Here is a 59,955-nt window from a genome sequence, read left to right as displayed (position 1 = left end):
CCCAGCATCCAACCCCGCTGCGCCCGAGGCCGGCCACCAGCCCCCCTCCCCTCAGCCCACGCACCCCAAAATGGCGGCGCGGCCTCAGACCCCTTCGCCTGACCAGCGACCATTGGCGCCCCCGCCCCGCGGCCACGTGACATGCCCATCCCAGCCACGTGACACCGCCCACCACAGCCACGTGGCGCCGCCCGCTGGGGCACGCGGGCCCGGCCCAAACCCAGCACCGGGGGGATGGCGGGGACGGGGCCAGGCAGCCTCCTGCGGGGAGGAGCGCTCGGTGCCGGAGTCTGGCAGGAGAGGGGTGCTGGGCGAGGCGGGATCCGGCCTGCCCGGGCTCGGGGCTGTGCTGAGACCGAGGGGACACCGGTGCAAAACCACTGTAGCAAAGCCCGGCTCACCCGCTACCCGGCCTAATGCCCGGCTTCTCGCTGGATCGGTGTGGTGGGACCAGCGGGTGGAAGCTACCGCTGCCGCTCAGTGGAAACGCTTGGGGTTTTTCTGTCAAATTACACCCCTAAACAACTGAACGTCTTTGGTATTTATGTTCGGTTTTGGGAGTTAGGGGAAACGGACGTAAATTATATAGTCATAGGGATGAGAACTGATACGCATCCTCTTAGCAACTTAGATTCAATTATGAGGATTGAACAGGAAAATAAACCATGGCTTTTTCTGTGCTCAGTGTACACAACAAATGAGAACTTGGCAGAACTCCCTCTACTAACCTTCCTCCCACTGACATCAGTAAATAACACACAGTAACTGATAAGGCATCAAAGAAAGCCAGAACTTACGGATTCTCTTTTCATTTTTGTGTTGTGTGACCTCTTAATGATCTCTCATTTTAGATTGTCTTTCAAAATTCTTATTTCCCATCCAACAATAGTTCCGGTTTCTGAAATAGGTCTTGTAAACTGTTCAAAGATAGAACTTTTGTTAACCCTGCGAATCAAATAGTCTTATCATGAACTTCTGCCAAAGAGGCAGCTGTTTTAAAAATCAGATTTTATTGCTTTGTATTTGCTGCCTTACTATTGCTTTATTACCTAGTGGCAGGATAACAAACTATGACTTCCCCTTCAAAGCAAAGTCTTGCCTAGGAAATAATTTTCAAGGAAATTAGCACAACCTTCTAATGACATGAATTAGGCACAAAAAGCTGAAGAGAACACACTGTGTGCTAGCGCTTTCTTAAACAGCAGTAACTTTATTGCCCACAGATAATGCAAACATTTTCCACACTTGCTGCAATTCAGCAAGTTACCTACTTAACACGGTTCACAAAAAACTATTTATTTCAGAAGTACCCTAGTGTTTTTTGAGCATATTCTCATTTAAGGTGTTTATTATTGCTCAAATCTACAGTCTGGTTGTGATTGGCCACTCAGTCATGAGATATGCAGAATTAAAGATGATAACAGGACTTTCAGGAATTCTTTTTTAATTAGAAAATACACCTGCTTGTAGGATAGAAAACAATCCAAAATAACAATATTTGAATTTCTGAGTGCAAACTTTCTTTGGGCACGATACATCAGGATTAACCTCAAAGCAGAATGGAGTATCAATAGAAAAAAATACTGTACATTGATTTTGAGAAATAACATCTCGGCACAGATTAAGTGTTTACACTAAGGATGCTGTAGTGTCTAAAAAAACCAACAAATAAATAGGAAAAATGTCACTGGTATTAAACCAAAGAAAAGCTTTGAAGGCGAAAAACTGAAAACATCTCTATTAGTCCCACACAATTACTCCAAACGGGGTATTATTGACTGTAGATGTCTTACTCTTGTTAGGGCACCTCCCCCAAAATGGGGATCTCCTCATTTCTCTCCAGCGAGAGCAAGTGTCCTTTCTTCTAGAACCAGGTCCTTACATACAACACATTTTTGAAGGAAAAGGAGGAAAAAGGTGTAGCCAGGGCTTGAACTTGCCTCTGTAAGCTTTTCCTAGCTGTCAGTATAAAAGCAGGGGGCAGGAGACCTGGCTGGTATCTTTTGCAAATGAACACTCTCGTTTACCTTTCAATAGAAGGCGGCTGCACAAGTGTTAAATTTCACTTCGCTGCAATTTTCCCCCTCATATCCTGTCTAAAAAAGGAATTTGAATTTAAAGGCAACAGTAAACCACACACATATGTAAAGAGAAAGTTTTGCTGTTTTAAAGTCAGTACACCAAGAAAATCAGAGACACAACTAATTCCTGGGATATGTGAATAAAGGGTAAAACTCTTGCATTCTGACCGGGGCACAATGGGTTTGGCGTTCATGTGGAAAGTAACACTGTTGTGTATGGATTTAATGCACTAGAAGCCACATGAAAAAGTAACTAAGAAATGATTTAGTGGGTATTCTCAACAGAGACATTTAGCAGCACAGAAACAGAGGGACCTTCCTTCCCTCATACACTATAAAATCCTGCTTTACACTAATATAACACTGCATAATCTCAATTCCACTTGTTAGTGCCAAAATGATGCATATCTCTTACAAATGGCCAAATTCACAAGCAAAACATTTAAACCAGAAATTGTTTAGTTCTACATTTATTGCAGATATTAAAAGATTAACAATGCTAACATGTTTACTTACACTAAAAAGAAATGTCAGTTATCCAATAACATAAGCATCTAATCGTTACTAGCTTAGCACTACTGCCAATTTGCACGGAACAGAAACTAGCAAATTGCTCTACAAGATTAATGGCAAAAAACAACCAAAAGACAGTAGACACACCACTGAAGTTAGTTAAAATGTTCACTGAAGCTTGCAGTCTTCATGGAAGAGAGCCTGGAACTAAAATAACAGAAAAGAAGCTAGTAAACTTTAAACAAGGCAATGTATCTGCATAACAAATGTTTCACATGTAAAAGTATTTAAATTTTTCAATTCAGAGCTGCCTGCAAAAGCAGGTCAAAATAAAAGGAAATTCCTTTTGCAAAAGGAGCATAAGGTCATCTCTTGGTAAAACAAGATCAAAGTGGCAAACGGTAACCCACTTGAGAGCAACACTGGAATCTCAGCACCAATACCGCTCTGCTGATATCTTGTCCAAAATTAAAAGTTTGGCACAAGAAAGACAGACCATACCACAGTCATCCAGGGTAGCAGATTAAGATTTTCCCAATGTTCACCTTTATTCTCAAGGCAGCAGTATACTTTAAATTGAATTGCACTCAGAAAGGACGGTACCATTTTCCGATCTGGATACCAACAATTCTTCCAGATTGGGTAAGCAGGTGGTTAGCAAATGCACCCCGAATGGTACTATGGCCAACAAACTCAGGTTAAATCAGAGCAGCGCAGAATGCCGATCTGGGTCTGAGAGAGAGGATTTCAACCTAGTGTGAAACTCCACTTTGCCTTGTGCCTTTCTGCCAATAGCGTAACATATAATCAAGAATCCCTCAAAAATGTAAATGTGAAAGAAGAGGTGAACTGGAAGTTTGCAGGGAAATAAAAATTGTGAGCAGCAACACCGGCAGCTTCATCACTGAGACTAAAAGAAAAGCTAAACCCTTCTGAGTGGGTCTGAGAAATAAATCAGAGCCCAACAATATTGGTTCCAGAGTGTCATTCTAAACCAGACTGTGACTGATAGATCTCCTTTTCGAAAGGCTCAAGTTTTACACTGTGTAACTGCTAATTAGGCACAGGAAAGAAAGAGGGGCTTAAGAACACACCCAAATGGGACCTTAACAGGTGAGCATACACTGCCAAATACTGTAATCAATGATCTTCCAAGTAGCCTGTGGCCCAAAACATTTAAGGATTTTGAACATCTCCAAGTAAAGCCTATGAGAAACATCTGGGCTATCAAATGTCTTTAATCAAGTGTGATAACCAGATAAACTTATTCGTATTTATAGCCTTCATGCTTCAACTTCTTGTAAAGGTGAAGACACATGTGATGTTCATGGAAAAACAGAACTACCAGCATATTTTTCTATACCTGCCATCGTGGTTTTATTTAGTGATTACGTGCTTCAAGGCAACTGAGTGATCAAAAAATTACACTGTGACATGATTTTGTTTCTCATGGTTTCAAAGACCCATACAGTAAAGAAAAAAAAAAAAAAGCACCTTGCATTCATAACTAAAACTGGTTGTTACAAGCAAGGAAAAGTTTGTTGCTATAGAATGAAAATGAAGACACTCCCTTTCAACCAGTAGGGTTTTTAAATGGAGAAAGAGTTATCATTTTGTTCTTTAAACAGCAGGCACAGGCAAGTTGATAACTGAAGAGCACATTTTCTTGCATATGTGTCAGTTAAGAACTTGAGATGCTGCCACGTTACTGTGGGGTGCTATTAGTGGTGTACCACAAGCTCTTTGCTCTACAAGAAGCATGGTGCAGGATGAAAACATCAGCAAGACAGCACTCACTGCGAGTAAGCAAAACATGCATCAGCTCAAGATCAACTCTTTAAAGAGAGCTTCAGTGAAGGAGGTTTTGGTAGTGTAACATTCAAGTGAAGACTTTCGACTAGTTTTAGAAAGGTAATGATGGAGAATAAGTACACTAAAAAGTGCGATATGAACTTCTGTCCCTTTCAGTAATCCAGTCACAGATCCCTTATTGATGTGCAAGTCGGAAAAAGATGAATGATCAGACCGTGCATGTTTATCTGTGATAACACTGCTAAAATCTTTCATGTCTTCAGAGCTGCTTCACCAAGCAGTTAGGTAATGCTTTGTTGTTGAAGCACAGTAGCTTAATCCAGTCTTCTCTTTCAGTAAGTTTTGAAATAGTCCCTTAAAAGTACAAGCTTTTTGTTTTATTTCTTGGGATTTTTCAATAAAAGAACTTCTGCAAAGCAAATATTTAATGGAAACAGAAATGACTCTCTAAACTGATGGTCTTATAAAACTGATGATCCACTTCCAGATGACTTCCGAATATCTGACTTCAAAGTGTTTTCTTCAGTATTCTCTGCAGATACATGAACTGCACCTGCTCGCGGCTTAAACTTTGAGAAGGAAAGAAATTATTCAAGAATTTGTCAGAGAAGAGCTGCAAATTTGTGTAAAAACAAAAAGTACACTTAAAATATGTACTACTTGTTCATTACAATGAAAAACCTTAGCAGCTGAGGTTTTCAAGGAAGAGTTTAGTGTTCTCAGACTCAGATGAACTCAGTTATTCATCCTACACTTTAAGTCTAGAATCCTACACAAAATAAGCACGCAGGTAGAGACTCTTCTTAGAATTGGCGTATGGAGCAAAGGAAACTGCTTTATGCAGACTCCAGAAGTAGATCAGAAGATCAGCCCATCAATAAAATGTAGTAAAATAAAATCTGAACTGCCTTGCAAGAAGATCTGAATTTGAGAAGACTCTTGGCTTCAGAAAGGATCAGAGCCAAACCAGGCCAGTCATATTTTTCACGTTGCTTATTCCATTTTTTGGTAAGCCATCTCATCACAAAACAGGCAAACTTGGCCAAAGAGAGAGGTAAACAGGCACTTCCGAGAACAAAATCAGTTGTTTCTTCCTCAGAAGATGACATCCAAGTTGTTAGCTTGCACAATTAAATACAAGACTAACTTTAATCTTGGAAAATGTTTTAATACATTAGTATTCAAGTCCACTACTATAGAACAAAGTGTTCTTCGTACTGGCATACTCTGCTGAAGATCTTTCACACAGCAGCCTTTGCATATCCGTGCACTTTCTAGCGAGCGAGTCTCTTATGTCAAACCTAGAAAGTAAGATTTGGGGTAATTCAGCAGTTCAAAGCAGTTCAACGTAGGTCTGGATTCTCATGAAATGTTAAGAAGCCAGATATACTCATGGAAACAGTAATATTTTCTTGGTAAAGGAAGACTTAAAAAGCCCTGGTATTTTAATGTTTGCAGGAATTCATAAACCAGACGTGTCCATTGCACATACCTATTTACTTGCTCTTTTCTGCCTGTACATTTGTATCATTCTTTGACGGAAAACATCAAATGCATCTTCTTTATTTTCTTCCCCTGCAACACCCAAGCCCTCCCCTGCAGAGGTAGCACCCCTAGGGAGTAAAATGAATAGTTAGAACACTCTGTTGCTGTTACATTTGACAATGTGCAGAAGAGATCTAAACAATAGCTTCCAACATAGACACAATTCAAGTGGAAAGTAATTCTGCTTCATCTGGGGGAGAAGGGGAGCGGAGGCTTGGTACCTGACATACCAGATCAACTGTAAACCAACTCCCACCTCCCATTACACATGCAAATACCCACCAGAAGAAAATGCTCCGATGATATGAAGGGAGCAGTGAAGATGTAGTCATCTAACGGATCAAATTCTTACATGAAATTTAACCACTTTATTCATGGTAGATAGGATCCTCTGTTGAAAAGATGGCAAAAATTGCCATGTTTCCCACATTTCAAACATGACAGAAGTCAGAGACTTTGAGGAATAAGTAGGAAACACCACATTAACTCTGGATAAAAGATTAATTTATCACCAAGGGAACATAATGCTGCTTGCTTAAAATTTCTAGCACCCAAAGCAAGCTGAAGTCTTGCAGGACACACGCTATAGACAAAACCTGGAGCTCCCACCCTTCCAAGAACAATGAGTCATTAACTCATCTCTCTTTGTCCACACATGCCAACAGAAGCAGACAGGCCTCAACAATATCAAAACAACTTTCTGCCCTGGAAGTAGACAGAGAGGATGACCCACAAGAATGTAGAGATACAAATAATGAAAAACCATCTCTTTCTCCAGGCTATGTGCGTAAGAACATAGACATTGCAACACTAAGATTAATGAAACCTCTGCCACAGGAATGATCCTCTGTACCAGTTTTATCCTCAGGTCAGTTACATTAGTATTATCTATAAAAGATTTCATCACATGAAGTATGAAAAATTTTTTAGACTGCCCCATGTACTGAAATGGGGATTGCCACACCATCAGGGTAAAGTCTGAGGACCTTAAGTAGAATAAAGAAAAATTATTCTTATGCAGTTTCTGTAATAATACTTCCACTTAAGCCAAGTCGATTGTAGTGCAATTCTAAATTAATATTCACAGACTCTAAAAAGCAAATTCAACTTTACAGTCCACAGTAGAAACCCCGGGTGCTGTTTCTTCTTCCAATGGTACAGTCTGACTTGGCAACTGTACGATCAAGTTAAGTTACATTTTAAATTACTAATCACAGACATGAGATAAGTACTCAGAGGAGGGTCTATCCCATAATAATATTCTGCCTTGGAGTTTGGTTTGTTTGTTTGTTTTTTTTTTTTAAAGCATCTCCTGAACCATAAAATTGGTTAGACCCATAGCTGTGACAAATCAGTTCTCAAGAGAGGGAACAGCTCACAAGACTAACATGAAACTCCATGGAAATGATGGTCCAGAAGTTTTCAATGAGAAGTCACCATGCAATTCACATATCTTTTACCGTAACATAAATAAAAATCTTCTCAAACCTGGCAATATGACTTGCTCTCACAGCCAGAGACAAGCTTTAAGCTTTCACAACAAAAAAGGGCCTCAAGTTTCTTTGTGTAACAACTGATGTGCCTGAATACATCAGCTTTAGGTATCAGTGCTCTGTAATGATCAAGGTATGTTCCACACTAGAATTGGGAGTCTCTCCCATTATTACTCCATCCCTTTTTGCTCAGAGAATGAGATCAGACAGCACGTGGACTTTTAAACAAGCCATCAACTGAAGAGCTGGTAGTTTTCAAAAGGGGAGGAAAGAGTAGAGGCTACAGATTACTAAATGAGAAAAAAAACCCCACGCTGTATCAAAGCAACTAACAAGAGAGCAAAATGTCAAATTGCACTGGTTTCATCCTCACTGAGATTGTCCCAAAGTATTGTCCAAGGAATTACTTTGATGGGAAAGTGAGGTGCACACCATGAAAATAATCAACAGTACGGAGTTCTCCCTACATTACAGAAAAGGTCAACAAGTTTTTGTAAGAGGTACAGACAGCAGTGCTTCACTACTCTTTGCAGGTGTCTTTACAAGAGTGACATAGCAGTAGTCTCAAGCTGGAAAAACTGTATTTTCACATATTAAAAATTCAGTTCTTAAAGATGGCCAGAAACTTTTAGAATGTGGTGGGCTGTCAGACCAGATACAATTAAACAGCTCATGATTAGTTGTGCAGCAAAACTTGTGCCAGGAGCTACATAAAAAAAAAAAAAAAAGATTACTCATATATTTAGTCCCAACAAGTTCTGAGGTTAAGAACCAAGGTTCTAACACTGGTGAACACAAGAGAGCTACAGATGTAGTAAGCTGCTTTCTCACTGTTGGTTTGCTGCTGAAGAAGGAAACATAGAAAATATAGTGATGGCCACTGGACCATAGGAGCACTAAGGAAAAAAAGAAAGCAAATAACCAGAAGTATCCAATCAACTAAAATGACCAGTACTGTCCAATGCACGAAGAAAACAGAAATCCTTGGAGAAAGAAGACTGTTAAACCACAGGTTATGTGGTGTGGACTAGAAAGCTTGTTATATGGGTTCAGAGAGAAAGAAATAGTTTCTGCCTCCTTATTCAGTCAGTGAGTTGAAGGAGGTATTATCCATTCTCCGTGCTGGCAGCAGTGGACACTGGATACAGCAACTTTAAAAGACAAAATGAAGATTCAAAAACAAAAGTATGTTTTAAAGGAAAAAGCACACTTACCTTCTGGCAGATGCACTTACCTCTTTCAGCATGCAGTGGAACGAATCACATAATTAGAGTGAAAAAAAATTTGTTGCCTAAACCTGGGAGTACTGTGTATGATATTCCTAAAGTCTATTTATATGTTATGTACCTGGCGTGGTAGCAAGGAGATCCCCAGGATAACAGGTTAAAAACACCTACATACACCAAACAACAAAAACCACCTCCTGAAGAACAGGGGCACCCATGTATCTTTAGAAAGTGTCCGCAACTGCAGCATTCATGCTGCAGCCTTCAGTGATGTCAAATTGGATGGCAAGAAACAGCCACCTTCCAGACCAGACTTTGCCCAGTCTGGCCAGAAAAATGCGTGAAGTCTCCACGCTCAACTTTACGGAGGCCAGAGGCCAGTGCCAAGAAGGAAACAAAACACTGAACTGGCCACCTCTAGGTGGGTTAGATAAACACAGTTACTATTAGAATCCCAGCCTTTTCCAGAGCTGTCAAATTTCTGCAGTGTGTTCCCATTACATACACTTTTACAGGCTCTCTGATTCCTTTTCCTCGTGTACCAAGGCCATGTCCTTCTTGCCAGCCCATCTTCTGAAGCATCTGGAAACCCACATTCCTGTTTGTCAGTTTCTTGTGTGAAAATTCTAAATCTTTTGGTTTCTATGGAGAAGAAAAAACAGAAAAACAAAGGGTCTTTTTGTTATACAGGGAGATCATGTATTAAAAATCCCTCAAATTCCGCCCCATAAACTGTGTCTGAATTTCTGGATATACAGAAATATCTTCTAAGCAGCACTTAACTACCTACACAGAAAACATTTATCAAAGAGTAAATACCTGCCTTGCCAGTTTATAAAAAAATAAAATATATATTCCAAGTTCTCAAACTGTTTAATTACATTATTAAAAAACATAACTACCTTTTAAAATATGAAAGTGTATTCTTTGCTATTTTAATAACAAATATGGAATGACCTGATGACTGAATCCCTATCACAATTACAGAAGCAGTCAAGTAACATCTCACCAGATTTGGAAAATTACAACGTATTTTCCAGACAGCAAAGCACTGATGTCCTCCTTATTTTTTTAAAATAAAAGACAAGATTAACACACAGCTTTTCAATAGTGCTCTAATTGTAAAATTTTCATTTTGACACAGGTAGTTAGAAGACAACAGGAGCCACGGCTCTCCTCGGATTTAGTCCAGTCTTTTTCAGGATCAGGCTCTTCAGGTTTTAATTTAATTTTATGACAATGACACATCTTCAGAGGCTGTCCCTTGTAAAGACAGTTGATTCTCAGAATGCAATGGCAAACCAGAAGAGTTCTTTACCTTCTTCTTCTTTGTAACTGGGCAACCACGAGGCCTATCATAAGCAATTCTGACAGGTTCATGCACTGCAAGTCAAATCAAAGACAAAATTCAGCTGTAAAGAAAAACAATTTTAATACAGAAATCCAAAAGTACATCTGAAGTGGGACTCTTAACTCAATGCTTTGGACTAAAATCAGAACCAACAAGAAAGACGAAAATTAAAAAAAAAAAAAGAGAAAAGAAACAGTAAGACCTTTTTTTCCCCTCCACCACAAATAAAGTAATTAGTACATGCATGTATTTACTTTCAGACATACCATGCCAGCAATACACTGATGGATGACATACTGTAAGGACTTTAGATCTTTCATTTCCCTGAGCTTCTGTAATACTCTGATAGAAAATTCAGACTGGACTTAAATGAGGTTATTGTATATCATTTTCATATCACGAATGACAACCTTCACCAATAAAAATCATTATGCAAAGAAAATACATTTGTTCAAGTAGCTGCAGAGCACATATAATCGGTTTTAAGCTACTTATCTCTCAATTCTTAGAATATCATGACCTACCCCCGCTGTAGCCATATTGACAAAATTTGACAGGCCAATCCAAATTCTAAATATATTTAGTTAAACACTCAAAATGGGTTCAGTGCTATACTCAAATCTGTTAAACCTTCCATACACTGATAAAATAAACCCCGCAAAAACTACTACTGTGAGTTTTTTAAGCAGCAGAGAGAAGACAACATTCACATATACTTAAGAGAATATTTGCAGAATGATGTTAGACACAAACTTTGCTATTGCACTATAACACAAAAACTGTTACACAGTTTCTTCAGATCCTCCTTTGTCAGTTGAATGAACCTTTAAAGTGAACATTGTACGCATTTTTGTATTAAAGAAATGTAATTCTTTTAGCCAGTAACAGTCAGTAACAAAGTATATAAAACCCAGGAGTTCTGTACTGATACCTACAAAGTACTTTTAAGTACCACTCACCTTTTGGTTCTTCTATGAGGCAAATCCTTTTAGATGCAGGAATCATACCAACTTTCAGAGACTTGCTGCTGATCCGTTTGCGAGGAAATAGGGTACCAGGAGCAGGAGTTGATGCCTGTGTCGACAGATTTGGCATAGCACCGTCAGATGATGTGGCTAGCTGCATTTCACCTGCTGAAGTTTCCTCTCCTGTTTTGGAAATCATCTCTTCAGCTAGGTTTTCCACACTTCTACCTGCTGACATGTCATCCTCTTCTCCCTCCTCTGCTTGCTCCATTTCCATTTCTTCCAAAGGCTGGGAGATATCCTCCTCAAACTCAGCTTCCTCCTCATTATCTTCTTCCTCTTCTTCTTCTTCATCCTCTTCCTCTTCTGAAATATCCAAATTTCTCTCTTCAGGCTTAGCACTTTCCCCAGCATCAGTTGCTTCTGACACAGCACTGAAGTTAATAGATGGACATAGCTCATAGACTTTCATTCGGTAAAATTTGAAAGCAGAACTGTTTCGATCTTGTAGAAACCTGAGCAAAAATTACAGTGAAAATAATATCAGAAAGAGATTTTTCTTTAGCTAGCATGAAGCAAGACATTAGAAATAAATCTCTTATTAATTTCTGAATGGTCATTCTAGGTGTGTTTTTGTAGAACTGTAGGATTCCCCGACAACATGTACCAAGAACAGCACTCATTCTCCTCAGTTCTTACAGACTGCTTGTTATCAGCACTTCTCACACTGTGTTGTAAAGAATTCAGTACAAATATCTTCATTACATAGATGGAGAAACTAAGACAAGGTGCTAGCTCTGGGTGACCCAGAAGGCAAACAGCAGATCCCAGAAGAGAATTCAGGCCTTCCAAATTTCAGTCATGCGGTCTATGTGGAGATAAGTGTATTGATTCTGAGAAACAGATAATAGGGCTCCATTTTTTGTTGGCACAGTACGACTAAAAGAGAAAAACCTGTGCTAATTTCCACTAGAGCACTTAGGCCACTGTAATCAAAACCTCACTTAAAAAAATAACAAGATTGCAAATACTTTGGCAGACCACTGTTTCAAGATGCAAGCTGATTACTTAGGACATAAAAGAAAAATATATATATCAGTGCATGTACGCATTTGGGAGAATTTTCTTTCTTAGATATTTCAGGTATTCACCATTAACGGAGATGCTGAGCAGGACAACAGAGCATTGCTCAAAATCCTCTGTTCCTATACGGGCTGAATAAAAGCATACATCTCAACAAACAATCAAAAGAAATGTCTCCTTAGGAATTGTTCAGATGCATTTTGATTTTTCTTATCGGCCCATTTACACAGATAAAGGTGTAGGTTACTCACCAGAGGTCTGGGTTATCTGCACTGTTGTCTATGCTGAACTGCTCAATTTCTGGTCCTACCTGAGCAACAAACTTGGCAAGCTTCTCAGCAGTTTCCATTGTTTTAGCATCCACTGCAAGAAACAGAATGCTCGTTATCTACAGCTTCATACAAAATCTGCATCACTGGAAGGTCAATACAGTTAAGAACGATCTACTTCAGCAAAATAAATGGTTTTTACAATTTCCAGCAGAACATTCTATGCAATTCTTCTCTCATATAACTTACAATTTAAAATCTAATCTTGACTCTTCACTTACCATCAGGAAACTGAGAGGACAATGGTGGGAAAAGTTCAGGTGGTGCTAATAAATCCTCAGAATCTGTCCTTTCTTCTGCTGGCAGAGAGACCTCGGAACTGGTGGCACATTGTGAGGATGAGGTGGTATCGAGGGAGGAATTCTTCTCAGACAAACTGGTTTCTGATACAGATGGCTTTGACTGGACTGAACCTTGAAGGTGCTTGTCTTGGTGCTTCAGCACTGTCCCTGCCGAAAGCACGGTCTGTGTCCCTATGGTGGCTCTCCTCACCTTCCTTCCTCGAACACCATGTTGTGCGACAATTCCAAGCCTTTTTCTTTTAAATAGCCTTCTCTTAATACTTGCAACTTTCCTGGCATACAACATGGCCCTGACGGATTCTGTTGCAGATTCTTCTAGTGTTCTGCCCTCACCACCTGCTTCCTTTCCAGATGATGTCCGCCTTTGCATCTCTGATAACTTCAGTCTATAATACTTGTATTCTAGACTATCTTCATCTGACAAGAACCTAAACAAAATCATATAAATAAAATGAAAACCTAAGCTGAAAGCACAACTATTCTCAAATTCTCAGAGCAGAAACTCAGTAGCAATCCATCTTTTTTCCAGGGATGTACACAAGTTGCTACATTAATGTTAGTCTGCGTAGGTTTTTCTCAGAATAACAGCCAATTCCACTTCTAGAGCAGTAAGTACAGTATGCTAAGCAAATAAATGATGGAGGGTTTTGACATAAATCATCTGGCTAGTAATTAATCAGCTATGCTGCAATTCACACATGAAGAGATACTGTCATATTAAAATATCATTACACCTGGAAGTGTTGCAGCTTTCCTTGGCAACATTATTCATAGAACACCAGATCCGTAAGTCTGTTACCTTACTGTAATAGTTTGCTTACTATTTTCATCTCATAAATGTAAATTGCTTTTAACATCTTGCATTTGGATTGACATACAGTCATTACTGACAGATCAAAAGGAACATGATCTACTAGAGAAAACAGAAGCAACAGGACAATTTCCAAGGATATCAGGAAGTATAATTAGCTGAGAAAACATCTTCAGTAAGTCTGATTAAATGTACAATAGGCCATTTTACAGCCACTGAATAAAATACTGAATTTAATTAAATATATTCCAAATATCTTCATCAGAGAGTAGTATTACATCATCCTGTTCAAACACACCTACCAATATTCAGGACAGTTCTTTTGAGCGTTTCTCTCTTTGGCAGACAAGGTTCCTGAAACAATGCTAGTCACTAACTGTTCAATTGTCTCTACAACTTTCCGATCAGCTCGCTGTGGGGCTGTAGGAAGAAACAAAATGCAGTCATTGTCTTATTCTCATCAACAGAGTATCAATATGTCATCTTTTCTATTCTTTGACACACTGACATTTGAAATTTTTCAACATATTTGTCCTGGTTATAGCTGGGATAGAGCTAGTTTTTCTTCTCGGCAGCTAGAACAGTGCTGTGGTTTGGATTCAGTGTGGGATTTGGTAGGAGAATGTTGATAATATGCTTATGTTTTCAGTTGCTGCTAAGAAATCAAGGACTTTTCAACTTCCCATAGTCTGCCAGTGCGCAGGTACCCAAGAAGCTGGGAGGGAGCACAGCCAGAGCAATGGACCCAAACTGGCCAAGGGAATATTCCATATCATGTAACGTCATGCTCAGCCTATAAACAAGGGTTGGCTGGGAAGTGGGGGGGGGCTCTTGCTTCTGGGATTGCAGTTTTTGGGATCGGATCTTCTCTGGGATCACTACCCGGGAACGGGCTGGGCACTGGTTGGTGGGTGGTGAGCAATCGCCATTGTACATTACCCATTTGTATTTTCTATTATTGTTACTATTGTTATTATTAGTCTATTTTATTTCGATTAGTAAACTGTTTTTATCTCAACCTATGAGTCTCCTTACCTTCACCCCTCCAATTCTCTCCCCTATCCCCAGGACGCTGGAGGGTGAGAGAGCAGCTGCGTGGTGCTTGGCTGCTGGCTGGGTTTAAACCACAATAATATTAATACAAAAAAGGCTGCACTTAATACTTAGAATAAATTAAGGAAACCTCAGAAACTTTCTGACTGTTTTCTCAACTCAACTTAGATTCCAGAACAGTTTAAGAAGCACTGTGGTTTAAGAAACTTATCCTTTGCCATTCTGGGCAAGTTAAGCCATCCTTTAAAAGGCAATTACTTATTGCACCAAAAGGATTTTGGGGAAAATAAGTATATTTGAACAGCACTCTGAAGGGATGAGCTCCAAATTATAAGCCACTCAGTGTCAGTGCCCCCTGTGAAAGTATCTGAAGTTCAATTAGGAAAAAACAGATGAGTATAGTAAAGAGGAAGAACGGTTTAGAGAGGATGAACTAGATGCCCTAGTACAGCAGAGGAGACAGTACTCCTAGTATATCAACAACTGCAAAGAAATACGCCTGCCTCTGATGAAAGCAGTAACGGTAACATCTCTGAATTTGCTTATACGCGAATACTTACTCTGTGATGTAGCCAGTTACAGCTGCGGTCCTGGCCTCCCTACCTCGAAGTTATGAAGCTGGAGGGTAGGGCAGCTGAAGCAGCCAAGGGCACAAGGTGAAAATCCTAGGTTTAAAGTATAAGCACGTGCAGGAGAGGGGAGGAAGGAGACATGCTTTCATCCACAAAGCTGAAAACGATTGCTACAACAGATAGTGTTTACTACCTGCCTCAGCACTGCCAGGGATTTACATGGAATTCCCAGAATTAGGAATTCCTGACCTAACGAAACCATAAAAATTACGATAAAATGCTAGCAACAAATAAAAAAATTACATACTGTGAAGTATCTTACAGTAGTTCACTCACTTTTAACTTTTGTGTCAGGAGAGGGTTTTTTAAGCTGTACTGTGGACTCTGGTTCAGTTTTTTTCATCTGAATTGGATATCCACTCTTCTCCAACCAAGCCTTCAAGTTTTCAATGTACTCTCTTCCAAACAACGTTGAATCATCAAAGTTTGGGAATAGTGTTGGTGCTGGAGCCATTTCCTGAAGTCCAACAGCTTCAAGTATTTTCTCCTGCCTGAAAACAGATGCTAGTGCAAAGGTCTGACCCAGAAGTGCTAAAGACTTACGACAAAGAGAAACAGTGGTCTCAAAAGCACTCGCCATTTCTCTTGGATTACCAAACCCGCTCGTCTTAATGCTTAATTCATAAGCATTGCAGGCCATAAGCAGCGGCGTAACACCTTTTAGGAGGCGGTCTTGTAGCCTCATTATGTATTTATCAAAAGGTTTTATTATTTCAAAGAAGCAGTTCTTTGTTTTCACAGCACCCTTGTCCAATAGCATATTTAAAAACTCATTATCCACTTTGGGAGTTTTCAGAGCAGCATGTTGTAAACTCTTGATAGTAAAGAAACAATAATCTCTGTGTTCTGGCTTTAAGGAGCATTTGAACGAAGCAAGCATTTTTGCACAGGTTTCTGTCTCTAGCTCAAAGAGAGCTCCAAAGAGCCGGGAAAATTCTGCATCGTTTTTTATTGCATGAAACCCAGCCCATTTTATAATTTCTATCCCAAATGTTGAAAAAATGTCTGATTTGTCCACAAGGTCAAAATTGAGATTTCTGAAAACATGCGCGGGCTTTGGGAGCCTGAGAATAGGTCTCTGGGTTGTAATAGTTGGCCTCTGATTAAGTCGCGGAGGCAACTTTTGATTAGGGCGCTGGAGGGTCACCGGCCTCTGGTTAGGTCGTTCAGCAGCTTCTGGCATTTGATCAGGTTGCATAGCCGGCTTCTGATCGGGGCCTGGTTGCAGTTTTTTAGTGTTCCATTTCTTTAGGGGAGTTTTGATATCTCCTTTGAATACTTTAGTTTTAACAGCGCCCCTTGTAATACGCTTTCCTCGCAGAGCTCTTCCCCTGCCAATGTTGCCCCTCCGTATCGGGGGTCGGAACTCGCTGTCAGATTGAATTCCAAAGTCCACATCATACTCCTGATTCTCCATGTTGCCATATTCATCTTCCATCAGTCCTGGTGATCTAAAATCACCTAAAATATCTGAAGAGCTAAAATCAGTTTCATGTGGTCCGGTGGATTCCCAAGAGTCAGGAGGGCCATAGTCCTGGTCATGAGAAGCCAGGCCCCCATACTCCCGGTCATGGGAAGTTGGGCGCCCGTATTCCCGGTCGTGGGAAGCTGGGTGCCCGTACTCCCGGTCACGAGATGCTGGGTGCCCATAATCCCGGTCGTGCGAAGCTGGACGCCCGTACTCCCGGTCGTGCGAAGCTGGACGCCCGAACTCCCGGTCACGAGATGCCGGGCGGCCAAATTCCCGGTCACGAGACGCCGGGCGGCCGTACTGTTCATGGTAGTAGTTATCTTTCCTTATGAGAGGACTAGTAGATCTATATGAAGGTCCTGGATAGTCATCTCTAGGGTCTTCGCTCCAGTCATCGTGTGGATGGTGCTGGGTGTTGTCATGAGTATATCTTCCATCATCCTGAAAACTGTCTTCGTATCTTGGTCTTGGGACTGGCCTTGAATGAGCTGTAATGATAAAAACAGAAATACACCAATACACTGCAAGTAGTATTAAGAAAAAAATTTAATAAACATATTTAGACACTTACAAGTCAACACATCAAAACTTCTGAAGAACAGGACACATATCTAACTTTGGGATATTCCCATTTGCTTCCTCACGTAATTCACAATAATTCACAACAAGCAAAAAGCAGCACACAATGCCTAAACACACATGACAAAACCATTTATTAAAAGGTCTACTCTCGCTGAAGCTGAAACTCAAGTTCTGCTATAAACCCCATTTTCTACTTGCTCACAACTTGCTCAGTCTAGGAAGATGGTAATGTGCTCGAATGCTTCTACCTGGATTTCTCAGATGTAAAAATACCAAAAGCGTGCACTTTCTGTTTCCACATTGAATGTCAGCATTCCAGTTGAACAGAAGATCATATTTTCTACAAACACATACACAATTATCTAAGATAACATTAAAGTCAGAAATACTAGAGTCTCCTGCAAAGTATCCAAGAATCCCTATTTCCTAATTCCAGTAGTTAAATTCAGAAAGTAAAGAACACTTGAACAAATTAAGTATTTAAAGTAAATTATTTCTTTAGAGCTTATACAACTCTAAGAAAACAGAAGAGATCTCATTTTAAAACTCTCAATTTCCTATGAATGTAATCCAAGTTATTTTTCTAGACATTTTAAATATCAAATTTAGAAGATAAAAGAATTTGCAGATCATGCTTTGTATACGTTCACACAATTTATGTCCTGCTCTCCAAAAAGAACATGAAATACAAAGACCCAAAGGCTTCAAATGCACTCCTACATTTATTTAACTTATCAGACATCAACAGAATTCCATCCTGCAGCGATGTCTCTGGAGACCTCTCTGAAATTGGACCCACTCTCTGATGCAGCCTGAACAGAATTCCTTTGTTTGAAATTCGTTTTTTTGCCTAGAATTTGCATTCCATGTTAAAATAGTGTCAGTCATACCATGCGATTCGCCTCTTAAATAAAAATGGATGTGGAAAAACACCAGCACAAGTCCACATTTTAGGTAAACGGAAGGCAAGCAATCTAACATAGCTGTTACCAGAATAGCTGGTATAACCCGCAGCACATCATGCCCGGGTTTCATTACCTTTAAAATGATGGATTGTGTCCTCTATAGCATCACTCCGGTCCATGCGATACCTTTTAACTTTGTCCTGCACCACGGCATCAAACGTCTCCCGTGTGATCCGCCGAGAGGCCATTTTTATCCTGTAGCAAAACAGCACAATGCCGTCCCTGACCGGGACACGGGCGCCGGGGAGGGTCCTCCCCCTGCCAAGCCGCTATCGCTGCCGGCACCTTCCCGACGCCCCGGACCCCCCACGTTGAGCTCGGCCCGGGCGGATTCCCGTGAGCACGGCGTGGGGGTGCGGGCAGCTCCCTTCCCCGGTTCCCCCCACGGGGCGGCCCAGCCTGAGGTGAAACGCAGCGTGAGGAGGAAGCTGCGGTTGTTGGCGCCTTCCCACCCCTCACCGGGCGACCCCCGGCAGCTTGCTGCCCGCTGCCACACGCGCAGGCACCGCGGGGAGGAGGGGGAGGAGGGGGAGGGGGAGGGGGAGGAGGAGGAGGAGGAGGAGGAGGAGGAGGAGGAGGAGGAGGAGGAGGAGGAGGAGGAGGAGGAGGAGGAAGAACCGCCCCCGGCCCGCCCCGCGGCCCGCCCCCGCCGGGAGCCGGCCCTGCCCTCACCGAGGCGGCGCCCCCCGCCCCGGTCCCGCAGCCTCCCCGCCACACGGGAATCTCCCAGCAGCCCCCGCGGGACGCTGCTCGCCCCGCCCACCCCTCCGCCGCGCCTGCGCAGTGCGGGTCCTGCCGCCACGCAGGCGCGGCCGCCTCACACCCCCCTCCCCCCCCCCGCCCAAGGCGGGTGGTTTCGGGGCAGCGCTGCCCTGGCGCGGGTCGGTGCTAACGGTGAGGGCGCGGCCCCGGGTCGGACGGCGCGGTAAGCAGAAGGGGAGCGGGCGGGAGCGGCCCGCAGCCTCCCGCGCCGGCGGCGGGGCCGCGGGGCACCCGCTGCCCTGTAGGCCCGCCTTAGCGGTTTCCCGCGTAGTGCGCATGCGCAGAAGGAGCTGGGACGGGCGGAGCGCGCGCGCATTCGGGCACCGCGGTTTAGGCTCCAGAGGGCGATTGGCATGAGCTGTGGGCCTGGCGCATGCGCAGTGCCAGGGCTGAGGCGGCCCGGGGCGGAGCCAGCGGCACCCGCCAGCTGCGTACGGTGGCCGAGTAGGGCCGGGCCTCAGCCCGCGGCTCTTTGTCAGGCGGGAGGAGCCCGTCAGGGAGCGGCGCTGCGGGCGGCGAGGGACGGAGGTGGGTCGTGAGGAGAACTGGGGCCCGTTGTCTGCTCGGGAGCTCCCCCAGTACCTGCAGCCGCTTCCTGGCTCCTCTCCGGGGCAGGCCTCGCCGAAAGACTGAGGGGTGGGATCCCCCCGACCGGCTGGGCCTGCTGAGGGGGCTGCGGGGATGAACCGGGCCCTGGTGCGGGAGCGGGGACAGAGGCAGGCCGAGGGGCTTTGGGCTGTGATAGCCCTGGAGCGTGGGGGGTCTCAGGGCCGTGTGTGTCTGGGCAGGCCGCCCACCGTGCCCCTGCGGCAGGGGAAGTGCGGTGAGAGCCGTGTCACAGCAACACACCCATCTGCAGTAGAGCAGCAGCAGCTTCCCGATCCAAATCCTTGGCCTCTGAAATCCTTTTTTTTTTTAATTGTTATGTTTCTGCATGTTAAAAAAAAAACAGTCATCTCTTTGACCATAATTTTTGGGGGTTTGAGCTCTGTGCTTTTGTTTTGAAAAAGAGCAATTCACTTCCTTTGTTTCTGATTAACATTAGAAGGTTTTGCACCAAAACTAGTTGTGAATTATCTTAATGACAGGACAAGGAGGCAGTTTATCTCCTTCGAGTAAAATGGGATCGAAACAGATTGCACAGGAAACATTTGATGATGCCGTGCAAGAAAACATTACGGAATTTGAAATGGATCCAGAAGAGGCTGTGAGAGAAGCTGTGCAGCAGTTTGAGTCCCAAGGTATTGTAAATTCATCTGCCTTTGCAGTTCAGATTATTACAGACTGAGGTTTTACATATCTTAAAATTTAAGAGAACTTGCATGCAAAGATTGATCATCCAGTATTGAAAAGAAGCCTTTGTGTAGTGGAACAGAGACACTATTAATGCTAACCCAGTTTCATGGAGTAATTATGACTGAAAAACTGCTTTGAGTGAAACTGCAGGGTGCAATTTGGTCAATGAAATTAAGCGCTTTTTTTTTTTTTTTTTCTTTCCCCCCTAGTTGACATTTAGCTAAAATTGATGCTTTGTTCCAGGATGTATTTGACCGTTATAGTTAGACAGAACTTTAGCAACATTTCAGCATCTTTGTGCATTGATCCACGCTTTACAACAAGTTCATCTTTGTTCACTGTGGTTAACTTGGCAAATTTTACCCAAGGTTCCATAACTATTATTAATCATGGTTTTCTTTTTAGGTGTTGACCTAAGCAATATTGTGAAAGCTGTGCGGCAGCCTGCCTCTGAAAATGGGCAAAAGCAAAAGCATGAAATTTTGCTGGTAGGAGCACAAATTTGTGTTGTTTTCTGAGGATCAGGGTTATATAATAGTTGAAGTAATAGACTAAGAATAATGATACATACCTCCTACTTCTGCCTCTATCCCATTTCTCAATGAGCTCTTCAACAAGCAGTTAATCCCATCTATTCTGCAAATTAGGAATGATATAAAAGTTCAAAGAGCTAGCTTGCACTTTTCAGTGGAAGTATCTGTGTAAGTGCAAAATGCCAGCATCTCCTGCCTAGGAAATGCAGAGACTGCCTTTCAGAACTTAGAGGCAGATTCTGCTGTTGTCAGTAAACTCAAGCCACAGAAGAACTGTAATGAAAGAAATACAAGTAACCTAAATGGTAGCTGTTAGCTAGTTCTTCTGAGGGTGGGTGAAAAGATGGAATACAGTCCCTCACCAGCAAGAATATACAAATACTGATGCACACCACTGACCCCTGTGAAATGTGCTGGTTGGACCCAGTTCACCTGCTACTGGTCAGACTGGCGTACAGTGATGGCTGAAGTGCAGAGAGGCCCCCACTCCTCCAAGGGTTCTGTGCGTGAAGACAAAAAGCTGCTCTTTGACAGCCATTTCTTAGATATGTCAAACTAATTGAAAAGAAGACTTTATTATAAATAAACAAATGCGACTGACTATGAAGAACTGCTCTTGTTCCTTCACAGTTCAGATTGAAAATTAATTCTTGTTCTCTTCTTCAGACTTTAGATTCCCTTGGAAGAGCCGTTGCTGACGCTGATCTTGCTGAGATGGCCGAGCAGCTAGTGGTCTTCACTGATCAGTGCAAAGAACAATTGGCTTTCCGCTACCTGGCTGGGCAGAATGGTGCCTATTCTGTGGTATTCTCTGCCTGCCAGTTGGCTTCAGGAGACAGAAATTTAATGCTGAAAGCCTTTTATACTCTGTCTGCCATCTTGGATGGGCAGCCAGACCTCCTTGACGCCGCTGGCCAGGATCTACTGCTTCAAACCCTGAAAGAATATAGAGAGGATGCGGAGATGACGCTGGCTGGGATCCGGTGCATTCGGCACGCCTGTCTGAAACACGAGCAGAATCGTCAGGACTTTGTGAAAGGTGGCGTTCTGCCGCTTCTGACCGGAGCTATCGTCCAGCACGGAGACAGTGCCGACGTCGTCCGAACGGCCTCCTCAGCGCTCAGAATCATGACGTTTGATGATGACATCCGCGTGCCCTTTGGTCACGCTCACGATCATGCTAAAATGATTGTGTTGGAAAATGATGGGTTAAGAGTCCTCATTGAAGCTGCAAAAGGTAAAATTAACCCCGTGACTGTTGAGCCTCGTTTTGAATCATCTGTGCTTTCTTATCTCAAAACTGTGCTTTGTCATAACTTGAAGCTCCCCAGAGATGATTCAGAAATCTGCCACTAAAATGATGTTTAATTCTTTTGATGTGCCCTGAGAGAGAAAAATAATATGACTGCTCCAGAGGCTATCAGCAGCACCAAGGTGGCCGTTATCAGAGCTATTTGCCAGTCTATCTGGGAAATATTTTACAGCCTGGTGCAGGTTTACAGGCATGTTATCCCTGCTGAGGTGCTGTGTTCTTGCCAAGAAAAGATACTCTGTCTCAGTCTAGATACAGAGTGAACAGGATGTCGTCCGTGTGCTGCTGTGTTTTAATATATAAAGTAAAATTACTGTGTCCTGTTGGTTTTTTTTAATAAAGCAGAGTAAGCCACCTTGATTCTGCAGCACCCCTCCTTGCTTGTAGTTACTCCGTTCATCATCTCTCCTCTGCAGCTTTCACAGATAACTCCAGTGTCCTCAGTGAACTCTGTGCCACCCTTTCTCGCCTCTCTGTCAGGAATGAATTCTGTCAAGAAATTGTGGACCTTGGCGGCTTAAATTTTATGGTGGCTCTGCTGGCTGACTGCATTGACCATCCCGTGAGTGATATAAAGTGTATTTAAGAGTGGAGGTAAACGTAGCATTTTAAGGAGGTAAACTTTTCATTTTAAAGTCCTGGCTGTGAATGGGCCTTAGACTGTGCATTATTTTAGGTTCAATTAGGGTTGAAACCCAACCATCGATGCCTATTTATGGTCTTATATACAGAACTAGGTTACAGGTGCTCTGTCAAGTAAGACTGTAGTAATTCTAAGACCCTTGCTCATGGTTACTTCCTCTGTCCTCCACGCTCCATAAGCAGAACTTGCTCCCAGAAAAGCTGAGCTGCTTTTCTGCCATTCTAGCTAGAAGAGATTCAAGAGGATTTAGATGCTCAAGTCCCGAAAGGTTGATGTTTGATTCTTTAAACTTTACCAAACTAACAAGGTTCATTATTACTCTGTCTAGCAAGTAAGCTGTGCCTGAGATGTGAGTGGCTGAGAACAGTGCTGCTGTTCGTAACTGGGAAGGACAGCTGTTTGAATGGAGTTACTGGGGGATGTTCTGCCTGGCTTTCAAAAGTCTTTAAAACTCTCTCTGCGGCTTTCTGAGCTGTTTTTTCTTGATGAACGCAGGACGTGGTGAAGCAGGTGCTGAGCGCCATCCGAGCGGTTGCAGGTAACGACGACGTGAAAGATGCCATCGTTAACGCCGGGGGAACAGACCTCATTGTGCTCGCTATAAGCCATCACCTCACCAACCCTCAGGTACGCACCAAAGTGGTTGATGAAGTCCCGCAGGGCTGGGAACAGAGGTCAGGTTTGGGCTGTATAATGTAGCAGCGTAACTTGTCTTGTGCAGGGGAACAACCCGCAGCCTTGCTCTGACTTGTGATAAACAGCCTGTGCTGGGAGCAGGTGCCTTCTAAGCACAGTCGTTGAATGATTGCAGCCAAGCAGTGTGTTAAACCTTTAACATCCAGTTGTCGAGCGGTTAAGTGATGCTTTGGCAAATATTTGTGTAAATGTAAAGGTATGTCTGCTTTACTATATTAGTTTCTCCTTGTTCCTGAATCAGATGGATACTGAATACAGTGTTTTACACCTTTGGGTTGTAAAATTTGGTTTACATGCCAGAGAAGCAGAGTGTTTCAGTGGAAGAAACTTAAAAAAAAAAAAAAGTGTTAAAAATTGCCAAACAAGGAAACAAACTCCAAACGCTTTTTTTTTTTCCTTAAAGTAACATTTTCAGGCAGTGAAATCTCTTCCCCTTTGTCTTGCAGATCTGTGAGCAGGGTTGTGCAGCCCTGTGCATGTTGGCTTTGCGCAAACCCGAGAACTGTAATGTCATCATGGAAGGCGGAGGGGCGTTGGCAGCTCTTCAGGCCATGAAAGCACACCCACGAGAAGTGGCTGTACAGGTATTTGCCTTGAAGCACTTGATTATTTATTCAGGATCGGTGTTGTCTCTGTTCACTGCTTCAGGGGACTTTGTCCTTTACTTGACAAATACCAAAAGGTTCTGAGTGTGGTGGGAATGCAGCATCTAAATGCAGGACTCCCTACATCTGTCAGCCTGATGCGATCAGAGCAAAATTTAGTTTGGGCTTCAAACCCACCTGAATTCAGGTTCAGGTGACTGTGGAATGCCATGCTTCTCTTCCAGGCATTACTTCTCCTCCTCGAAAGAGCAGGATGAGGACAGGCTCCTTCATTCCCAGCTTGTGCTATGGTGATATCTTATGGGAGACATTGCCCTGTATTCTCCAGAGTCAAATAAGACTTCTTGCATGGCAAGAAATTAGCCTCTGGTTTCTCATGCAAGTCTCAGCAGATTCTGTGTTCACTTTTGTGCTCTCCAGAGTATTAAAATACCATAGAAATTATTTTCTGAAAGAGTAGTTTAAGCTAAGTGCCAGAGAAGGTGCCTGGAACAGCATACAAGGGGGTGGAAAGGTGGGTCTGCTGTAATTGGAGAATTCTGTTTTAGCACTGTTTAAAGAAGTACTTGATATTGCTGGGCTGATGGTTGAAACTTGCTGGTGTTCTGACAGAAGCAGGAGGTTTTGTTGTACAAGCTTCAATGTGAACTACCAGCCACACTTTTGTCCATAGATTTTATTCTTCCAGGAGATAGTTTGTTGCTGTCTACAGCATCTCACATTTGGCTGCCCAGAAGAAGTTCTTTTAGTTGGAGCCAGATCTGCTTTGTGTGTGCCAGCATCCTACACGCTTGGTGTTTCCCTCCAAAAGATGCTGATACCTCTCATTTACCTCTCTCCTCAGAAACAGGCTTGCATGCTGATCCGCAACCTGGTCTCCCGGAGCCGGGACTTTTCTCAGCCCATCTTAGAGATGGGAGCTGAGAACCTGATAACAGAAGCTCGTGCAACACACAAGGACTGCGACGATGTGGCCAAAGCCGCGCTGAGGGATCTTGGTTGCAAAGTGGAGCTCCGAGAGCTGTGGACAGGTCAGAAGGGAAGCCTGGCTCAGTGAACTGTCACTCCACTGAGCTGCGGAGCTTCAAGACATCTGTGTATGGGAAGCCCAAGGCGGGAAACAAAGTGGCATGGATTAATTTGCAGTTCCATTGAACTGGAATATCTGAAGCAAATGCCTGGCTTGTGAGGCTGCAGTGAACTTTTTATTGGGAGCTACAGCTGAAATGGCTTTTATGCATTCACAGGCTGCAAATCAACTCTGTGTAGTAATCATTCCCCGAATCATCTAATGCCTGAAGATGATCTGCTCCCCCTGTTATGTATGTTCCTCGTGTACAGAACGGGGCCCTTCCCACGTGCTCGGTTCTGTACAGTAAGAGCAGAAGTGGCTCATTTCTGGTAGGAGTGTGGTATGTACCGTGGCAGCTGGTTCCGATTTGTTCCTCCGCTCTCTGCTGGAGGGGGCTGGCAGCCTGATCTGGTAGCAGAGTGGATGAGGAGGAATCCCATCGTTTGTGAATGTGTTCTGTCCTGTTGTACTGTTCTACTAACTGTTACTTTACTGCTGACCATATTATGTGTTTGCTTCTTTGTTTTGGGTTTTCAGCCAACATTTTAAACAAAAGCAAAGTAAGGATTTACACAGTATGGCCCAGAGCAATGTACTTTCTTGCCATTTGCATCCAGGAGGAAGGTTCATGTTCTGTTTCAGGGAGATGAGTGAGTCGGGGACTGAGAGCGAGGACGGTAGTTTCAAAGCAGGGACAAACTGGCAGTGGTGCCCTGCAGCAGGAAGCTGATGCGGGGGAGCCCAGGCTTTGGTTGTCTCTTAGCAGGGTGGCACTTCCCTGGATCCAGGAGTGCTGTGGGTAATGAAGAGGCCATGGACTGGAGACAACTGCGGACTTGGGAGCAAAAGAGGAGAGGTGAAACATCTGTAGAGGCTCTGAAGTCTCAGCTAAAGGCTTCTGTGTGCTCCCATTTCTTGCTGGGCTGTGTTGTTACCGGCTCTGCTCTGGGTGCTGAACCTTCCTCCTGTGCTGCTACTGATGTTGTACTTGCGTGGAGGTTTTCTAACGCAATACTCACTGTAGAAATGTTGACCCTATAAAACATAAAAATGGAGCCTTTCTGAGGTGGGAAAAGAAAGGTGGTAGAAATGCCTCGGTGATGAGTTTGTAGATCTTCAAAGGCCTCTAACCTCTTGGAACGTGCGTGAGGAAAGGCTGTCTGGGTCTCCTCTTCCCGCTCTGTGAAAAGCTGAGGGGTTTGTGCACTGCTCAACCTCCGAGCCAAGATCCTCTGTGGCAGAGTGGGTGTGAAGAGCTGCCGAAGAGGCCCTGAGGTCCCGTGAGAGAGCCTGGGCGCTCTGCGGAGCGTGTTTGGAGCAGTCTGGCCCTCGGGCTTCGCCTTGCTGCTGGGTCTGTGGGGGCTGAGGAGCAGCACCGAGGCTTAATGTGGTGCAGGGAGAGACTCAACCATTAGATCTATTTTCCTTGGGCGTTAAACAAGCCTTGGTGCAATGCTGAGCTGCTCTCCCCAGTCTCTGGGTTTTAACCCTAGACTGAGGCGGGGGCAGCGCCCAGAGCTGGGGTGCCGGGGCTGTCGGGCAAAGCCCTGCCGGGACGCAGCTGCAGGCCTGGCGCGCTGCCGCGGGGGAGCCGGGCAGAGCACGGACGCTGAGCGCGGCCCTGCGCGGGATTTGCGCGGCGCAACGCCGGGCGCACCCCGCCCCTCCCCGCGGGGCCGACCCACCGCGCTCCGCCCTACTCCCGCGACCGCGCGCCACGCCCCTTCCCGGCACCGATTGGCTGGCGGCACCGCCTGTCTGCGGCGGCGTAGCCACTCCCAGCGCACGGTACTGCCCCTGCGGCGGTGATTGGTCGCCCCTTGGGCTAGGCCCCGCCTCCCGCGGGCGCAGCGAGGGAGGGGGAGGCCTGGCGGCCGCGGGGAGACAGCGGCTGAGGCGGCGCCGAGCGCGGAGCGGAGCCGGTGAGTGCGGGCCGGCCCCGGGCCCCTCCGCGCCACGGCGGCCACCGACACGGCCCTGGGCGCCCGTCGCCGCGGCCTCGCGCCTGAGGGCTGGGCGGCCCCGGGGATAAGTCGCGGCGCGTGGGGCCGGGTGACATTGCCGCGGCCTCCCGCGGGGTCACCGCCGCTTCTTCCCCCGCCCCGTCTCCCTCCGTGCTGCCCCGGCGGTCCGGCCAGGGGCGGCGGGGCTCTGGCTCCTCCGGCCGCCGCCTTCTGCCCGGGAACCGGCCCGCGCTGCGGGAGAGCGGCGCCGGCCTTCGCTGTGGTCACCGCGCCGGAGGCCCAGCCCGCCCCCGAGTCGCGCTGCCCGGCTGCCTGCGGGCTGCCCGCCCCGCTGCCCTGCCCGCCTGCCCGGCCCGCTGCCCGCCTTGCCTGCCCACCTGCCTGCCCTGCCACCTTGCCAGCCTGTCCCGCTGCTCCTCTTGCATGTTCCTGGCCCCCCTGCCTGTCTCCTGCCTGTCTCCTGCCTGCTGCCTTGCCAGCCAGTCCCGCTTCTCAGGTGTTTGGCAGGTGTCTGTGCCAAGCGCGTCAGGCTCCCCTTCACAGATCAAAGCTGGGCTCAGATGAGCGTGCGTCTCCAGATGCGCACTAAAATACGAGGTGTGATGTTTGTTTTTTAAGCTGATGCGAACCTGAGAATGAGGCAAGCTTGAGTTTCTGTGCTGAGGGGCAGATACCAGAGGGCGTGGGAGACATTAAATGCAGATCTCTCGATGTCTTCTGCTTCTATCCTACTTCAGCGTAAGCCAAAAGTTGCAGAGCAGGGGTGACTTCCCTGCTTTGCCTTCAAATGTGGAAAGTGTCTCGGGTTGGGTTTAAATTGTAGCATGAAAAGACACATGGAAAATGCTGGAAATGATTGTGCAGGGTTAATAAACTCTGTTCCACCTTCTCCACTGTGTGCAAACGTGTAAATCGCTGTGCTGCGGGCGTAGCAGTCGGTGCTGCAGCTGCTTTGACCTTAAACCTGTGCTCCCCTGAAGTTTGGAGGAGTTGAAGATGTGTTTGCGTTTGTTGACTCTGTTTTTCCTGTTGGCTGTTAATTTAACAAACTGCGTCGAGTGGTTTTGGAGTCTGCTGTTACTTGGCTCTTTTTTGTGTTGGGTTCTTACGGTCACATTAACTGCAAAGCTTTTTTTGGAGGTTGTGTGCTCCTCCGATGTTTTTCTGTGGTTTGATGAATTTAGAGTGTTTTGAAAACATTCTGGTTTTTAAATGACTCTAGTTTGGGAGAGGGGTGTGTGTGTAAAGGAATAGAAGAGATGTCTGTGGGTGTTGGAAAACAGCTGAGGGAAGAGAGACTCTGCAATAAGGGCACCAGAGGGTTGGTGTAATCATACCAACAACCTGGGGGTGAATTTATTTTAAAATAATCGTGTGATTGGGTGTCTAAAACACCAGGGCTGGATGCTAGGTAACTCTGAGCATCTTTACATCCCAGTAGAGTGGTGAATACTCAACGCTTTTTTTTTTTTTTTTTTGCCAGCAAGTCAAAAATCATTGTTTAGGACCTCTGAATGTTGGTCTTGAGGAGAGTTGCTGTGGAGGGGGCACTGGGACTGTCCTTGGTGTTGGATTTCAGCAGGAACTCTCTGGCCCCAGTGATTGCTTCAGGCAGGGGAATTTTAGCTTTTGATCGCACAGCAGTATGAGTCAGGAGCTGCAATAATTTCTTTTTTGCTTGACCTGCAGCTGTAGCTAGTACACAGACTTAGGCAGTCCCTGCTGCGAGTGCGTGTTTCAGGTGTATCTGGTGTGTTAAACTTTGCTTCAAGAGGTTACATAAAAACGTAAGGTGAGCACCGGCGCAGTGGTGTGGTTACCTGGTGAAGCAGCTGGGCTTGGTACAGGTCAGACAGGTTTGCTGTCAGAAAAAAAGCTCAGGAACCAGGAATAATTTTCTTCTAGTAACTTTGCTGCTAATTGTAGGAAGGTGCGTTCGGGTTTGTACCTTCCTTCTGTGAAACTGCTACTAGTACTTCACGCTGCAGTGCTGTTCTCTTGTTTTCCAGGTGATCCATAAGTATTCCTGGTAGCTGTCTTACAAAGGGAGATTACTTTTTGTGTTGTATGGAAAGGTGAACTGAAATGCAAACAGCTTACTCCAGGTCACAAAATAAACGCATGTTGGAAGAGTTCTTTGCTCTCTGGTTGTGCTTTAAATCCGCTACTCCTTGTTGTTGCGCGGTTAATGGCGAAGGTGTGTCAGTGTTGTGTTAGCGTTGCTAGGCCCGAGTTACAATAAAGTAATCAAACTCAGTTGAAATCTGCAATGCTTTGGCCAAGCAGAGCTGATGCTTAACTTTGCATTAATTTTTGTACAATTTAGAGTACAATAGAGAGTGGGGTGGGTAACTCGCGGTCTAGTATGATGCTGTACAGTCAATGTGGAAAGCATGGCTGTTAGGAAACGACACCTGCTTGGCACACTTGTGGGTCATTCTGCTTAATCATGGAAGATTTTAGTTCTTTATTTTCCCTTTTTTTCATAGGTAATTTAAATTGGTGGGGTTTTAGAGCAGAGATTGTAATTATCTGTTATTGTGTTGAAATAGTTCCTGGCAAAGATTGCTCATGTGTTGACTGGAGGTTGCTTGTGTTCCAAATAATCTCAGTTTGAATTCAAAGATTTCATCTGTGCTGGGATTTGTCACTTTGGGACCTCATGTGGTGACATTCAGGGGAATAGCACCCAGGATCCACTGGTGGGACAGCTCGTATTTGCATGGGCCTGCAGGACGCCTGCTGACTGAGAGGTCATATATAATATTGTTATTTCTTTATGACAAAATAATTTTTGAGAGGAGTATGCAAGCTGGGAGGGTGCTTGGGGTTTTGTGTGTGTGGTTGGTTGGTTGTTTTTCTGCCTTCTGTTCCTGAAGGAGGGTGATTGCTGTCTGACAGAAAGTGGGTTCAGCAGAGGGCCCCTCTGATTCAGTCCCCTTGTTTAAGTGCTCTGTTCTCCCTCAGATAAAGCTGTTATCTGTCTTGCAGATAAGAACTGGTCTTCAGTTTTTGGCTGTGGAAAGCATAGTTGAGGTGTTCCCAGCAACAGTCTTCTTTTAGCAACTGAAGAATGAAGCACTGTTTTTTCTTGCCAAGATTTTCTCTGTTCTGTGGCTCATGCCTTCCTTCCAAGCTTAGTTCAATATGCGAGTCTCCTGGACTCCTCTGAATAATAATACAGCTGGCTTTGCTAGCAGAGGTTTACATTTAACCATTTCTCAGTGTTCAGCAACTGGCTTAATTCAAGTCAGATAATCTAAAACCATGCGAAGAATTTGTATCTTTATCCTCAGTTTTATTGGCAGACTTGAGTTATATCTGGCTGAGGGAGGCAGGAGGAGCGTTTATTTTGTACTTTGGAGCTAAGAAAGCATGTAAAAAAAATCACACTCTTCCCAATATTGTAATTTAGTGAGTCTTTTAGTCAATGATTCTTGAAAATCATGCTAACAGTTTCTGTACAGACCTTTAAAGGAAGAAGTGCAATGGACTATTCATAGCTAATGTTTTGAGATCAGATTTGTATGCAACTGAAAGATGAATGTGACTGAAGAGAGTTGAGTCTGCAGGGCATATCTGGTTTTGATTTTTAATGGCTTAATCAAACTGGAAGGCAAAGATGGACCTCAAGGGGCCATCTAGTTATAGTTCATCCCCCTGTTCTGAGTGTTTCAGCCCTTTTTTCTGTGATTTCCTGTGATGCTTTTGCTCCAAGGGTGAATTTAAGGCTGCAGTAATCTCAGCTTTTACCACATCTCTTTCTCTGTCAGGCTCAATTGCTCAGTTTAACAATAACAATTGAAGGAAGCTTAATTGAGCAACTTCCCTGGGTACTGTTTAACTTCAGCCTGCCTGGGAGAATGTGTGAAAATTTCCGCAGGAACTCTCTTGGTTTTCTTTTTTCCTAATTTAATTATACGCTTTCATTAGTGATGTTAACGACATTATTTTTTTTAAAAAGTATTAGCAACTGGGTAGCTGTTGAGGAATGAGGGAAGCTGGCATATCTGAATGGAGTTATACAAGTGACTTTACCTGAACGGAATTGAAATTCTGCCCCAGAGTTGAACTGTGACTTCATCCAAGTTCGTGTAACAGTGATGCCTGTGAGCTGTAAGTGTGGTAGGTGCTGCACGCCGCCTTCTGAGTTTCCGTATGCGCCTTGTTTTGTCTCCTCGTTTTTGGTGAGATTAGAGAGGAATGGATAGCAGGACTGTTTCTTCTGCCTATCTTACGAATGCAGTACACTTTGTGGGCATCAAGTCATAGCAGCCCTTGCCTGCTGAAACTGTGTGGTTTTGCCATTACCTGTCTGTCAGGGCACTCCCATGTCCAGGACTCTAAACTCCTTTTGTAATTACTACTGGGGCTGTCTGAGGAAAAAAACAAATATTTCTTAGCAAATAGCTGCCACTGGATCCAGATAGCTGATGGTGCTGACTGTTTGCTTTGCAGCGTATCTGCTGTTCTTGCTGGATAGATGATACTCTTTCAGAAATCTTAGTGTTTTGCGAGAGGTCTAAATTCCACTGGAGAATATCAGACAAACACGTTTTTTGGTAATGACACGTTCCAAGCCAGTCTCTGGGCTGGATGCCCGAACTTCTCCTGTTTTCTGACTATGTCGTAATGTGAAAACTGTAATGACTAGGTCTGCTTTTGTAGTTAAGGTATTTTTCTATTAACAGGTAGTTTGGGGTCTGCCCTGCTGTTGGCAGAATGGGAGTGGTTCGGATGTTAGTGAAGCCTCGGGAGGATGAGCAGGGTGATTTCTGCCTCCCTCAGCTGTGAGTTTTGTGCAAAACCCTCATCTCCTCCTTCCTGCTGCTCCTGGAAGTTGGTGGTGGTGATCTGCCATGGGAAAGCTTGTGAGTAGCTGGTAAAATACATAAAGGAGGGATTTCAGGCACGTTGCGCTGTAATAATGTGAAGTCAAACTTTTAAATAAGGTTTAATTCTGAAATATGGAAATGCATAATAATCTGTGAGCCTGTACTTCATCAATGTGATTTTAGTTGTACACACCCTAACTGGAGAATTTGTGCTTATTTCTTAGTTGTGATGCTGGTCTCTGAAACTCATTGGCTCTTCTGCTGAGGAACTAATTATCTTAAGAGTGTGTAATTTAAAATATGTTCAAATGAAATTGCTGAAATAGAGGATCATGATTGGATTCACAAGTGGCTTGGACAGCTAGAGCTGTTTTTCCTCTGAACCACCACCCCCTTTGGGCAATGAACTGGCACCTGCCTGTAAGACATTCTTCCTAGTACGCTGCTTTTATCATCTGAATAACTTGATTCTGTCTCGCCTGTCCTTTTAATCAAAATCACCACCAAGAAAAACAGAATGTCTAGCTTGTCAGAGAGTCAATTTGACAGCTTGATTGAACTTGCTCAGGTATTCATTAAGTGCCGCTAGAGAGAGCTGGGAGAATGGAAAGGAAAGACTAACAATGCTCTAGTTTTTAATGTGCAGAGCATATTTTGTGCATCTCCTGGTATGTAGGGAATGAAACTTGTTTTAGCGGGCAGATGTTTCTGCAGTTGCTAGAACACAGGCAGGATACCTAGAAAGAGTCGCAGGGCTCCGAGGACCATCACTAAACAGACCACTGCAGCTGAGTTTATCAGTTTGTCTGAGATGCCACTGCCAGCAGCAAAGGGCCTGAGCTTCCCTGTTTCGCAACTTGGTAAATAATCTTTAATCTGTGACTGTAAATTAGCATGGCTAAGTTACAGGGCAGTGTTTTCTGGTGGAGTTGAAACTAGATGCCGGAGTAAGGGCTTTGTACTTCCAACAAACTATCGTGAATTTTGTTGTAAAAGCACAGCGTATGTTACTCATTAAACCTCTTTAACTTTTGAACTCGCCTTCGCCAGCAATTTTGCTTTCTGATTATGTGTTCTCTTAGGGGAATGGTTTGCTCTACAGCAGACTCCTCTGCTGAGGAGTCTGAATCCAGATGTGTGACAAGGACTTGTGTAACTACAATGTAAATAACACAGGAGTGTGTTATAAAAAAATAAATTGAATCTGCAGCTATTTTCTCTTGTTTCCTGTGGCTTTGTAAACATAAGTAATGACTCTGTACAGAGCTATACAAAATACAAGGTTTTAAAAAAATACCCAGCTGCTCCATGTTGGGTTTCAGTGGATTACTTTAATGAGCGAGTCAGATTGCTCTAAATGCAGAGTAATGTCTGGCTTCTAACGGCCAGGCACTACAAATTCACACTGAAACTCTAAAGCAAAGCTTTGTTCTCTGTGGCTCCAACGTGCATTATTGGTCATAACAGCCAGAATTCACTTAATAACTCGCTGACATCAGAATCCAGCCCAACTCCAAAATAAAATACAGTAGCATTGCTTTGCAGCAAGCAAATATGAATAAAAATAATAAATGCTATTTTTACATTTAAGCCTCTGCAAATTTAGAGCCTATATTTATGTAGAGCATGTGGGCAGTTTTAATGTGTAAAATTGAGCATATAGACAGGTGTCTGTAAGATCAGGGCATCGGGCACTAAAAATAAAAAAAGAACATGTCTGAATAGGATCAAGGAGAATATTGTTGAGTAAATGGATATCATCTCTATGCATGTGCATGTTCTAAAATAAGTCCAGGCTCAGTAACATCAGTGTAGTTTTTAAAATTTCCTTTTAGTCATCTCTTTCTCAACCATCTTTCAAAATCATGTTTTAAAATAAAGTTGCATATTGCATTCCTAAGCTCTTTAGCATGATTTCTATTTTTGTGGGTTTATTTTTGGTAGAGATAAATCTGATATTATGACCTACATTTCTTTATTTGAGACAGCTAGGGGTAATATCTCTACCTGTGATTTCTTTCACGCTTTTGCTGAAAGGCATTGTTTTACAATAAATTTTCCAGGTACATGAGATAAGAAGGAATAAGAAGGAAAGGAGGTAACTGCGGATAGTAATTAGAAATAATCAACAGTCTGGGTTCTTCAAAATAATTTAACGAAGCACTCTGCTCCGTAGTGTTATGAATCATCTGTGGTCTTGATCCTTACAGGAGTTTTTGTTCACATGGTCTGATCTGACCAAGCTTCCGTGATAGAACTTTTCAAGTGCAAACATTGATGCTGTTTAGGTCACGCTTTGGTCTATCAGACGTTATCTTTCATTAAAATTTTAAGTTATTACTCTCTGAGCAACGTCCAGCCATCTCTTTTCGAAAACACCCTCAGGAGTTGTAAACACATTGATATGTGTCTTCCCAAAGCTCTAGCAAGTGGCGTCTGGCGTTAAAGATACCCAGGTGTGTTCGTCCTCCTTCGGACTAAGTGCACGGGTCGGGCACAGCTTCATCATCACAAATTGGTCATGCACGAATATAGACAAGGCTGATCTGTCTCTGGCTTTGCGTTAATATCTCTCCTGCAACCGAGGGGTTTTGAAAGTGAAGTCTGGCACTAATTTATGAGAGCGATGTGGGGGGGGGGGAAAAATAGGTCAGCAAGTATGAAAGGTGCTGACAAGCATATAATATCTAGAGATTGTTAAAAAGGGGGGAAAAAAATAGTCTTAAGACGGTCTTTCCAAGTAAGCAAGCTGTTATGCCTGAGGTTTCCTCGGCATCAGAGCGGGGCAGAGGTGAAGTAACTTGCTGGAGGACACATGAGAAGGCTGTGGCAGAACTGGGGAGCAATTTGGGAATTCAGATTTCCTAATACCACATCCCTTGATAGGAAGCTAACAGGATGGAAATGTGGCTATTTGAGCAGGCTTGTTGCTCAGAAAACTGATCTTTGTGGTTACAGACCCCGTTTGTGAATTGATTCAGAACTCAGAGAGGCCACCTTCCTGTGCTAACTCAAATTTTTCAAAGTTCAGCTCTTCCATTTCTGCATATTTAGGGATGAAAAAAATTGCATCATAAAAAGCAGAAATATTAGAAAGTTAGATGCTAAAGCGATAGCTTCTATTTAAAGCACTATCTCTGCGTTTATACTCTGCAGCTGAGGTTAGACTGATGTTGCCTTTCATGGGGCAAGTGAGAGCGTGTATCACAGCAGGAAACATCTGTGCAAACTGCACTGATTCACGAGCTACAAGCACATGTGCACTGCAACTGCGAAGAAAGGGAGTTCTGAAATCACTGTTGTGCTGCTTTCAGTCAAATCGCTAGCGTCATCAAAATAGCCTTCGTGGCACGTGTGAGGCATTGGATCTATCTCTTTCCTAAAATAACCTCCAATTGCTTATGGCAGGCTTTTGGGACTTACTGCTGTGACTATTTTTTCCATTTTCCAGGGCTGGGTTTTAAATTTCTATATGCCTTCTCCAATATCTAGATGCTCAGCAGTCAGACTGAGTAGCAACCAAAATCCTCACTGTAAGTGATGGAAGAGGACAGAGCAGGATCTGATTCTTTTCTGTAGAAATGATGAATATTTTGGTGTTGTAACTTGCAGCTGATTTCCTTGTGGGCTGAAAAGAACGAATATGATTGACACAGTTTTTACATAGCAACAAAGTAGTTCCCCAAATACACTTGCACCTTAAAGGAGGGAAATGGTGCTAGGATCCTGGAAATGCTCCCCATCTGGGAGCTTGGGAGAGGGGTTTTCCTACTGAAAATGGCCCTGGGAGTAGGTTGCTTTTTATTACCTGCATATTTCCTACTTTTGACACTAATTCTTGCTTTGTTCTTGATTTCAATTTAGGAGCCATAGCTCTTCTGCCCACTTGTAAGTGCAACTGGTATGGGTAATGGTGTGAGAGAAGGTCAAGTGGATTTCAAACGACAGGATGTGGAGCCAGTTACATCAACCCATCTCCCGTCAGAGGTAAAAGCAGGAAATTGTTGGGTCTGTGCGGTGGGTTTGAGAGAAGAGCTGCGTGGCTACGCTCCGAAGGAAGCGTCGCAACGGGATTTGAGCTGCGGACTCCTGAAAGAGCTGTAGTGTATGTGCAAGCCACATAATGTGTAACTTCTGGTTTCTCTGAGGATGGCCAAGTAGTTCCAGCCCTCTGGGAGGAGGCTGGGCATCGCTCACAGCAGACAGGCACGCAGGGCTGCGTTCCTTGTTCAAGGTTATGTCTTGTTATGTCTTTAGTGGCGGAGCTGGGAAGAGAGCCGTAAGTCTTGGTTTCCCTGCTGTTGCTAGACTCTTGTTAGAAACACCAGAAGAGAAGGTGACACTGAACCTTGGTCTGATTTAGACCAAAACTCAGGCTGAACTTCACACAGTGTTGCCTTTGCATGGCTGCCCTTGCATTTAGCACCAGACAGGCAGAGATTGGAAGGGAAAATTGAACTGAACCATGTATTTTGGTAATAAACATTAACTTTTTAGTTGTGAAATATTCTGGGGGAAAAAAAAAATGTTAACTCCTCTTCTCCATGAAAACACAAAGCACGTCAGAAGTTAACGTTCTTAAGCCTTGTCTTGACTTGTCTTTCAGTCCGTAACCTTCACGGTGTTAGATTTCAAGTCATTTACTTGCTTTCTGCCCATGTGTTATGAGAAGATAGCTGTTTTATAAATATGAGCTGTGGCAGCAATGTCAATAACAAAACCACTTCCATTCCATTTCTCATAGTAGGAAACCTGTCTTGGTTTATTCTTAGGATCTTGGGAACAATGTGGAAATAGGGCTTGTGTGTTACTGGAAGGTCAAGAAAGAAACTTCCCTTCTCTATATGCCTAAATCATGAGGAGGTGGAAATTTTAGAATTTTAGCTTTTAGAAATCTTAATAGGGAGGAAACAGTACATGTAAGAGGTGGCAGACCTTGGAACTTTGCATCTTGGCAGACAAGTCTAATCTTTGCGCTTTATGATCTGACCAGGAATTTATTGTGCTTGAAATTTTGAAGATAATTTTGACCCAAGTTCTTGAGAGAGGGGGTAAATGCTGCAGCAAAGGTAAAATATTACAACTTTTGCTTAGGAATGACTGTGTCATACTGAACAATGCTTTGTTCCAGGATAACCAGGAGAAAAAGAAAGTACTCAACTCCCTGATGTCTGGTGCATTGGCTGGTGCTGTTGCTAAAACTGCAGTAGCCCCACTGGATAGGACAAAAATCATGTTTCAAGGTGAGTCCCGTTGGCTTTTGCAAAACGCTCTCACTTTATTGTTAGCAGAATCCAAACCAGCTTCTCTGATCTGTTCAGCCAGCCTGTTCTCCAGTGCTTTGCCCTCCTTCCCTCTGCAAAGACCTGGCAGGATGCAGACAGAACAGTGACGTTACCACAATGAATTGAGTCTAAAAACCTATTGTTTGACTCTTGGTAGGATTATTGCAGGTGTCAATCAGCTGTGCATCTGGCCTGTACTATTGGATCCAAGTCTCATGGTAGTCAGCAAGAGTTTTGCTATTTCAGTGCATTGCAGATGCATGTATTGCTGGTTAGAGACAGACATCTGTGGCTCGTGAACGTTTGCTGGCCACGTGTATTCTGTGACAGAAGGGAGAGTTTTGGAGTGCCAGTAAATAGACACTGTAAAGGCAGTGTTTGAGGGGATGATTGGTAACACCTGGGATTTTTGTGTCTGTTCAGTTTGGAGAAATAAGGTGGGGAGGAGAAAGGAGCAATATAAGGAGATGTGGTGACACTGGAAGGAGGTATTTGAGCTGTTTGAGTTTCTTACTAAAGGCTGGATGCCAAGCTGTGCCTGCTCAAATGTATGCAGCCTTTTCTACTAAGGGTTGCATTGTATTGCAGCTGAGTTGTTTTGGTGAGAGTTGAAGTTAATGATGAGAAGTACTGCACGAGAGACGTTGAAGCTGGCATACCTAGCTTTGTATTACAAAGCCCTTTTTGGAACCTGTAAAGTGTGTAACTGAAAATGAAATTCATCTAATTGGAATCGAAAATTCTCACGTGTTTGGCAGGATCTGGGATTCAGCCCCATCATGGGCTTTGTTCAGTTCCCCTGTTTCAGTGCCCGAACTGTCAGCTACACTAATTGTCCCAAAGGGAAGAGCGCAGACAGTTAATACAGTAGACATTTGGTGAGGCCAAGAATTTTAAATCTGGTTGACGTCCCAGATTAAATGAATTGGGTAGGTTTAATCTAATCCCTGGATGACATTTAATTTTGAATTGACTTTCATTTGACATGATTCTCATTCTCAACATAGCAGGGGCTGCGTTCTGGAATAGCGGGGATAGAGATCAGGGAGTTCAAGCTGTGGGGAGCTAAAGCCTGGGCTGGCTGCAGCCTGGGACTGCATCTGTGACCAGATGCTTGTGCAGCGATGAGTACGCACTGTGCTTTCTCTCCAGAACAAACACTGTGGTTCATTTAAGGTTGGAAATGTCAGGATCGGAGGTGAGGTGGAAGCTGCAGAACTGGAGTGAGTCAACAACTGTCCGTATAAATCACCTTTAATTTGTACCAGCCTACATTTATAAAAAGACCTGTTTGGTTTGGTCCATTAAACTCACTGCAAAGGATATGATTAAAATGTGGCCATTCTGACCAATTTCTCAGTGTCTAATGGATGTCTTGGGCCCTTGCCCTCCTAAAGGTTTTTACTCTGGGGTCTCTTCCCTGTCTGTGAGGAGGGAAAGCATCTTTGGGTCATATAAGGGTAGGAAGGTTGTCCCTTGAACTAGAGACTGAAGAATTTTCCTATGGAAGTGGAAGAGCAGCTCTTTTCCATTGCAGAGCCAGCTGCAATGGGTTATTGAGGTGTTTTTATTTCTTGAAAAAAAAAAAAAAAGTGTTGAATTGCATAAAGGAGCAGCGTGGTGAAAATGTATTTGCATGGGATTGTTTGATACACTTGAGAGGTTACAAGTCTCAAAGGAGTTTGAAAGAAACTGCAATAGACACTTAATTGGAACCGTGTTTCATTAGCGTTGCTGTTCGGGTTTAGCCTGGGTTTCCTTCCTGCTGTAGGAATGTTACAAAACAGAGCTGCTGTATGCCGAATAAATCTTGCTTCCAAATGCCTTGTGTGTTACATAGTTAAAGAGATGCTGTCAGTTTGAATGGATGCAAGAAAAGAAACTGAGTGTTCATTTGAGTTTTGCTAGGATGAAACCATTCTTGCGTGCAGCCTCACTAAACAGACCCGTTCTTTGCTGGATTCTGGCATTAGGCTGGAAGTTGTGCATGGAAATGCTCTACTAAAATAAGTGGTTGGTGCAAGGGGTTTTTTTTTATTTATTCATTTATTTTTAGTGCTTTAAGAAGTGTGACAGAAACTGAACGTTTTCATAACAGTAGGTGGAAAAATGAACTTAATGTGCTAAATAGAGTTTGGGAGCACTTACCAGTGGAAAGTCTTTGTTTATAATAAAGAATCTCTATTTTCTCTTGCATTAATTCTTTTGCTTCTATCTTTATCCCTTAGATAAAATGCCTGTATGGTTTATTTGATCCATCTAAATGTATTGCAAGACCTAATGCTCATTTTTTCTTTTTAGTGTCTTCAAAAAGATTTTCTGCCAAGGTGAGGTGATGTGTCTGTCTCCTGTTGACCTGAAGTGTTTGACTAATGGTAGTAATAGCCCTAACAGCATCTTTTGTTTGTATTTATTTAACTTTCTCACCTGGCTTTTATTAGCAGCGCTCATAGTGAAAGAGCACAGAGGGAACGACTGGAAACAGTGTTGTTTATAATACTCCTTGGACCGTGCTCTTTCATGTTCATGTTTTTGTCCTGTGCCTAGCACAGAGGAGCCTCAGTTCCTCGTTCATACTCCAGGTTCTACCTGTGACATGACAGGAAATGTTGTGGCATGGCTCAGGGCTTTGTTTTCCTGGGCCTTCTCCTCTAGTGGTTGTTTTCTTTCCCCCAACCACCATTGGAGTTGTTTCCGAGTATATAGGAAATCTGAATTTGGGAGCTGACTGCTATCACGGCTTGCTGAATGTTTTGTTGCATGTGCATTCCAGCTGTCCCATGCGTGCTGCGCTAATATGTGTAATCCAAATGTTTCTGACTTATACTAAGCAGATTAATTTGGGTTGAGAAATGGTTTGTGCAAACAGCAATCCAGCTCTGTGCCTTGCCCTTGGAGGGAAAATTAAGATGTCTTGAATGTAAAGCTCTGTATTCCCGACTCTGGTTCTTTTTCGCTCTGATGTATCCGACTCAGTCTCCCCAGAGAAGACATTTTAGTTGTCTTACTCTGGAGTCAGGGTTGTGAGCGTAAACAGCTGATATCAGCTTACCATGGTTGGGGTGGGAAGGAGGATTTGGAGAGGTTAAGCTATAGGGTCACCTTTTCCCCCTCTATTGTTTGGACTCCCTCTTATCATGATCTCCCTGCCTGACCTTTGATCCGTTGCCTGCAGGAAGCCTACAGGCTGATTTATCGCACCTACCTCAACGAAGGCTTCTGGAGTCTCTGGCGGGGGAACTCAGCCACCATGGTCCGTGTGATCCCTTACGCTGCCATCCAGTTCTGTGCGCACGAAGAGTACAAGCAGCTCCTGGGGAGTTACTACGGCTTCCAGGGAAAGTAAGATGCAGCGTGGCTTTGATCCTTGCAGAGGAGGATGGAGCAGTTTGTGGGACCGTAGACTGTAGGGAGGGAGCACGTCTCTCTGCTTTGTGCAGGTCTGCTGAGTTGAAAGCTCTGTTGGTACAGAGTTGTGCTGGCCACTCGTGATGGCTTTGCAGAACAGGGTGTGTGAGGGGGCTAAGCAAAGGGCTGAGCTTCTAGCTGTGCACAGGGGAGATCTCTGTGAGAAGAGGACCCTGTCTTCTAGAGGCGTGAGCAAGAAGTGGCCTAGACACTGAGTTAGCACTTCCCTGTGCTGAGAGTGGGCAGGCAAAACAAAGGGCTTTTCTTTGCAGGAGGAGCAACAAGATCGAGCCTTGCACTGTTATCTGAGCTGTGCGTGTGGCCTGAGCCTCTCGCTCTTGGGCACGTAAAGTCTGAGACGCCCCAAGTCAGGCTTGCTGTCCTCAACGGAGATTTTCTCTAAGCCTGTGTCTTGAATGGCTGTGGCAACCCACAGCTGCTTCAACCCCACCCCCCCCACCCAACTCTCTTCAGTACACAGGCAGGGAAGGGATTCAGTAGCAGATAGAGTAGAGCCATGCTCAGAAGCCACGTAGTATTTCCATCTCCAGGTGATCTGTTTGGTCTCTTCTCTCACCTTACTTTAGAGCGCTGACACCCTTTCCTCGATTCATTGCTGGCTCTCTGGCAGGCACAACGGCTGCCATGTTAACCTACCCCTTGGATATGGTCCGTGCTCGAATGGCTGTCACGCCGAAGGAGATGTAAGTGCCTAACAAAAGCAAGTACAAGCACCACAAACAAATGCAGAACTTTCTTTTAAGGTCAGATGACTTTATTCCCATTTTCTGGGTCACTTCTTGCTCGGAGCCTTTGGTGTAATAAACTGCTGGAGTCTGAGCACTGATTAAATGACCAGAGGCCTGGTTAGTCCAGGGGCTGGAAGGAGATCGGTATGGGAGGACCTCACTAGTCAAAGCTGTGTGGTGGTTCTGTAGGAGGCCAGCTGGCACAGTGCCTCCAGAAGGGAGCTGACAGACAGGCTAGCGTGCTGTGGTAGGGCTGTAGGAGAGCTGGTGACTGGCTTCTCCATTTCAGGCTTCTGAAATCCCTCCTGAGCTGTTTGATGAGCTCAGAGCCGAATTAATTAATTGCTGATCCTTCAGAAAGTCCTGTTGGAAATGTACCTGGTGTGTGCAGTCACTAACCGGCACAGATTTGCTTTTCCTGTGTCCACGTGTTAGGTACAGCAATATTGTTCATGTCTTCATCCGAATATCCCGAGAGGAAGGACTGAAGACATTGTATAGGGGATTTACACCAACCATCCTTGGAGTGATTCCATATGCTGGGCTTAGCTTCTTCACCTACGAGACGTTGAAGAAACTACACGCAGGTAAAGGCAACTTGGTTTGCTTTCAAGTGAAATGGTGTAGGCTTCTGGCTAACTTGAGATGTTGGAATTCAGTGGTACAAGTCCTTTTCCTGGCCTTGAAGCCAAAGTTCTGTGCTTGCGGAGGATGCCTTGTGCCTCCCTCTCTCCAATCCCAGACTAGGAAGAAGGTAAGCTGCAGAAATCAGTATCTCTGTCTTGCAGAGAAACGAGAAGGTGCAAGTTCTGGCTGCAGAAGGACTTGGTTACGTAGCAAGTCAGCTAACAACCAAGTTGGGAACAAAATCTCCAGAGCTCTTCTCTCTTGGGCTCTCAGCCCACTTGACCTTAATCACGTGTTTATTACAAGAAGCTTTCTACACTCTGCTACTTTCTCTTTCCCAGATCACAGTGGGAAACTGCAGCCATCCCCTCCGGAGCGGCTTTTGTTTGGTGCCTGTGCGGGCTTGATTGGCCAGTCAGCTTCTTACCCCCTGGATGTGGTTCGCCGACGAATGCAGACGGCGGGGGTTATGGGACACACGTACAGTTCCATCCTTCTCACCATGCAGGAGATTATAAGAGAAGAGGGACTAATCCGTGGCTTGTACAAAGGACTCAGCATGAACTGGGTCAAAGGTCCAATTGCAGTGGGAATAAGCTTCACAACCTTTGACCTGACGCAGATCCTTCTCCGTAAATTACAGCACAGCACTAATGTTGAAAGGTAGTAGCTTAATCCCCACAGCCCTTGCTGGGGAAAAGTACAACACGTGTAGAAAGAGCAATGCTAGCGTTCCCTCACTTTGTACATGCTCTCCCCCAGCTGAGAACTTACCTTTCTTGTTTGTTTGTTTGTTTTTCTGTTGTTGTTGGATTTTTTTCTTTTTAATGAGCCTCTGAGTTATTTGGAAACCTCAACCTGAAACTAACTTTTTCCTAAACAAAATTCTTTTTACAGTTCTGCAGAACCGAGTCCTCTAAAGTAGCTGCCTCACCCTTCTGTATTACTCTTTGATACCAGGAGTGGAGCCTCTCAAACAAACATGTGCTGCTGCTGGCTCCTCACCTGGTCTCTGTGGGCAGATGAAGCGGTGGATGATGAAAGAGAGGACTCGGTGCTGTTGGAATGAACCCCTGAATCTGGGAAGTGACTGCTGCTCCTGGTAGGCAGTTTTTAGTTACTGAACATGTGTTAGCTGGAGGCAGTCTGCCAAGTGCAATATTCCAGTTAGTCTGTAGGGAATGCCAGATTCCTCTGACCTATAAGCATCGGTCTCCGTAAAACAGGACACAGCAGGATTTAACAGGTCCAGGTCACTTCTTTTGTTCTGGAAGATGAATGTGAGCTCTGGCTGGAAATGCTGCCCTTTTTCAGATGTTCTTCTCATTTCTGAGTTGAGTTGCATAAAATATCCCTTGCTTGCAATGTCCCTCTGAGATTACCAAAGACTGTAGACAGCAGGGGAGGAAAGTTCTGAGCGGTTTTGTAAATCAAATTCTCATGTTTGTCGTCAGTGTTGTCGAGTAGGGGCTGTGCCTGGATTCACAAACTGGATTGAATCGAAGGGCAGTAGTGCTTTCGGGCTACCCAAACTCTTCTGTAGTTGTCCTGGTCTTAAAGGCAGTGTTTTCCGAGGGATTTGACAGACTGTAGTGTGGTCGTGACTTAACTCCTCAAATTTTAAGTATGTAACACTTCCTTTTCTAGTGCATTAAGCGGTTTTATGCTTCAGTATTATTGTTGCTGCTTTATGCACGATGCAAGAACAAACACCTCAGACGCACGTGCGATGCAGACTTCGCTGTCCTGAAAGGCTCTTCACGTCTGGTGAATGCAGCCGAGTAGTTGACCCAAGCTGCTGGCCCTGCTTCTGAACAACTTTGTTGTCTTTTGGTGCCTGCTGTGTAGGTTGTGTCGCCTCTGTTCGTTAGTCCACGCCTAAGCCCGCTTGCTTTTATTCCTAGAGTTCTTCTGGACCAACCGAGTCCTTGGGAGAATGGGCACCACAGCCAGTATTGACCCTTCAGAAATTATATATAGTGCCAATCATTTCCAGTTGTAATTTGAAAATTAATGGTAAAGTACCTTTCAGTGTTTCTATTTCAAATCAGTTTTCAGGGAGATGGAGATTTGGGGGTGGTTTTGGTTTATGTTCCGTTCCTGTATTAAATTTGGAGTGCAAGAGAGGTCAGAGCAAACTTTAGACTTCTCTGAGAATCAGATTACATAAACCAAGATTAAAAATCCCTTTTTGGCCGATAGAGTCCGTAATGTATAAAAGAAGAATAAGACATAATTTAAAAGCTGTCCTTTGCTGGTGTATGTATTTTAGCCATTGTAGTTTGAGCCTTGCGTCATGGCTTTATTAATGGGAATGGAGGTAATTGCACAATTGGTAGAAATAGCTTTCTCCTTTCTTTTGTCTTTGCACTTGTTCTTTGGAGCATAACTTGCTTCTAATGCCAAATATTTCCCTAGGAATTGAGCGCCTACACTTCCATTTTGTGGACACGGCAGCGCGCCAGCATACTGAAGTATTAGCTTGCGCGTTGTTCCGGGAGCACATGGGATTGATCATACTTTGGTGGTTGTGGATGGGCAGGGTAGTAACCTCAGTAATTTCTGCCTCCAAGCCCACAAATGATAATTTCCGTTGTGAAACTTGACTGCAGTCACTGATTTACCTTGTAATTAAATGTTAGGTGGTGTTGTTTTAAGAGTCCTTAGAGAGGATAGCCATGAATTCTGTGTTATTTCTTGCTCCCATTGCTAATGGAAGATGATCAACTGTTCTCTTTGTTCGGGTGAAATTTTGTTTAGTCCTTTGCAAGAGCTCTGATTTCTTTTCTCCAATGGAGAAGCCAATTACTTCTGCTCTTGTCTTTCTCTTCTCTGGCCCAGTGAGGAAATCCTAAGGCAGTTGCATCCTGCCACAGCAGTGAGGTACAGACCGGCACTAGGTGTGTCAGCGGTTGACTGTGCGTACGTGCCTCTGTGTGTGTCACTGTGTGTCCAATCCACGGCACGTCCTCTCGCAGCTTGGAGGCTGCCAGTTGAAAGCAGAGGCCTTTCTGCCCAGCCGGTGGGTGCTGTGTGAAGACGAGAGGAAGCTGAACTGTGGCATCCAAGTTAGAGCGGGCTCCTTCACTCCACAGTAGGTCATCTCGGAGGCAAGCGCAGCAGACCTTGTCTTATGAGATGTTGAGCATCACTGAACCCCTATGGCAACAGAGGTGGCTTAATTCCTCCTGGGTCCTGACTGAGAAAGGATTTACACTGGATGACTAGCCTCTTGTTTGGGACTGAGCAGGAGGGCAGGTCTGCACAGGGACTTCTGCCAGCGTGTTAAACGGACAGGGAGCCTGGGGAGGAGCCTGGGGACTCTGAGCTGAGAAACAGGACCTGCAGCACAGCCTGACTTGGGAACGTTGGGCTCAGAGAAGTTGTTCCTTAATTAGCAGCTCCACCTGATCTTAATTCAATGGAAATTTAGCCAAACATGCTTTTCCAAGTTTTGCAGGCTGAGTGTTTGTTCAGAGACAGATCTTTGAATTCAGTTTGTAATGGTTTTGGTCCTTTTGTTTCTTGGGCAAAAGTGTTCAGAGTAACTGTGTGTTATTGCTTTGGGTCATTTTAAATAGCTTTTTTTTTCCCCTTCTCTGATTTGAATGTAGAAAAGGAGAAACAGAGTGTTCTCTTCCCTTCTCTTATGCCTCAATTCATGCAAGGATTGTTCCAGATCTCTCTGCTGCCTGGAATGAGTGCCTGAGGAGTTTGGGGCATGCTGATTGGGAAGGGGAGGGTGCCTGTGTGCTGGCCAAGAAGATCCATTGCCTTTAGCTCTGAGGAAGGAGACAAGTCAAACAGGAATATTCTGTGGTCCTTCTTTTCTGTAGAACTTTCTTACTACCGCAAATTGTCCAATTCTCTTTTATTCTTCTCAAATTCCTTGCTTTTATTTTCAAGTCACGTTTCTCATTGTTCCTTAATGCGCTACCGCCAAACATTGATCTGTGCTTTTTTTTTTTCTTGTCTACTCTCCCTCCCTCCCTGCTTCTGCACCTTTAGTCCCGCACTAGCACTTCGAGAGAGTCAGGTCCAATGAAATGCACCCAAAATGACAAAATTCCAGCTTTGATAGCAATGCCCCAACAGCCCAACTAGGCTTCCTGCTCACAGGCAGGGCTGCTTGGGGGCGGGGGGGTGGGGGGGGCACAAAGTTAAAGTCACTAGGTGATGGGGCAGAAGGTTTTCTTGAAAATTCCTTCAACCACTTGTCCAGCCTAACGCCTTCGCTCCTCCTAGCACTGCACCTTCCCCAGCTGTGAAATGCTGCTGCTGCTTGTTGTCTCCTCTTTCGGTACCTCCGCCTGCCGCCCGCTTGCTCTGTGGGTTGCTCGGGGAGAGCTTGTCCTCCTGGGAGGCTCAGAGGATCAGTCAGGGAACCTGAATATGTGAGAGGTGGGACCTGAGCTGGATTCTTGCCTTGCCCCACATACCCCGTGCAGACCTCTGGCAGTTCCCCGGAGGGCAGAGCTGCCGAAGAGCCGGGTGATGGTTGGCAGGACCGTGGTGGAAGGGTCAGGAGAGGGGTCACAGCCTCCCGAGGCGTGAAGTCACGGAAAGCCGTGGGGTGGGTACTGTGGGGTGGCACTGGTACTCTGTGGGAGCTCTCCCAAAGCAGTTTCATAGCTTCTGTGGAAAATTAGTGGTGCTTCTGTTAACTTCTTAGCGCCTTCCACCTAGAAGATGTCGAGCACTATCATCTTCACCCTCTGGTGTCTTTAACACAAAAGCAGGTGAGGCAGGAAAGGAAACTTTGAGCAGAAGCACTGTGGCAACACTGAGCGAGCCTGGTGCCAGTCCTGGGCGGGCAGGAGGGGGAGGAAATGCAGTGGGGTACTTCCCGTGTTTCCCCAGTGCCCGACTGGGGCTCTGCAGTACGTTACGGACCCTCCCCACCCGGACTGGGCCAGAGGAGGAGGTGGCCTTCCTACAAAACAGCCTTTTAATTTTATTGTAGGGGCTGATTCCTCCCGCTTCCCCCGTCTCCCCGCTCAATGCCATGCGATGCAGGGTTTCCCAGCACTGTTCACTGCCTGTGTGGTCTATGCATATATTAGCACAAACACTGTTAAATGCCTTTTGTCAAGACGTGTCCTCACCATCGATGTGTGCGTGTATGCGTGTGTGTCAATTTTGACTGCTTTTCTTGGATCTGGAGTTCTATTTTATTGCAGTGAAGACACTTTGTTATATAATGTTTATATATTTTAAGATTTGTGCCAAGAGAGGATGTATATTTAATAAAAAATTTAATTGACTTTGCAGGCTCCCTGAGGTTGTTTCCTATTACATGTTGCTCATAAGAGTGAGGGGCCTGGCACATCTGGGTGGATTTATGGAGGGACTAAATGTGGGGGTGTCTGGGGGGGGGATTGTGGCTGGGGGTACCTCATGTGGAGCTCACTGTGCCCCCAACCACTCAGGTCTCCTGCACACGGAGCACCCTACGAAGAGAACCGGCCTTTGCGTGGAAGTTGGGAGAAGCTTGAAGGAAGGAAAGCAACTCTGGTGATGGTTCAGAGACCTGTGGTTCCTCCTCCTGCGCTGTCCCTGTCCCCAGCGCCGCAGTGTGGGACGGGGACGGGTGTGCAATGGCAGCAGGTGGCACTGTCGGCTTAGGCATGGCCCGACGGCTTCCCCCAAGTTGGGGACCCCCGGCTGCTGCTCAGCCCTGCTGGGCTCCTGGGCCTTTCAGCCTAGTTCCAGGTCTAGTGGGGATGTGACACCGCGACGCCTGGCAGGGCAGGACGGTCTCAGCAGGGAGGACGAGTCCAGCCCTCCCGGAGTAGCCTCCCTGCAGCCCAGTGCTGCTCCCTGCATCACGGGGGTTGTACCCCAAGAGAAGCTGAGACTTGCGCCAAACCTCGCAGGAAGCAGCAGAGCTGGAGAACATTCCCTGGACCAGCTGCTTGACCCCACCAGCTGAGGGTACCACCCCTGCCTTTGCCTTCCTGGCTCCCTGGGTGCAGGGGAGTAGCCCCCCGAGTTGGTTTGGGCTGCCAGCCATGGAGCGAGTGTCATACCAAAATGTCACCTAAATTTTGTATGACATCAAAATACGCTTGGAGCAGCAGGAACAGCTCGGCAGGGTGCAGGCAGTACGGAGGGCACGGGGATCTCATTTTGGATGGAAGTGGGGTGGGAGGGCACCGCTCGCTGCTTCCTCCCTGCCAGGGCACGACAGAAAACCTCTAGGAGCTGCGGCCATCCAAGGCCTCTCCCCAGCCCGGGGTTTCTTGCCAAATGTGGCTCGGTGGCCACTGAAGGAGCACAGGGAGAGCAGGGGTGATGCCAGGCCAGATCCGGGTCACAGCAGAGCCTCCTGGTGCCACTCTGAATCTTGGTGCCAGCGGAGCTGCTGCAGCAACAAACCCTCTTGGTCCCAGCTGCTCCCCTCAGCCGAGAGCCTGAGCGTGGCCTTGGCGGAGCCCAGCCCATACTCTAAATAAAGCAAAGATACAAAGAGTAAAAGTAATTCTGGGGAGAGGAAGATGGGGGGTCTCTTTCATTTTATTTGATGTGGCCCAATTTCAGTGCCTGTGGATCTGTCTCCTGCTCTTGGCTAGTCTATCAGTCATTGTCCCCGCCTGAGAGGGTCACGTCTGGGCAGATCTCGGGGGAGGAACTGTCTGCATGTCTGAATGCAGCACAACCCCAGGCCCTAGCAACCGTCCTCCTGCCGCGAAGGCTTCCCTGCCAGCTCAGCCCCCGGCTGCTTCCTCCACATGCTTAAGGAAAATTAGATAAATGAGCCATCAAGGCAGTCGGACTAGCTTTTAATGGGACGGCGCAGGCTGGAACAAGTCCCTTCTGCATCCTGGCCCAGGGGGAATCGCTGCTTCCTTGCGCCTTTTCCCCCACGTCGTGGTGATGGTGCTGCTGGAGCCAAATTCCTCCTGGCCTTGGGCTGGTTAATGGTGCTGCTCTGGTTTCCCCAGCTGTTTGCAAAAGGGAAATTTCCCCATAATTTTTCACAAAAGGGCTTTTGCTGTGTCCCAAGCTCGGGTAGTCGGGAACCAGGCGGAGGAGGGCTGTCCGGATTAGCCCTGTTAACACCGGGCAAAGGGCTGCCTTCTCATCCCAGCCTTTAGCAAGAGGGAATTAAGACCATTACAAGGCTATCAAATAGGATCAGAGCCCCTCTCCCTTTCTCTGAGCAGCCCAGACCTGCTAATCCTTTTTCATGGAGCTGGACCAGCACCCACCGTGCGGTGGGGAAGAGCTCGGCTGCGATGGACAAGGGGCTTCATACCCTGTCCCCCCCGCAGCACTGGGTTGTCAGCTGGGGTGCCGTCCCAGCGCCGAGGGAAGGGCCAGGAACAGGCAATGAATCGGGCTGGGATGGGGTGAACGTGGTATCTTCTCCTCGAGGGTGCTGAGACTGGGCTGTAGGGTTGGTTCAAGGGCTCAGCCTCTTTCACTTGCCCAGTAAAGCCCACAGGGCTTTATTGCTCACCCACCCGCCCCAGCGCAGCTGCCCTCGCACCATCAGACCCCCTGCCCTGCTCGAGGGGCTTCAGGGCCACAGAGCGCACACAAAGCAGCGGCGTTCGGAGGGGCAAACAGACTCTGGGTTACTCATTTATTTCTAAAACAGCCAACAGCCGAGGCTGCTGGGCCTGAGGATTTCACATGAAGCAGAGGGATGACCCCAAGGAGCTCTGACGCAGCTGGCCAGAGCAGCAACCCTACAAAAATACACTCGTCCTCAGCCAGTGGAGGCAAACGCAGGCAGAACAAACCGCAAAATCTGCGCTGGCAAGCCAAGCTGCCACAGCAGCCCGGCTCTGAGGTCTCCACCATGCAAGGGCCGTCCCCAGCACGTCCCGCCCGGGGCTGGCAGGAGCCGCTGCCCTCGAGGAAAACGCGGCAGCAGAGCGTCCCTGTGTTGGGTCAGAGCAGGCAGCAGCAAACCCAGCTGTGGGGTTTTGGCTGTTCCATCACCGTGCAGGGCCAGGAAGGGGACGAGGGGCTGGAGGGACACAGCCCGGAGCGGCAGCGGGGCGAGAGCAGGCACGGTGGTGATCGGCGGCAGGAGCAGGCGATGCCCACGCTGGCCTGGATGCATAAAACCTGTCATGCCGAGAGCTGGTGGCAGAAATATCCCCGCGTGTGTGTCCACGTGTCCCACCAGCACGTGCAAAGGGGGAAACCAGCCAAGGCAGGAACCAGGGGACCAGCAGCCAGGCCCCAATTGCTCCCCGAAGCACGTCCCAGCTCCCTCCAGTCTAGGAGGCTGCTAGGTACTGGTGGAAGTAGAGGCCGAAGAGGCTGGTGACGACCTGGCAGGCGGCCACCCACCAGGTGAGGAAGGCGAAGAGTCCACGGAAGAAGAGGGGGGTGAAGATGCCGCCCAAGATGCCCGTGATCTGCTCCACCGCCACACGCACGTCCTCCTTGTCCTTGCCGCCAGGACGTGGCAGCGCTGCGGTTGTTGCCGGAGGGAGGGGAGGGGGCTCCGGGTACAGCCCCCACGAGTGGTGCCCTGCGTGACAGAGGGGACAGGTCTGTGGGGGGGTCAGTCCCTGCACTGCAGCCCCATCCCCGTGCTACTGCCGTGCTGGTGGCTGAGTCCCAGCACGCTCGCTGCATGCATTAGGCTCACACCAACTGCAAACCAGGTCGTGAAAGCCTGGGGATGCTGCAGATGCTGATGGCTTGACGATGACTTACAGGTCTCATCCTGCCCCTCCCAAGCCCCCCGTGTTCCCCACATTCCCCCCGCTGCCTCCTCACCCAGCGTTTTGAGGAGCAGTGTGCAGTGGAGGGTGAGGATGACGGGTCCCAGGTACTGCAGGCTGACCACGGAGACGTAGCAGTAAATCCTCGTGATCTGTGGGCAGTGGGGATCAGCAGAAGCCAGCGGCCATGCCCGGACCCCCGCTCCCATCCCAGCTCCCACGTCCGGACCTTGCGCTGGATCTCCAGGACGGCGATGCGCCCGGCTTCCTTCCTCATCTGCTCCACCCAGCGCTCGGCCAGGCCCAGGTACGCCTGGAGGTGATGGCGGGTGACAGCCAAGCGCAAGAGGCAGAGGCCGACGATGGTCCAGAGGCGCGCGGTGTTGTAGGCAGAGTCTGACATGCTGGGGCAAGAGGAGGCGGCTGTCAGGGAGATCTTGGGGTCCAGACCCGCCCCCCCTGCACCTCAGAGGGTGTCTGACAGGAGAGGTGGTGGTGGTGGGGAGGATGGGGGGCTCCTGGTGGTGGAGGAGGTGGACTGGTGCCCCTGTGCCTCAGTTTCCCCTCAGAGCAAGGCTGCAGGGTCAGACCCACTTACATCTGCACCGTCTGCTTGCCCATGGGTGCGTGGAGCAGGAAGTCCCGCGAGATGGGCTTGATCCACATCACCACCACCAGGACAGGCCCCAGGAAACTCAGGTGGAGCAGGACCCTGCGGCAGAGCTGTCAGAGACCCCCATGCAGCCCACTGTGCCCCCCACTCCCTCCATCCCTCCGTGGGCCAGGACCAGTCCTCACCCACACCCCCAACCCCCTCTCCCACCACTGAACCTCCTCACCACCCTGCAGTCATGGAGCCAGGGAGGGTCCTGGCCCCTGAGGTGCCAGCACCGACCCCTTTGCCTCCTTCCCCACCCACAGATTTCACCCAACTGGGTCAGGGGCTTGTTGGCCGCCATCCGAAGAGCATCGAGGTGTGTCTGGGCCAGGCGCAGCCCCGGGAAGGTCAGGCAGGCGCCCAGGAAGGAGCACAGGGCCACCAGCCCCAGCTTGAAGGCCAGCTTGGCAAGGGGCAGCCTGTGGAGAGAGAAGGTAGCACAGAGGGGGACAGGTCACCCGTCCCCAGTGAGCCCCAGAGGGGTTTTTCACCCCAAACCTCCAAAAAACTTCCCGAAACCCCCATTTCCCACCCTGCCCAGCCATTGACTCACGTCCACTCCCAGCCCCGCTGCTTCAAGATGCTCTCCAGGTTGCTGCTGACGCTGGCCAGCCCTGCAGGGAGCGAGCCCCCATGAGTGGGGTCCCCACAGCCCCCAGGGACCACGGGCCTCTCCCTGTCCCCCCTCACCCACCAGGCTCAAGGCCGAACTCCAGGTAGTCCTCACGGATGATCAGGGCCACCATGGCAAGGAGGAGGAAGAAGAAGGCGAAGGTGAGGCAGACGGAGCGCTCGCCCCCCTCCTCTGAGCGGAAGTAATGGCGCATCACCATGAAGAAGACCTTGCTGCAGGCAAGGGGTGGCTGTCAAGGAAACCTGGGGCTTCGGGACCCCCCCCAGGCACCAGTGGGACCCCCTTGCTCATTAGCACGTCGTAAAGCACCCCCATCGTTAGGCCACTGCCACCTTCTCTGCGAGGAAGGCTCTCATTAGGCACCTTTACAGCTCATCAGTGAGGGGTTTATAAACCCATAAATTTAAGTTTTCCACCTCAACTGGCTTTTGATGGAGAAAAACCAAGGATGGTGGGTTCCCTCCACTGCCCACCGGCAGCCTGGACCCGGCGGGTGGTGGCAATCGCACCCCGAAAGGCAGCAGAAGGATACACGGAGAAGACAACTGTCAGCAGGCACCAGAGCACCCCGATGTTCGTCTCCTTCTGGGGGTCCGCCAGGCAGTAGTAGCCCTCGGTGAAGACGTACACGGCAGTGGAGTAGACAGCAAAATCCACAAACCACTGGTACTCCAGGAAATAACGCAGCACTGGTGTGAGAGAGGGACACGTCACCGTGCTGTGGGGACGCACGGGGGGACCCCGAGGCCAGGGCAGTGCTGGGCCCTGCGTGCAGAGGGAGCGGTGGGAGCACGGGGGGGGTTACCAAGAGCATCCACGGCGGTGATGGGGCTGGTGTCCAGGCGGAGGTCGATGTCCCGGGGCACGGAGAGGGGCTTGTCATCCATCACACCGTTCACCCTCCTGCAAGGGAAACGCGGGCTCGGGATGGGGGGCAAGGAGCTGGCTTGTCCCTTGTGTCCCACGGTGCTGAAGCCTCTCACACAGTGGCACGTCCCCAGCTTGGGGCTCCTTGTCACCAGCACCAGCCCCGAGCCCGTCCATGGCCGAGGCTGTCACCGCCACACCTCCCCAGGGAAGTCCCGCAGCACATCGCGACAACTTGCATTATACCAAAACACAATAATTATGGTTTTAAATCCCGCCCGCCCGCCCGAGCCACGGGTGTGAGCTGAGCTGACCTGTCCCGCTTGCTCTTGGGGCGCTGCTTGCCTGCCAGGGCGCAGAGCTCCTCGTCCGAGGGGTGCTTGTAGCGGTGCAGGCTGGAGGGGAGCAGCGGGGGGTCAGCGGTGCCGGGTGTCCCCGAGGCCCCCCGGGGATAATCAGGGAGGGACCAGGCCACGTACCTGCCGTTGCAGAGCAGCCAGCGAGCGAAGGAGCAGTGCGGGGCCATCTTCTGCATGACGCTGGCTGCCAGCAGGCTCAGCACCACCTGCACCCCCATCACCGCCTGCGCCGGGGACACCCTCAGGGGCCAACTCGAACTCCCAGAGCTGGGGGGGGGGGAAGCTGGGGGGTGCCCCCCCCGCCCCGCAACACCCGGGCTGTCTGCTTCCCCCAGCCCCTGTCGCTGCCATGGGACAGCGCGGGCACACACCCCCCGGGCATGCCCCCCCCCCCCGCCCCGACAGCCTGGCTATGCACCCCCCAGGCATAGCCCCCCCCGGGCAGACACCCCTGAACATGCACCCCCCAGGCACGCAACTCTCCAGGACACTCTGGGCATGCACCCCCCAGGCATAGCCCCCCCACCCCGGGCATGCACCCCTAAGCATGCACCCCCCAAGCATAGCCCCCCCCGCCCCGAGCACGCACCCCGCGGGTGTGCAACCCCCTGGCACACGCTGGCCATGCACCCCCCGGGCACAGCACCCCCCCTCCCCGGGCAGGCACCCCTGAACATGCACCCCCTGGGTATGCAACCCCCCGGCCAGCCCGTGCGTGCACCCCCAGGCATGCCCCCCCCGACAGCCTGGCTATGCACCCCCCGAGCAGACCCCCCCCGCCCCGGCCAGGCCCCCCCCGGCCGCGCTCACCATGCCGGGGTCAGCGCAAAGGCGGCCGCAGGAAGCCTGTCCGCTGCCCCCGCCCCGCGCCGGCCAATCCGCCGCCGCCCTTCCTCTGATTGGCAGCTGCTTGACCAATAAAAAGGCGGTGTTGGGTAGGGGCGGGCCCTCCGCGGCGCCTGGTTCCGCGGGCGCTGCCTCCTGGGAGCTGTGGTCCCCCCGCGGCGCTGGGATCGCGGGTTCGAGTCCCGGCAGCGCCGGGCGGGTCAGCGGCACAGCCCCAGCCGCGGCCGCAGCGATGTATATATATATAAAATAAACCATGCACGTGTATGTGCCTGCACCCCCTCTGTGTATACGTGTACACATGTGGGTGTATTTTGCACGTGAAGAGCCCTTTCAGGCTGAAGCTCTGTGATATTCATCCCTGCATGCAGCCCTGGGCATTGTATTTCAGGGGCAAAGGAGGGCACAGGGGTTTGGGTGGCAGCAGCTCCATCGCTGTGGCCTCCCTGTCCTCCTCCACCCTGTGCCGGGGGCTGGCTGAGCTGGGGCCTTCCCCTCCCCATTGCCCTCCCTGGAGCAATGATGCCATGGGGCAGGCTGTAACCATCTCATCTGCTTGTCCACATCTTCCTTGCCAGATAAAGGGGCTCCTCTCCTGCATTTATCCCACCGCTGCTGCCCGGCTGCCTCTCCCTGCGGGCACTGGAGGAGCTGAAGGTGGACAAGGCCAGGGCAGAGCCTGCTGGGTGCAGCTCGTCCAGGCTGATGGTGGGTGAGGGGCTTCAGGGCCCACCACGGTGCCAGCATCTGCATCACGGTGGGGGTCTGCAGGTATTTCAGCTGAGCTCGGGGTCATTGAGGGCTGTGACAGCCCTGACCTGCAAGGAGCACCCGCTCACCCTGACGGGGATGGGGGCTCCGCGGGTGCTGGTGGGTGCCCCTGGTGCAGGCAGGGTGCTGGTGGCCCCGAGGGGTTGCCATGGATATCGATCTCCCAGGCGACGGGATGCGCTTCCCGCTAGATGTCGCTTCCGCCCGTGCCCCGAGCATCCCCCCTGGGTTGGGGTACCCAGGCTTGGGGGGTGCCACTTCCCCCCCAAACCCCCCCACGCAACCCCAGGGTGGCCTGGGCATGCAGCCCCCCGTGTGCCCCCCATGCCAGCCTCGTCCAGGAGCCCAGAAGCCCCTCGCTGACAGGGGGAGAACTCAGGGACTATGTTGCCAAAAAATCCCCCCAGTCCCCAAAAGTGGCCCGTTCCTGGCTGCCAGGTGCCCTTGGCCACAAGCCAAACCAGGGTTGGGGGAAGCAGCCTGCTCCATCACTTCTGCTGGCTGGGCACAGCCTGTGTCCCGGCTTCCCCAGAACCCCCCAGAACCCCCAGACCCCCCTCAGCCCTTGCACCGGGGCGCAGCGCTGGCCGCGGGGTTTGCACAAACCCGTGCTTGCTCCTCTCTGGAATGAATGCAGGGCCTCAGGATCCTCGCAGCCCCCACAGCGTCGGCTTTCAGCTCCACCGAGACACAAAAAAGGAGGGAAAGTTGGAAGATGGATGCTCGGAGCACCCCCAGCCCGGCCACCCTCCCCCAGGACACAAAAGCCTCTTTGAGGACTGATTTTACACCGCTCCTGCCGATATGCCTGAATTAGCATCAGCAAAGGGAGCTGCCGCCACGGGTGTTGTCGGTGCTGCTGTAAAGTCACTGAATTAACGGGGCGCCTCGGCCCTGTGCCCAGTGAGGGGGTGCCAGGCCCAGTACGGTCCCCCTACACCCCGGGGGGGATGTTTCCTTGACTTGGCAGCCGCGGCACCCACCGAGCTGGAGCCCAGCCCGGGATGACCGAGCTCCCACAAGTCCCGCAGCCGGGGGACCCTACGGGCACCGTGGCCGGGGACCGGCTCGGGGACTTTCTACCTCTGGGAGATGCTGGGGGGCAGCTGGCGGGCCGGGAGCCGGCCTGTGCCCGTTCCCCCCCGAGAAGTTTCCCATTTTGCACAAAGGCGGCGGCGGGCGGCGGCGGGCATTGTCCGGGCTGCATCGCATTACCCAGGGCTCCCGGAGAAATCACTTGTATTTCACGCTCCATTGAGCAGCTGCCTGTATATATTTTCTGTGTTGCACTTTTAGCATGACAAAAGGAGAGGGCCTGTGAACTCCTTGCTCTTCAGACCTCTCCGACATGTCCCCTGAGCGGAGCCCCCCTCGGTTAGCATAACAAACTGCCACGTTCCCTCCGACGTGCTCCGGCTCCCTCCCGGCCCTTTCCCCAGGGTAATTTAATGTATAGCTCAATATTTGGGCGTCTGGGTCGCTGGCGGTGGCGGGCGAGCGCGTGCTGGGGGGGTTCAGAGGCAGGGATTTCGGCGAGGCCGTCCTTCTGATGCATCCACAGGGGAGCCGGCCCAGCCCCAGTCACCCACCCTGTGTTTAACTGGTCACCAGAAACACTGGTGGGACCTCGCAGCCCTCCCTGGGGAGGGGATGGAGCCGTGGCAGCCCCGGCTGGACCCGGCACCGGCTCCGCAGCTCCGGCGCTCCGATGCTGGGTGAGCAACCGGAGCCACCAACCTCTGCGGTGATGCTGTGCATTGTCCCCTGTCTGGTCCTGGAGCTGCAGGTCTCCAGGTTTTATTTTTGCCTTGAAATTTGACTTAAAGACAGAAAAACGGGGGCTGCAGGGCTGGAGTGAGTCTCAGGACCAGCAGCACCAGCTGGGGCTGGAGCAACCAGTCAGTGCACTGGGAGCTGGCGGTGGCTGGGTGTTTGTCCCTCCCAGGTCCCTGTTTGCATAACCCGTCCCACCCGTCCCCCATTGCCACCCCCCCCCCCCCCCCCCGGGAGCCCTGAGGACCGGCAAAGCGGGGCCAGACCCAGTTCCCAGGTCTGGGGTGGAAATGAGGAGAGGAAGAGGGAGCAAGTGTGAGGTGAGATGTGCCCGTCCCCACACCGTCCCAGCCCAAAGCCAAGCTGATCCTGCCTCCCCCCAGCCCAAAAGGGACAGGACATTGTCTCCTCCAGGCCTGGGACCCCCTGGGGACACCCCTCACCTCCGGCCACTGGGAAGGAGAGGGATGGCAAGATAAAAGCTCAGAAACACACCCCTGACACCAACTCTTGCAAGAATTTGGGGGATCCTGCAAGAAAAAGGGGCAAAGTTCTGCTCAAATACCAGCGGCGCGGGGGACACCAGGCTGCGACACGGCTGGGGGCTCTGGACGCCTTTAATGCATGTGATTTTTTTTTCACTTTCGCCTCGTTGAGCTGCAGACCTCATCCTCCCGATGCCTCAGGCTTGGTGGCAGCGGCTTTGTGTCCTTCCAGCTTCCTGGGATGTCACCTCATGGTCTGTGCACTCCGTCTGGCACCGAAGTGTTGGAGGGGAACCCCAGGTGGGACCCCCTGGGCACGTCTGGCTTCAGCGTTGGGGCTGCTTCTATGGGAGAAGAGGGAGCAAGCCCTTACCCTGGGGATGGGAAAAGCATCTGCATGGATCCTGCCCACGCTTCAAACCGAGCCTTGGATTTCTCCAGCTTTTCTCGGTCACCTGGACCCCACGGCTCCCACTCATGTCACCTGTTAATGGGAGAAATTGGTGTGGGCCCAGTCCCAGCCTGGTGAGAACCAGGACTGAGTCCCCGTGGGCGGGCCAAGAGGTGACTGTGTCACCACCGTGCCAACTCCCTGCCTGAATGATTGCTGCTGTCCCTACAACTGCAGCCCCCATCCCACCGTGTGCTTGGGGATATTTCTAATGGGGTCTGGCTCCAGCCTCCGGCAACAGGGACAGGCAGGAGTTTGGGGTCAGTGTGTATTTAAGTGGCTGGTGACACCCTGGGGCATCTTGAAAGAGGGCAGGTGACTGGGAGCAGGAAAAACCACGTCGCTCCCAGTGTCTAGCAGGGACAAGAGCTCCCACCTGCGCAGCAGAGGGGGTCGTGTCCTGCAAAACTCATCTAAGTCCTTTAAGATGATGCTCCCAAATCAGTCAGAGCTCTGGGGGGACCTGGGTACTGCTGTAGGGTTCAGGGGGTCCCCACCTCCCGCCCCATTCCCACGGGCTGCTCCAAAAAATCCTCACCGAGAGCCGCACTTTGTGCCGGGTCTCTTGCGAACAGGCTGGTCCTCCCGCCATCCCCGGGGCATGCGGTGGCACCTCTTCCCTCATGTCCTCGCTGCTGCTGGTCGCTGGCGGGGCGTCCCGATGCCCCGACTGTGGGGTGCAGTCAGCAAAGCCCCCGGTGCGCTGTCGGGCAGATGTCTGTGGATGAACATACACGGCGTTAGCTGCTGCCTGCACCGGGGCTGCCACGCCGCGTGCGGGGTACACCCCCCCCCCCCAATTCCAATCTCTTCCTGCGTTTTCCCCTTCTCCCCATGGCTGCAACCCCCCCCCAAGCCTTTTTCTTTGCAGGGCCTGAGCCTGAGCCTGAATTTGCTCATTAATTGGCCAGTCGGGGCACCCTTGCGTTCTCCCTTCACGTTCAGCCTTCGGCGTTGCTTTATGGGGTGCTAAAGCTGCGCTGACAAGTGCTGCATGGCATAAATCCCCGAGAAGTGCCTCTTCCTGCTGGCTCACCCGGCCCTGATCCCCCCCGCAAGAGCTCTGTCGGCTTTGGGGTTCGAGTCCAGCTCCCTCCTTGGGCTGTGTGGGGTGTAGACACCCTCCTTTCCCCCAGCCCCCCCCCCAGCCCCGAGCCCACTGATGCCCTCAGGGATGCACGTGGGGCCCTGAATCCCCCACCCGTGCGCAGGGATGCCCACGCAGGGCTGGGGAAGGCATGAGCACGTTTACACGTGCTGAGATCGCCTGATGCTCCAGCGTGAATATTGCTCTTAGAAAAGCTCCTCCTCGATGCTTTTATGCCAGGGGTTTGCCCACGCCCAGCTGGGCTCTCCCTCCGGGATGCTGCAGAGCCGCTGGGGTGCAGGGAGGATGCTCGCTGCTGGTGGGGTCCCCTGCGAGGCCAAGCTCCCTGCAAACCCAACCTTTCCCACCACAACCCCACTTCAAACCCTCTTCCCGGATCTCCCTCACCCCTCACCCACACTGACAATACCACATCTGTGCCCCCTCTCAAAGGAGCCTTGTCTGGGGGACGCAGATGCCCCGGATCCCCCTTTCTGGGGGCGGCTGCGTTGCTTCCTCACGGAATCGGGGCCACTCACAGGGGCTGCCCACGCTTCCTGGGAGCTTGGGGTTCACTGCGGCACTTGCTCTGCCTCCTCGTAGCCAAGGGGGTCCCTGTCTGCCCCCCACCTCCCCAAGCTCGTGGGGTGAGACTGCTCGAGCCGAGCATCCGTGCAGCGCCTGGCGCAGGGACGGCTGGGGCAGGGACGAGGATCCCATCCAGTGCGACGGGAACGGGAAGGGCTCGATCCTGCTGCTGCACCCAGTGGGACTTTAATTAATAAACCAAGGTGTGTTTGGGGCAGGAAACCTGGTATTTCTTATTTATAAAAATGCCCAACTAGTTCCTCTTTTCCTTAATGAGTTGATCAAGGCCTGTGGCTTATGGGGCAAAAAGCAACTTGTCTGGATGTTCCCCCTGACCTTTGCCGAGGTGCAGCGAGAGCCACCAGCATCTTCTCCCTGCTCCCACACAGGGGTGAGTGAGACATGAGTGACTCCCAGGGAGCCCTGGGGCAATTTGTGGGCCCAAACCTGTGTTTGTGGCACAGCTCAGCACTGCTGGGGCAACTGCCTGGGGGGGAATAACCCCCGTGTGATGTGGCTGTAATGGGGGAAGTGGGGTATGCGGGGGGTCTGCACTCCCCCCTCCCCTGGCTGCCCTGCCCTCGCCAGGCTGGGAACAGCTTGAGTGTCCAGGCAGGGAATTCATTTAAATAAATTTCCATAGGGATTAATTTCGCCCCTTCTCCAGCAGCGTGGGGGAGGCGAGCATGTGCATGTGTGTGTGTGTGTATGAGAAAAGCTGAGCCTGTCTGGGGGGAGCTGGGGACAC

The 59,955-nt window shown here is 48.4% G+C and overlaps 4 protein-coding genes across 16 annotated transcripts; 2 read left to right on the top strand and 2 right to left on the bottom strand.

The window, feature by feature from the left end:
• Positions 1 to 1,190: 1,190 nt before the first annotated feature.
• SUGP2 (SURP and G-patch domain containing 2) lies at positions 1,191 to 18,978 on the bottom strand. Of its 6 annotated transcripts, none has more exons than XM_074808415.1 (11): positions 18,288 to 18,737; positions 15,473 to 17,155; positions 14,547 to 14,624; positions 13,814 to 13,931; positions 12,620 to 13,128; positions 12,321 to 12,432; positions 10,981 to 11,501; positions 9,989 to 10,053; positions 9,176 to 9,312; positions 5,899 to 6,019; positions 1,191 to 5,707 (listed from the first exon to the last, which is right to left on the bottom strand). In XM_074808415.1, the coding sequence occupies exons 1-10, from the start codon at positions 18,400 to 18,402 to the stop codon at positions 5,899 to 5,901; spliced, it is 3,459 nt and encodes a 1,152-aa protein (XP_074664516.1). In that variant the 5' UTR covers positions 18,403 to 18,737; the 3' UTR covers positions 1,191 to 5,707. The 6 variants fall into 6 exon arrangements, 5 of the variants coding, with proteins under 5 accessions (XP_074664516.1, XP_074664517.1, XP_074664520.1 ...); XM_074808416.1 differs by having other exon boundaries at positions 1,191 to 2,801; XM_074808419.1 differs by lacking the exon at positions 14,547 to 14,624 and adding an exon at positions 18,887 to 18,978 and having other exon boundaries at positions 1,191 to 6,019; positions 18,288 to 18,409.
• Positions 18,979 to 19,017: 39 nt separating this feature from the next.
• ARMC6 (armadillo repeat containing 6) lies at positions 19,018 to 25,711 on the top strand. 3 transcript variants are annotated; one of them, XM_074808424.1, is made up of 8 exons: positions 19,018 to 19,139; positions 20,065 to 20,217; positions 20,678 to 20,760; positions 21,472 to 22,042; positions 22,534 to 22,679; positions 23,256 to 23,387; positions 23,903 to 24,040; positions 24,906 to 25,711. In XM_074808424.1, exons 2-8 carry the CDS (start codon positions 20,097 to 20,099, stop codon positions 25,116 to 25,118), a joined length of 1,404 nt encoding a protein of 467 aa, XP_074664525.1. In that variant the 5' UTR covers positions 19,018 to 19,139; positions 20,065 to 20,096; the 3' UTR covers positions 25,119 to 25,711. The 3 variants fall into 3 exon arrangements, with proteins under 3 accessions (XP_074664525.1, XP_074664526.1, XP_074664524.1); XM_074808425.1 differs by having other exon boundaries at positions 19,035 to 19,108; XM_074808423.1 differs by lacking the exon at positions 19,018 to 19,139 and adding an exon at positions 19,384 to 19,504.
• Positions 25,712 to 26,973: 1,262 nt separating this feature from the next.
• SLC25A42 (solute carrier family 25 member 42) lies at positions 26,974 to 47,269 on the top strand. Of its 4 annotated transcripts, none has more exons than XM_074808464.1 (9): positions 26,974 to 27,055; positions 35,797 to 35,919; positions 37,064 to 37,175; positions 39,519 to 39,544; positions 40,393 to 40,559; positions 41,213 to 41,329; positions 41,810 to 41,961; positions 42,343 to 42,664; positions 42,899 to 47,269. In XM_074808464.1, exons 2-9 carry the CDS (start codon positions 35,836 to 35,838, stop codon positions 42,924 to 42,926), a joined length of 1,008 nt encoding a protein of 335 aa, XP_074664565.1. In that variant the 5' UTR covers positions 26,974 to 27,055; positions 35,797 to 35,835; the 3' UTR covers positions 42,927 to 47,269. The 4 variants fall into 4 exon arrangements, with proteins under 4 accessions (XP_074664565.1, XP_074664570.1, XP_074664568.1 ...); XM_074808467.1 differs by lacking the exon at positions 26,974 to 27,055 and adding an exon at positions 30,730 to 31,222; XM_074808468.1 differs by lacking the exon at positions 26,974 to 27,055 and adding an exon at positions 33,067 to 33,084.
• Positions 47,270 to 48,431: 1,162 nt separating this feature from the next.
• Positions 48,432 to 54,074, bottom strand: TMEM161A (transmembrane protein 161A). Of its 3 annotated transcripts, XM_074808807.1 has the most exons (13): positions 54,017 to 54,074; positions 53,327 to 53,430; positions 53,162 to 53,242; positions 52,786 to 52,883; positions 52,513 to 52,669; positions 52,041 to 52,192; positions 51,900 to 51,960; positions 51,622 to 51,765; positions 51,287 to 51,400; positions 50,918 to 51,092; positions 50,744 to 50,840; positions 50,309 to 50,492; positions 48,432 to 48,448 (listed from the first exon to the last, which is right to left on the bottom strand). In XM_074808807.1, coding segments are annotated over exons 1-13 (1,371 nt in total). In that variant the 5' UTR covers positions 54,020 to 54,074; the 3' UTR covers positions 48,432 to 48,447. The 3 variants fall into 3 exon arrangements, with proteins under 3 accessions (XP_074664908.1, XP_074664907.1, XP_074664906.1); XM_074808806.1 differs by lacking the exon at positions 48,432 to 48,448 and having other exon boundaries at positions 49,576 to 50,492; XM_074808805.1 differs by lacking the exon at positions 48,432 to 48,448 and having other exon boundaries at positions 49,576 to 50,492; positions 50,744 to 51,092.
• Positions 54,075 to 59,955: the final 5,881 nt, after the last annotated feature.

This window comes from Strix aluco, chromosome 29 (assembly GCF_031877795.1).
Source record: "Strix aluco isolate bStrAlu1 chromosome 29, bStrAlu1.hap1, whole genome shotgun sequence".
Classification (NCBI taxonomy): domain Eukaryota; kingdom Metazoa; phylum Chordata; class Aves; order Strigiformes; family Strigidae; genus Strix; species Strix aluco.
This window is presented reverse-complemented; position numbering and strand designations above follow the sequence as displayed.

Excerpts from the sequence above, each read along its gene's own strand:
- SUGP2 (XM_074808415.1), bottom strand. The coding sequence starts at position 18,402 with ATGGCCTCTCGGCGGATCACACGGGAGACGTTTGATGCCGTGGTGCAG. Across the intron at positions 11,502-12,320 it reads GCAGATAACCCAGACCTCTG|GTTTCTACAAGATCGAAACA; the intron begins GTGAGTAACCTA and ends ATTTTTGCTCAG. Across the intron at positions 9,313-9,988 it reads CAGTTACAAAGAAGAAGAAG|AAACCAAAAGATTTAGAATT; the intron begins GTAAAGAACTCT and ends TCTTCTCCATAG.
- ARMC6 (XM_074808424.1), top strand. The coding sequence starts at position 20,097 with ATGGGATCGAAACAGATTGCACAGGAAACATTTGATGATGCCGTGCAA. Across the intron at positions 20,761-21,471 it reads AAAAGCATGAAATTTTGCTG|ACTTTAGATTCCCTTGGAAG; the intron begins GTAGGAGCACAA and ends TCTCTTCTTCAG. Across the intron at positions 22,680-23,255 it reads CTGACTGCATTGACCATCCC|GACGTGGTGAAGCAGGTGCT; the intron begins GTGAGTGATATA and ends TGATGAACGCAG.
- TMEM161A (XM_074808805.1), bottom strand. Across the intron at positions 51,766-51,899 it reads CAGCGGGGCTGGGAGTGGAC|GCTGCCCCTTGCCAAGCTGG; the intron begins GTGAGTCAATGG and ends CTCTCTCCACAG. Across the intron at positions 51,401-51,621 it reads GCCAACAAGCCCCTGACCCA|GGTCCTGCTCCACCTGAGTT; the intron begins GTTGGGTGAAAT and ends GCTCTGCCGCAG.
- SLC25A42 (XM_074808464.1), top strand. The coding sequence starts at position 35,836 with ATGGGTAATGGTGTGAGAGAAGGTCAAGTGGATTTCAAACGACAGGAT. Across the intron at positions 35,920-37,063 it reads CAACCCATCTCCCGTCAGAG|GATAACCAGGAGAAAAAGAA; the intron begins GTAAAAGCAGGA and ends GCTTTGTTCCAG. Across the intron at positions 39,545-40,392 it reads CAAAAAGATTTTCTGCCAAG|GAAGCCTACAGGCTGATTTA; the intron begins GTGAGGTGATGT and ends CGTTGCCTGCAG.